Below are 69,771 nucleotides of genomic sequence, written 5' to 3' on the forward strand. Positions count from 1 at the left end.
ACAGAACCCAGGGGCTCTGGGCAGGAATGCCCCTTAGAGAGCTGTGCACTCCTTCTTCGCTGTAGCAACCCCTCCATATCCTTACCTGCCTTCCTGGGCTTGCACACCTCCCAAGACAGGGAGCTCCCTCCCTTTCCAGGCAGCCAGGTACTATTTAGACAGTGCATTCTGGGAAAGTGCTTCCTTGAGTTTGAGTCCTCATTTCCAGAAGCTTCTACCACTAAGCCCTTTCTTCCTCCCTCCCCGAGAGGCTCAGCAACCTCTGTTCCCATCCTAGCCTCCATCTTTTCTGGTGGAGGATGCCTGGGAGGTGCCAGGATTCAGGGTTGGTGGGGGCAGGGAGGTTGCAGCCTGCTGCTTCATCTTCAGCAGCCATCTTCATGAGCTGAGGGCTGGCTAGCAGGTCCTCCATGTGGGGGGATAGACCCCATAACCCCTCAGGACGGCCTTTTCCCCACAAGGCCCTGCCAATCCCTCCATATCCCATCCTGTGCCATCGACAGAGCTGCTGAGTTGGAGAAGGGCTGCTTCGAGTACTGGCTCCATCGGGTTGGGTGGAGAAGGGGAATTTTCCTCCAGAATACACAGGGGCTGGTTTCTTCCTGATCCTCAGGAGTAGAGGATATGGGGAGGGTGGGGGAGGCCACCACACTGCCGCGGTTTCTCCCGCCAAATTCCCCAGTCCTAGGAAAGATCCACAGAAAAACCCACAAGAATTTGAATGTCTGAGCTGGGGCTGTGATTGAAATGAAAATTTTTAAAAAGAAAGAAAAACAAAAACAGAAAAAGAGAGGAAAAAAAGAGAAAAAAATAACCCAAAGCCCCTACAGCCCTCAGCTGCCAGAAGGGCCCAAGGCAGCAGCTACATGGGAAGGGGGAAGGGGGTCTTAGGTGCTTTGCATGTCACTGTGTCCCTGGGCCCCGAGGCCTGGGCCCTCTTTTACGTTCATGCTCCGAGGATCTGTGTCCTCAGAGTAGCTTGGAATTACAAACCACTCAGTAGGGTATCAGGCCCTACCCCACCAGGCCAGGCTGGGGTCCCTTCCTGTTAGGCCAGGCTCCTGTCCACTCCCTCCTCCCAGGTCAGAGCTGAGCCCTCTCCTGTCACTCAGGTGACTGCAGTTGCCTCCTGCCAGTTCCTTCCATCTCCCTGCCTCTAGACTTGTTCCCTGATCTCACCCTCTAGGAGATGGTAGAGTCGGTCACAGAGGAGGGATAGATTCTGGAGAGGATCCAGGAAGGTCGGCAGCGGCTGCCTGCCACTGGCTCCCCACTTCCTGGGCACCAGCCACCCCCCAGCTCCTTTCCACCTAGTCTGATCAGCAAGTCCCAGGGATGTGGGCATTCATGGAGCTGGGAGCTTTGGAGTCTAGGGTAGGATAATCTGACAAATTTCATTCCACTGAGCTTGGGGGGCTTGAGAGATGCAAAGAAATTTGTAAGTGGACAGGGCAGGAAGGAGTTTCAGAACCTGCCATGAAGGTCAAAGACGGGCTGAGGAAGGAGGACGAGGAAGTAGCAGTGAACTTTTACATAGTTCACTTTTTATGTGCCAGGCACTGTTTTAGATATTTCATAGGAATCATTACCTCATTCCATCCTCATAGCAACCCTATGAGGTAAGTGCTCTCATTATCCCCGTCAGGTGAGGGCGAGGAGGCACAGAGAGGTTAGATAACCTGACCCAAATCACACAGCTAGTGACCGACCGGTGGGGCCAGATTCGAACTCAAGAAAGTTTCCTCTAAATAAAGCTGTGAGTGTGGGAAACGAGATAGAGCGCTGAGCTGGGAGATGGGACGCTCAAGTCCCAGTTCCGTTCTGTCCCCACGGCTCCCCTTCATCCTCCCGAGGAGAACCCGACCAAGGCAGGAGCGCCCTCTCCTGGAAGATGCTCTTCCGGACGCGTTCCCGGAACCGCCGCCTTCAGGGGCCAAGCCTTCGAGACCGGCGACAAAGAGCCCATCCCGGCTCCGCCCACTGTCCCGCCCCATCCCCTTCAGTCGTTTGGACCCGGGGTGGTGCCGAGGCATGCGCGGAGCGGTGACTCAATGGGAAGGCGCGGTGGGGGGAGGGGTGGGCCCGGTGGGCCCCTCCTCCTCCTCGGTGTAGGCGGCAGGAGCATGTAGCTGGCACGTGATTGGCAGCTGGGCCGGCCAGTGAGCCTGGGGCATGGGTGGGGCGCGGCTCCAAGCGCGAAACATGGCCGGGCTAGGGGCTGGCGACAGCAGCGGCTACGAGGACGAAGACGACGACAGCGTGTTCAAAGCGGCCGTAGAGGTGTTCGCGAAGCTGAAGGTGCTGCGGACCCAGGGAGCCATCCGGGGCGGTGGGGCCGGGCGGCGGGCAAGGCAGGGCCTCTGGCGGAACCGCCGGTATCTCCGTTCGCGGCTGCGCCCTGTGTCCCGCTGCAGCGGGTAGCTTGTGGGGTGTCCATCTTTGCTCCTGGGGCGGCCCCCGGGCTTTCGTTCTTGCTGTTTCCACGGTCCGTGCCTGGTGGTTTGGGCCTACGCTGCACGTGTGCCGCACCTTAACTTTTGTCTCCTGGAACTCTGCAAGACCTAGCTGGGCGTGCGAAGCAAGTGCAGAGATGGGAAGGAGCTCACGGGGTCCAGGGGAGACAGGCGGGCAGAGCCTGTGATCCCCGTCCCGGGCCAGTGGTGGCAGTAGTGAGAAAGACCGCCGCACTAGGTTGGGTAGAGTCCCAGATCCCGCTTGCCCGCAGCCCGGTCCCTCCTCTCCTCGCCCCTCCCCTCCCGTCCCCTCCCTTCTCCTTCCCTCCACGGACGTCCAGTCGGCCCTCATTCCCCCTGTTCCTTTGGTCCCATAGCCGGGAGCCTGCATCGGCATCTCGGAATCTCGCTAAAGCCCTTACATGCTACTAGATAAAACTGCTACGCGAGCCCAGAGGGAGCATACTTAGAGGAGGTGGGGAGGTAGGCTGCCGGAGATGGGGGCTGAGAATGAGGGGAATTTAGGCCTGGGCACGATGGAAAGAGGGTGCTGCGGGCTGCCGGCCGTACACGGTGGGGGTGGGCAGCGTGCGTGCCCTCTAGCAAGTCTGGTGTGTGCCTGGCTGCAGTCAACGTCTGTGAAGGAGCACCAAGGGCACGAGCGAGCGCAGAAATGCATCGCAGCCCTTCAGTAATTCTGGCTTTCTAAAGCTTCCTGGCTTTCCCTTTCCTTGCTTAGGACCTCAACTGCCCCTTCCTCGAGGGTCTTTATATCACAGAACCAAAGACCATTCAGGAACTGCTGTGTAGCCCCTCGAAGTACCGCTTGGAAATCCTGGAGTGGATGTGTATACGGTAATGGAGTTGTTTCTTCCTCCCGCACTTCCAGGGCACACTGGGCACCACTCAATCCAGCTGGGTGAGATGGGTTTGTTATAAGTAGCTGTCCTCCCAGACATACCATACCCTAGGTCACTGTGAGAGCAGCTGCTAAGGTAAGAAGTGCCAGCTATGGAGCCATGGTCAAATTGGGGTGAAAGTGCCCCCTACCAGTGCTTTTTGGAGTCTGTTCGCCACCTGGCTGAAGTGGTGAACTTGGCTTCTGAGCATTTTTCTTGCCTTAACTACTGGTTTCAGAGCTGGCAGGGGCCTGAGAAATGATGTACTTCAGTCCTTTCATCTTCAGACTGGGAAGCTATGGGTCAGGCTGGAGTCGTAACTGTCTTGGGTCTTGCTGTGAGGAGTGACAAGCAGGGCCAAGACCCCCATTTTCCAGTCCTTCAGGTCAGGGTGCGGCCTGGTGTATGTGCCTGACACTGTGCAAGGGAAGCAAAGCCTTCCCAGATGGCAAGGGGAAAGATCCAGGCTCTTGGGCTGAGGGAGATGTCTAGGCAGGAGCCAGGTGGTGGAGGAGCAGGGGTCTAGCCTGCACCCAGCTGGTGCGCCTGCCAGGCCACAGGATGTCAGCAGGCCTGGCCCTGGGCTGGGTGTCCTAGGGATGGCCAGGAGGAAGGACGAGGCATTTTCATGTTTGAACCTCTCCTGCTGCTTTCCAGGCCCTTCCCCAGCCCCACCCCAGACCTCTGCACACCAGTGCTCTCATAACCTTTTGCTCTCACCGACCTTGTTCTCCCTCATGGAAATACCCTTCAGGTCTCTGCATGTTGCACATACTCCGATACAGCCCTCAAAGACCCAGCTCACACGTCCCATCTCCTTTTAAAAAGTCTCTAGTTCTCAGGGCAAAATGTATTCCTCTTACCCTGGACACCCGCAACCTTTTATTTATTTTTTTAAATGTCATAGGTGAATATTTTTAAATTTTTGACAAATTTTTCAATGACAGTTGACATTCAATATTATATTAATTTCAGGTATACAGCATAGTGGTTAGACATTTATATAGTTTATGAAGTGACGCCCACAACCTCTAAGCACACTCCTGCCAGAGCCCTCAGCCCGTTGGTTCTGTCTTGGCCTGCTGTCTGTCCTGTGTGGCTCCCCAAAGCACTAGGTAGGAACTGCTGGAGGGTAGGTACCGGGTGGGACTCCGTCATCAGCCCCAGGCCACAGCATAGTGTTGTACCGACATGCAGCTGCACGGACACACGCACACCTCTGCCCTTCCAGGCGCCTCAGACATGGATGGGTGTCCTCAAGAAGCTGGGGCTTTAGTGGCCACACAAGGCCAAGGCACGAATCCCAGTGATGGGCACGCTTCTGCAGTTGGAGTGCTGTGGACACTGGCAGGGAGGAGGTGGCATTTGATCTGGGAGGGGATAGGGAATGGTAGGTGCTCCTTTCGACAGGAGCAGGGAGTCGAGGTGTGGGAGGGAGAGGCAGGCAGCAGGGGCCTGAATGGCAGCTCAGGGCAGCTTATGTGGAGCCTTGTAAGCCACGCGAAGGCCTTTGAACTTTGTGCTCTGGGCAGGAAGAGCATGAGACGAGGGGAGCAATATACTGAAATTGGCAGGTTGGCAGGGTGACTCGGGGGGTTGTGTGGCAGATGCGTTTCGTTTGGAGGGGAGAGGCCAGAGGCAGGGAGACCAATATGGAAGGTGTTACAACAGCCTCAGGAAAAGATGGGAGGACCCTGGCTCGGAATGGCAGATGGCTTCCGTGACAGCCACTGCCAGCCAGCCCTGGAGGAACCAGTGCGTGGTCCAGGAACCTGGGAGGAGAGTACCGGGGATGGCCTGGGCTAGTGCAGGGGTCTTGAGAGGGTGCTGCCAGGAGGAGGGAGGCCAAAGCCACGTCTAGTGGTCACTCTTGTGGGAGGGAGCCCAGGTGGAAGTGGGGGACTGGGCCACCCTGCTGGCCAGAGAGCGATGGGGGATAGTCTGTGCTGCGTTCCTCAATGCTTTTCGTACTTTTCTAAATACAAGAAGCTGAATCCTTTTTATGACCCCAAGCTGGCAAAAATGCCATAGGCTTTTCAAGGGCCGCAAAGGAGGCTTGGACAGAGTTCAGTCCCCCCCACGTTTGCATGTGGTTTCACCGTTTCAGCTCTTGTTCAAGGCTGTGTTGTTTACCCCAGTTTGGGCAGAACCTGGAAACTGCACCCAGTGTGGGCTGGGTGGCTCTTGGTGGCCCATGTGCCGTGCTGGCCCTCAGTGCAGTGGGGGGGACAGAACCACAGGGTCCCCTGGATGGCTGAGTTCAAGGTACATGGGTTCTTTGTCTCTTGAAGAATTGTACTTACTTTTACGGCCCCCCTCCCTACTGCTCCAGGAAAATCAACTTGAGTGAAAGCCCTTTCTGAGCGAGGTCACTTAGGCTTCTATGGGTTTGTTCTTCAGCGCGTTGAAGGGTTTTTGCGGTGGTCCAGCCTGATGGATCGCCCAGTGCTCTCCACTGCTTGGGGCTTTGTGAGTGGGAACGTTGCCCAGCAAGCAGGCCCGGGGGCCAGCCTCCTAGCATTTCACATGGTGGAGCTCCTTCTCCTCCTGCCCTTTCTGCCCCCACCTTCTTTGGCAGAACAGGAGGTTGCCTTAATGAGTCATGAAGACAGATGGCACATTGGGTCCAGTGCCCTCTCTACTGTAGCCCTGCGGCTTGGGGCCTGGGGCCTAGGTCTGGCATGGCCCTGCTAGCTCCCAGGGCCCCAGCATGGTCAGGGCAGGTGTGACCCTCTCCATGGAACAGCCACTGTGCCTTCTCACCACACTGAGGCGCAGGTCCCTAGGGACCTCGATGGCAGGGTGGGGTCCCAGGCCCCACCATCCTGTGGAAAGAGCCTTTTGTCTGTATGGTGGCCAGCTCCTAGGATTCCCTGGCAAGCAGATGTGGGCCTCAGCAGCTGGAGCCCAGACTGTGCCCCCTCACAGAGGAGACCCAGCAGGAGGCCTGAGCTGGGTGTCACTTGTAAAGCCTGCCAGGGTTCTGCGGCCCTTACTGCCTTTGGATGCAATCTGTCTGGAAAGGGTTCTGCCTGTCAGCTCAGTGTCTTAAGGTGAGACGCTTATGACTGGCCACTGTTCCGTTTATCTGTGTGGTGTTGTCAAGGCCATGGTTCCACCAGGCCAAGGGGGGGCAGCTGGGATTGCTGTCTCCCTACCCAGGGTACCGGGACTGTGACCCCAGCACTCAGAAAACTGGGAGCCCCCAAATGGCTTGAAGCTGTGAACTGAAGGAGCATAATCCCCCTCTGATTTATACATTTTTAAAAACAGAAAATGTCCCTCTGCTGAAAGAGCGAAGTGTGGACATTTATGAATGGCAGATTATTCCACGGCAAGAGGCCATGGTCCCTCATTTGTTAATATTCAGTGGCCACCTTTTCTGTGCTAGCTCCCATGTTAGGCCCCAGAAATGCGGGACAGAGAGCCAGCTCCTGGCTTCAGGAAGCCTGCAGTCCGGGGTGAGGGGGGCTAGAGCCCAGTGGAAGAACAATGCCCAGGTCCCACTGTGATGGAGGAATGCCGAGGTGGCTTCCGGGAGCAAGGGCGGTGACATCAGCCATAGGCATCGCGGGATGAGTGGCGATGACTTTGTGCTCAGGAAGGGAGGCTCACAGAGGCGAGGGAGGAGAACCCAGGAGACCCGCAAGGACACCGGAGCAGGAAGGACTGTCCTTGGACATCAAACAAACCTGCGCCATGATTTCAGGAAAAGCTGGTCCCTTGCTTCCTTCTGAGAAAGAGCTAGAGCTCTGAGGAATTCTGTTTCGTCCTGTTGGACAGTTTGATTTTTTATTGTGAGAATTTTCATTTCAGTTGCAAATTCATATTTCTGAGGTAAAGTTTCAGAAATACTTTGTTTTTTGTTTTCTTTCCCCCTGATAATTTATGGAGTTGAAATTCACATCACATAAAATTATCCAATTTAAAATGAACATTTCAATGGCGTTTAGCACATGCATGAGTAATTCACTTTTTAGAGAGAGAGAGAGAGAGAGAGAGAGTAAGGAGGGCTCGTGAGGGGGCCTCTGGCCTGCTCAGCCCTGACTGGTTTTGCTCTTTCCTTGCAGGGTCTGTCCGTCCTGGCAGGAAAGGTTCAGCTCACTGAAGGGGACCCCAGCCGAGGTGAAGATCCAAGGTGGGTCTGTGCTAAGGGAGTTTGGAGTTGGGTGGGGGATTCTGGGCAATTCTGGGCTTGTGCATGACCTCCTTAGCGAGTTGTGAATTTCCCATTGGACTGGTGTTTTCGTCTGCAGGTTGCTAGAAACTTCTAGAATCAGGCTCCTTACCCCACTGGTGTGGTGAATGGGAGAGTTAGTCTCATAGGGGCATGTGAATAAGACCAAGAGTCTGTTGCCCTGCCAGCCTGTCCCCCAAGGCACTGTGGGCAGAGATAGTGGTTCTCATGGATGCCTCTGGTGGTTCTGTCCCCGTTTCCCTGGTGTGTGCATGTGCACGCTACACCTGGTGTTCCTAGGAGCACACCAGGCAGCTCTCCACAGGGGCTTGTCTTGTAGTCACTTCTTTTCAATCCTTTCTTGGCAGAAACTGTCCTTAACCCGGTAATGAACATTATTAGGCAAAGGGGAGCAAATTGCAGTCCTCCAGATGGTAGCAAACCCTTCACCTTCACAATGGTGCTTCCAAAAGTAAACATTTCCACGGGCCTGCATTTGACCCAACCACTCCAGGGTGGGTAAACTGGACCCTGGAATCTTGATCCATGCCTCCGCTCGCGCTACCAAATGAATAATCTGGGGACGGTTGTCAGAAGAACAGGGCGTAGTGTCTTGGAGCCCGCAGGCCTGGCCTGTGGGCAGGCCCAGGCTGCACAGGAGTGGACTGCCCTTCTCCTCAGTGCTGTTATGTCTGACGCTCTCCTGCTGATGGGACCATGTCCAAGCCAGGTATGCCTGGTCATCAGACCACACCTGAATTCTCTAATGCACATGCACGCATAGGTGCCAACCCTGGCCCTCAGCCCAGCCACAGCCTTGACCTTGCCATTCCCAGCTTCAGTTTCTTCTTCTATAAAGTGCCTTGTCCACCTTGTGGGAATGCGCTGAGTGTCAGAGCAGGTGGTAGACGTGAGTGCTTGTCAAGGAGTGTAAGTGGGAGAAACCAAGACAAGTAGGGGGGTTAGAATCACAAATTCATCTGACAAGTATTTATGGAGCACCTACTATGTACCCCGCACTGTTTTAGGTGCTGGCAGTGCGGCAGGGAACTGTACTACTCTCACGGTGCTTAGGTGCTAGCTGGGAGAGACAGGTGATAAAAAAAGAAGGCAGCAAGATTCTCAGCGTATGGACAATGACAGGCGCCATAAACTAAGCCAGGTGAGGGCAGAGTGGTACCTGAGTGGGTTGGGAGAAGGCTGGCGCGGTTGACATAAGATGTCCGGGGATGGCCTCTCTCTTAAACAGACACTTGCAGGAAGGGAGGAAGAGAGCCAGGCAGATATCAGGAAGAACAGTGTTCAGGGCAAGAGAACAGCAAGTGCAAAAGGCCTGAGGTAGGCTTGTGTGTGCCTGGCAGCTATGAAGAACAGTGAAGAGGCCGGTGTGGAGTGGAGAGCAAGGGGAGAGTGATGGAATGAGGTCAGAGGGGCGACGGCCAGATGGGGCCGGGCCTTGTAGGCCAGAACCGATGTTCGCTTTTACTCAGAGGAAGGCTGCGACCTGACTGGGTTTCACAGGGTCCCTTGGGCTGCTGGGCTGAGAACGGGAGGCCGGAGAAGAGGCAGGGAAACCATTGGGAGGCTCTTGCAATGATCCAGACTAAAGATGGGGGGCAGTGGGAGGGGGGTGCTGCCCAGATCCTGGATTTATAGTGAAGGGAGGGTCGGTCAGACTCCCTGAGGCTTGGATGTGGGCTAAGTAAGACAGAGGCCAGGGAGGACACGAGGACTTTGGGTTAAGGGCTGTGGGTGGAACAGGTCTGCTTGGGGGTATAACTGGCATTTGGACAGCATTCCAGGATTACTAATGCTTTCACATAGGTGCGCTGCTTGCTTCTTGCACTAAACCTTCCAAATCAGATGCCAGAATTATGCCTGTTTTGCCACTGAGGCACGTGGGGGGTTGGAGACGGTCCTTGCTAGGTGGTGGGTGTGGAGCTGGCAGTGGCCCCAGGCTTTCTGGCTCCAGGTCCTGGACTTCTCTGTACCAGATGGTTCTTCAGAAAATGCCCAGGGCATCTTGGACTCAGTTTCCCAGTCTGTAAAATGGAGCTAAGGCCCACCTCCTAAGATTGCTGGCAAGATGAAAGGATACTGTAGGAAACTGACAAATGTGAATGATGATTCCTTTTGCTTTAGCCTGGTGAGGTCTCTGAGAGGGCAGTACACGGCGTGTTTGGAAGGTTCCCTGAACTCTGTTGGCTCCTCAAACAGTTGGCTGGCTTCTGCTAGAAGACGGAGTCCCCTATATGGAAGAGCACTGGATGGGATCCCTTATTTTTAGGCAAGGAAACTGATGCCCAGAGAGGGGCAGTGACTGGGTGCAGGTCACACAGCAAGAGGCAGTCCTGTGCGGTCCACCTGCTTACTTGTCCACCTGGTCTTTCAGGCCCAGCCCAGGCTTGTGGGCACTGGGCCTGCCGACACTGGAGCAGGGACAGCCTCACTAGCGACCTGCTGGGAACCTGCATGTCTGTGCCCCCTTGAGTGCGCAGCATCCGCTCCTGCTTACGTGGGTGTGTGCAGTAACAAGATCCTGTGTTCCCGCAGAGATGGTGAAACTAGGCTACGAGCTGATGCTGTGTGGGCTGGATGACCACGAGCTCCTGAAGGTAAGAGGGGGCCCTCTCAGTCCCCACACACCCTTCGCCCCTGCTGCCTAGCCTCCCGGAGCAGGAACCCGTAGGATTCCCTTGAGCCGTCCCGAGGGCCGAGGGGGAGGGTCGCTGAGGAGGCCGAGGCGGATCTCAGGCTTCTGATGATCAAAGGGACAGAGTGCATCCTGTCCTCGATGGATGACTTCATACACACTGGTACTGTGGTAAGCACTTTACATGCCAGGATTTGCCACATCCACCCTAGGCAGTAGGACTTGTCTCAGCCCCACGTCACAGGGGAGCTGACAAACAACTCACTCCAGGCCACCCAGTGACAGAGTCTGGCCTCAAACCCAGGCTCCTGGCTCCCGAGCCCATGCACTTTCCCCATGTGCTGCCTGTCGCAGGCTTCTCTACAGAGGCGGCCCTCCGTCCATCAGTCACACCCGAATCAGTCAAAGAAATCCTCCTCCATCGGTCACCCCCCAATCAAACAAATCCTGTCCCTGACCCTTAACATTGAAAAAAAATTGAAATAATTGTTTCCCCACTTGGGCTATTATAAACAATGTTGCTATGAATGTTCCCGTGTACCGTTTTTGACTGAAAACATGTTTTCAGTTCTCTTGGGTATATAACTGGGAGTGGAGTTGCTGGGTCATGTAGTAACTCTGTTTAACTTTTTGAGGCACTGCCAAACTGTTTTCCAAAGCAGCTTCACCATTTCACATTCTCACCAGCAACGTGTGAGGGTTCCAATTTGTCCACATCCTCCCCAGCACTTGTCATTGCCCATCTCTTTGGTTCAAGCTATCCTCGTAAGTGTGAAAGGCTGTCTCATGGAGGTTTTAATTTGTGTTTCCCTAATGACTAATGATGTTGAGCATCTTTTCATGTGCTTGTCGGCCTTTCTATATCGTTTTTGGAGAAATGTCCGTATTTAGTTCTTTTGCCCACTTTTTAGTTGGGTTGTTTACTTTTTGGTGGAGTTAGTTGTAAAAATTCTTTATATATTCTGGGTACAAGTCACATCAGATGTTTAAATTACGAATATTTTCTCCCATTCTCTGGATGTTTTTTCCACTTTCTTGTGTGTCCTTTGGGGCACAAAAGGTTTTAGTTTTGATAAAGTCCAAATTATGTACTTTTTCTTTTGTTGCTTGTGTTTTTAGTGTCATATTTAAGAATCCATTGTCAAATCCAAAGTCATGAAGACTGACACCTGTGTTTTTTTCTAAGAGTTTTATGCTATTAACTCTTATATTTAGGTCTTGATCCATTTTGAGTTAGTTTTATGTATGGTGTAAGGTATGTGTACAACTTCATTCTTCTGCGTGTGGATGTCCAGTTGTCCCAGTACCATTGATTGAAAATACTGTTTTTTCCCCATTGGATTGTCTTGGCATCTTGTTGAAAATTAACTGTAAATGTGAGGGTTTATTTCTGGATTCTCCATTCTACTCCATTGATCTATATGTCTGTCCTCATGGCAGTCCCACACTGTCTTCATTACTGCAGCTTTATAGTAAGTTGTACACTGTGACTCCTGCAACTTTGCTCTTTTTAAAGATTATTTTGACTATTAGGGGTTTTGAATTTACACATGAATTTTAGAATCAACTTGTCAGTTTCTGCAAAAAAGCCAACCAGGATATTGATGGAAATTGCACTGAATCTGCACTGATCTTTTTGGGGAGTATTGCCATCAACTATATTAAGTCTTCCTATTCATGAACATGGGCTGTCTTTCCATTTAGTTAGATTTTCTTTAATTTCTTTCAAAGATGTTTTGTAGTTTTCAGTGTATAAGTCTTACACTTCTTTTGTTAAATTTATTCCTAAGTATTTTATTCTTTATGATTCTGTTACAGATGAAATTATTTTCATTTCATTTTTGTATTGTTTATTGCTAATGTGTGGAAATACAATTGATTTTGCATATTGCTCTTGTATCCTGCCATCTTGCTAAACTTGCTTATTAGTTCTAATAGTTTTTTAAGTAGATTACTTAGGATTTTCTATATACAAAATCATGTCATTTGCAAATAGAGATAGTTTTACATCTGTCTTTCCAATTTGGATGCTTTTTAATTTCTTTTTCTTGTTCAGTTGCTCTGGCCAGCACCTCCAGTACAATGTTGAATAGAAGTGCCAAGAGTGGACCACCTTGTCTTGTTCCTGATTTTAGGGGGAAAGCATCTGATCTTCGCCATTGAGTATGGTGTTAGTGGTTGGCTTATTTTTTTTTTATAGATGTCCTTTATCAAGTTGAGGATGTTCCCTTCTATTCCTATATTGTTAGGTTTTTATCATGAAAGAGTGTTGAATTTTGTAAAGGCTTTCTCTGCATCTATTGAGATGGTCATGGGGTTTTGTCCTTTATTTCAGTCTTCCTTCATTTGTGATGTTACACGTTTCCTTTTGGTATTATTTTACTTCTGTCTAAATAACTGTCTTCAGTGGTTCTTTTAGAAGTGGTCTGCTGGGTCCGTATTCTCTTAGTTTTTTTATTTATTTGGATATGTGTAGTTCCCTTTCATTCTTGATGGATATTTTCACTGGATACAGAGTTTGGGGCTGGCAGTTCTTCTTTTTCCACAGGTTCTGATGAGAAATCTGCAGTCATTTGAATCATTTTCACCTTGTAGGTCATGCATTGTTTTTCTCCTGCTACGTCAAACATTTTTTTCTTGATTTGTTTTCAGTAATCTGATTATGTGTTTGTGGGACGATTTCTTTGAGTTTGTCATGTTGGACTCAACTTCACAAATCTTTTACCAATCTTGGGAGGTTTTCTCTCTGTTGCTCACACTGCATAGTTTCTGTTAATGTTTACAAGTTCACTGACTCCTCTGTTCCCTCCGTTTTACTGTTGAGTCTATCAGTGAGTTGTTAATTTCCGTTTTTCTCTTTTTCTGTTCTCAAGTTTCTGTGTTTTTAAAAAATATTTTCTGTTTCTTTCCTGATGCTTTCTTTCTATTTTAACTTTTGTTTCAAGGGTATTCATGATTACCTATTCAGCATTTTTATAATGACTGCTTAAATTTCTCAGGTTATTCCAGCATCTGTGCCATCTTGCCATTGATGTCTGTTGATTGTCTTTTCTCATGCAAGTTGAGATTTTTGTGGTTTTCTTCATGTGCCCAGTAATTTTGGATGGCATTCTGGACATTTTGACTATTAGTTTGACTCTGGATCTTGTTACATTTGTTTTTAATTGGGAAATATTGGGGAACAGTGTGTTTTTCCAGGATGTCAAGTCGTTTTTTCAATCTAGTTGTGGGGGGGGCGGCACAGCTCACTGGCCCATGTGGGAATTGAACCTGCGACCTTGGTGTTGAACACCACGCTATGACCACTGAGCAAACCAGTCATTGGTGGCTCAGCTCCAAACTCAAGCTGTTGTTTTTAATCTAGTTGTGGAGGGCGCAGTTCACTGGCCCATGTGGGAATTGAACTGGCAACCTTGTTAAGAGTTCACGCTCTAACCAACTGAGTCATCCAGCCTCCCTGGGTCTTGTTAAATTTTATGGAGAATGTTCATATTTGTGTTTTAGCAGGCACTTAACCTGGTTAGTTTTAAACTTCACGTTCTGCTCTCTTCTCTGGCCTGTGGTCCCAGTGTTAGCTCAATTTCCAGAGCCTTTGCGCTGTTTGGGTCTGTTCTGCATGTGCGCCACCTGGTGGTTGGCCTGGGACCTAGGTGTTGGTTTCTCCGCGGGCTTAGTAATCCAGTCTTCTGTATGTACATCAAAAGCAGATCCACCCTTCATCGGATGTGTGTGGGGGCTGGGGGTGGGGTAAGCCCAGGAGTTCCTGAACAGATTTATGGGGTCACTTTCCTGAGCTCTTCCCTCCCTGTCATCTCTTTGATATTACCTGGTTCCTGGGGGAAGAGGCTCGTCTTTTCTGTCCTCTAGCCATGAGTCACTCACTTCCTTGATGGTACCACAGCAGTGGGAGGACAGAGAGGAATAAGGGGTGACAGGATTTGACTGCATAGCTCTACTGAACAGAGAGGAAGATACCCTGTCCTCGGAGTGTTGGCTCCTGCAGTTTTCCGGTGCCAGCCATCTTTGTTCCTGCTGCCACCCCCTCCATGATATTGCCTGGGGTCTGGGGGCTGAGAGAACAGAGAAGAGGGGGAGAAAAAGGGCTCTCCGTCTGTAGCACCATGAGAGTGGGGAGAGAACACCGTAAATCATCACCAGTCGGAATGGTAACCCTGGCTACTGTGCCTCCCTGGAACTCCTGCTGGCGTTTCGCCCTCGAGGCCACAGACACCAGCCACGTGCATTCTGTCCCGTTCTGAGAGGTGGGTATTCTATGGGAGAGGAAGATGGCATGTGTTCTCCCCATCTTACCCAGAACTGTACCCCTTCCCTTAATTAAAAAAACTTGTTTTTATTGTGGTAAAATGCACGTAGCATAAAATTTACAATTTTGAGCATTTTTGAAAAATTTACCAGCAGGCCCTGAAGGGGCTCTACTCATTTTTAAAAAAGATTCTTTTATTGTTGTAAAACATAAATAACACAGAATTTACCACTGAACCATTTCAAGTGTCCAGTCAGTGGCATTAAGTACGTTAACATTTTTGTGCAACCGTTCCCACTATCCCCAGAACTCTTCTCATCTTCCCAAACTGAAACTCTGCACCCAATTTTTAAGGCGTTTTAAAACAGACAATTCAGTAGCATTCAGTACGTTCCTAGTGTTGTGCAGCCGTCACCTCTATCTAGTTCTAGAACGTTTTCATCGCCCTAAGAGATCTGTGCCCATTAAGCAGCTTCTCTCCATTACTTGCAGGCCCTGGTACCCACCACGCTGCTGTCTCTATTTCATATCAATGGACTATACAATATATGGACTTGTGTGACTGGCTTCTTCACTTAGCACATTATTTTCAAGGGTCCTCCATGTTGGAGCATGGATCAATACTTCATTCCATTTTACGAAATAAAAAATAAAAGCAAAAGAATATTTTACGTTGGCATTAAGGGGTGTTGGGAGTCGGCGCGTGGGAGAAGAGAGATTCAGGTGTAAGATCGTTAGGTTTGGTCAAACGCTGTAGTCCGGAATGGGAGTTGGGAATGTGTGTGACGTGTGTGACGTATGTGTGTGTATGCATTTCCTTGCTTTGTCCCCTGAAAAGGGCAAGAACAATGACACCGCAGTTGTAACACAGGCCTGGGGCAGGAAACGTACCAGCTGAGTGAGGAACACCTTGTCACACCAAAGAGAGCAAGACTTAGAGTCACGTCCGAAGGGCTCAGAAGCCAGCTAGCAACAGAGGTCCTCACTGGCCAAATAGGGGACATTGTGGGGAGGAGGCACACGTCGTAAGGAGAGTGGCTGTAGTAGACCGAGGCCCTTCGTGTATATTTAAATCCGTGGGGTGGTAACAATATTTTTAAAAAGTCATCATTCTGATACCAAAAGCACAAGCAACAAAAGAAAATAGACCAATTGGGCTTTATTAAAATGAAGCACTTTGGTGCTCAAAGGGACAACGAGAAAGTGAAGAGAGTCCGCTGAATTAGAATCTTTATCGGTCACATATCTGATAAGGATCTAGCATCCAGAATCTATAAAGAACCCTGACAGTTCAATAATACAAAGACAAGTAATACAAGTCAAAAATGGGCAAACGATCTGAACAGACATTTCTCCAAAGAAGATACACAAATGGCCAATAAGTGCATGAAAACGTGCTCCCCATCATTAGTCAGCAGGGAAATGCAAATTAAAACCTCAATGAGATCCCACTTCACACACACTAGGGTGGCTTTAATTTAAAAGAAAAAAAGGAAATAGCAAGCATTGGCGAGGATGCGGAGAAGCCGGACCCCTCATACACTACTGGTGGGGATGGAAAATGGTGCAGCCGCTGTGGAAGACTGACTGGCGGTTCCGCAAAAGGATAAACCTAGAGTTCCCACATGACCCAGCAATTCCATTCCTAGCAGTGGAACTGAAGACTTATGTCCACACAAAACCTTGCACGTCAGCAGGAAGTACTGGTATTAATAGCCAAAAGGAAGAACCCAAGTTGTCATTAACTGATGAATGGATAAATTAATTAGCAATAATAAACAAATGATCAATATGTGCTACAATGTGGATGAACCTCGAGACCATTCTGCTGAGTGAGCAGCTCACACAGCGTATGATCCCACTGACAGCGTATGATCCCACTGACAGCGTGTGATCCCACTGCCAGCGTGTGATCCCACTGCCAGCGTGTGATCCCACTGCCAGCGTGTGATCCCACTGACAGCGTGTGATCCCACTGACAGCGTGTGATCCCACTGACAGCGTGTGATCCCACTGACAGCGTGTGATCCCACTGACACTGTATGATCCCACTGACAGCGTGTGATCCCACTGACACTGTATGATCCCACTGACAGCGTATGATCCCACTGACAGCGTATGATCCCACTGACAGCGTATGATCCACTGACAGCGTATGAGCCCACTGACACTGTATGAGCCCACTGACAGCGTATGAGCCCACTGACAGCGTATGAGCCCACTGACAGCGTATGAGCCCACTGACAGCGTATGAGCCCACTGACAGCGTATGAGCCCACTGACAGCGTATGAGCCCACTGACACTGTATGAGCCCACTGACACTGTATGATCCCACTGACACTGTATGATCCCACTGACAGCGTATGATCCCACTGACAGCGTATGATCCCACTGACACTGTATGATCCCACTGACAGCGTATGATCCCACTGACAGCGTATGATCCCACTGACAGCGTATGATCCCACTGCCACGCAGTGTCCAGAAGAAGCAAGTCTGTAGAGACGGAATCGGGGGTGCCAGGGGCTGGGGTGGATGGGAAGTGACTGCAGTGGGGACGGATGGGGTTTCTTTTGGGGTGCTGGAAATGTTCTGGACTTACATTGCGGTGATGGCCGCACAGCTGTGACTGTCCTAACCACCACTGAACTATGCACTTCAAAAGGGTGAATTCGCGGTGAGTGCATTCTGTCTCAATAAAAAAATAGCAGTGTAGCTGAAGGAAAAGCGCATATCTGCGAGAGGAGTGCTCCAGGCTCAAGAAGAGTCAGAGAACCGCCCTGAGGTGGCGTGTGCTCGGCCTATTCCAGAAACAGCCAGCAGGCTGCTTTGGCTGCAGTAGAGCTGGGGGACGGGCCATGTGGGACTTGGTAGGCCTGGGGAAGCCTTCAGGTGCACTTCTTAATGACGTGGGTGGCCACTAGAGAGTTTCTGTTGAGTCGCACAGATGGCTATGGCCGTGGTGTGAAGGAGGCGGCTGCAGCTGTGGCCAGGCACTCGGGTGCTGGCTTAGGTGGCTGTGGCGGGTGAAGCAGCTGGATTAGGCTGGGCCCACCAGGTCTGCTGATGCAGGGATTGGGGGGGGCCTGGGAGGGGAGTCCCACCCGGAGCATGGGGAGGTCTGGGGCTTTGTGGATTCACGCTGCAGACCTTTCCAAGTGTCCTTGTTGGGTCTGGTCCTTTGTTGGGGAGCAGAGGGGAGACAGAGGTGAGGCCTCTACCCGGTGCTGCTCCTGGGCCACTAGAGGCCATGGTGGACTTCAGCAAGGTGGCTGCAGTGCAGCCTGGGGACTCGGGTCTTAGAGGGGCTGGGCCGTGGCCTGGGGAGCTCACGAGGAGACACAGGCTGGGACTGCCCAGTGGGGTCAGTGCCACAGCCACAGTCCCAGCCACACTCCAGGCTGGCAGAGCCCAGGGCACGGGCGCCTATCCTTTCCAGGGTATCCGGAGGGGCTATGGGAGCTGGGTTTATGCTGAGGAGGGGATGGCAGGCAGGGTGTCCCAGCCCTGGCCACTGGTCAAGGCTCTGTGAAGTCCGGAGTGACAGTTGCTCTCAAGTTTCTGTCTAGACAGTGCCCCACACCCCCACCTCCTACTCCCAGGCTGCCCTTCAAGTGTGTCACTTGGGCTCAGTGTCCTGGGAGCAGATTGGGAGAATGACGCCTGAGCAGCCAGTGGCAGGCTGAGGGTGTGGAGATGGAGACACCGCAGGCTTCTGGATAATCTGGTGCTGTCCATGTGGCCAGCCTGTGGCGAGTGTCAGGCAGCTGCAGCCATGAGGCCTGGCACTCACGGACAGGGAGCCGAGCCCGCAAGCATGATAGCAGAGCACGCCCTGGTCCCCAGGTTTATTCCCAACCCAGGGCTGCCTGGCCTGAAATGCCACCAGGAGCCTCTCAGCCCGTTCCCTTCAGCCTGTGCCTTCCGTACCCATTTGAGTGCAGATGCTTCTTAGAGGGCTTTATAGTAAGTTGCCAGTGATGCTGGCTGAGTGAATCTTTCTGGCGCTTTCCTCAGCAGAGCAGCTGTGTGGGGGCGGGGCAATGGGGAGCCAACATGGAGCAGCAGGCCCAGCTTTGTTTCCGGCACCCCTGCTCCCAGGGCTCTCTGGGCAGGCCAGGCCTTTGAGGTTGTAAATGGGTCCTGGGGAGCAGCTGTGAGCCTCCCCCTCTTTCTGGAAGGAGGAAGGACGTATACTGCTGAAGCCTTGAGCTCCTGGATGGACAGCTGCTTGTCGGGAATTCCAGCCACCTTCAGGGCAGGGGACTAAGTCAGCTGCTGCTGGGGGACGAGTCCTTGTTCTCCCCGTGAGGAGTGGGATCCGCACAGGCCACCTCTGCGGCCCTGTCTTGCTGTGCCAGTTGGCTGTGGTCATTCCTGGCTGGGGCAGGTGATCTGCGAAGGAGGACAGGCCTCCGGGACATGTTCCTGAGGAATGGGCCACCATCAGGTCCCTGTGGGCTCTGTCCTGCTTTCAGCAGACCCTGCTGCGCTCTGCATGCCCACCCAAGCAGCCGCATTGCTGGATGTGTGGTGAGCACACACTCCCAGATGTTTCTACAGCACTTGCTCCTTCCACAGTGTGGTCCCAGGCATCACTGCAACCCGGGGCTGGGCCAGTCCCAAAGGCTGCTGGGTGGTGGCCCAGGGCCCTCCTTTCCACTGAGCCCAGCAGGGTAGAGTGTGGGGCGGGGGCACCTGGCACGTCTGGCCAGTGAGTGCATGTGGCCTCCCCTGTCCAGGGCCGGGCCTGCGCCCAGAAGCAGCTACACTTTATGGACCAGCTGCTGGATGCAGTCCAGAGCCTGAGCATTGGATACTCCAGCTGCTCCAGGTAAAGGCTGGGGGTGGGCCCTGCACAGAATGGCCAGCAGGTGCCCTTGGTCCTCCATCTGGAGCTGGGGGCGCGAGGGGCCTGCTAGGCTTCTGGGCCTGCAACCAGGTGCATTTCTAGCTGGGTTTTACTGCCTGCTCTGGCGCCTACAGGCTGTCCGGGTGAAAGGGTTGGGCCCGCCGAGGAGAGGGGGTGCTTGGGATGTCCCTGTCAGTGGCGGGCTCTCGGAGGTGTGGGGCTTGGCTTCGGCCACCAGAACAGACAAACTGGAGGAGGCCCCTTCTCTTGGCCCCTCTGCTGGCTTGTTTGGTTCTTGGGTTTCCTGCATGGGACCTCGGCAAGGATGCCAGCACAGTCCCCAGATGCCATGCTCCGGCCGGTGACAGTGTGGCCACCTCTGCAGTGTGCAGGAGCACTTTGAGGACACCAGGGAGAAGAACGAGGAGCTGCTGGGGGAGCTCTTCTCCAGCTTCCACCTGCAAACGCTCCTGAGCCCCGACTGTGCCCTGTGGTCCCTGGACATGCAGACCGTCCTTGACGAGCAGGATGATGACTGCCAGAGGTACGGGCCCCACTTGGTTCTGTGACCTGGGACACTTCCAGGTGTGGCCCACGACGGCACAGAGCTGGCAGTGTCCCCTCTTGTCTCCCTGCAGGCCCAGCCTCTCTGTGGAGTTGGAAGAGGAGGAAGAGGAGGAAGAGCAGGAGGAGGAGGAGGGGGAGGACGAAGAAGGGGAGAAGGTGGTAGAACTGGCCAGGCAGCTGCAGGAGAGTGCGGCCAAGCTGCAGGCACTGCGGTCGGAGGTGAGGGTGCTGGCTCCCGGGGCCTCAGGCGCCCCATCTGTACAATGAGCTTAAGGGAGGCAGTGCATGCAGGGCCTGATGGGTTCTACAGTGTGGTGGGTGCTCAGCCCACATCAAGGGGAGAGGCAGACCAGCTCTGGATAGGAGCGGGGAGGCTTCCTGAAGGATGGAAAGGATTGGCCTCGGCCGGGCTGCATGCCAGGCCCGGAGCGCCGGGCTTTCACGTGCTGCCTTGTGTGTGGCCCTCCCAGCAGCCCTTGGCTTGGCTTCCTTATTTTCCTGAAGAGGAAACTGATGCCCACACTGGTGACAGTGGCAGGACTGAGGCCAGAAAGCCAGGCAGCCTTGTTCTAAACCAAATTGCTCTTTTCTGCCTCTGATCTTAGTTCTCCTGGTTTGTGGAACCCTGGGGTGGCCAGAAGACCCTGCCTCCGGGTGGGGGCAAGGGACTTGGTGCCCCAGGGGCAGGCAGGGTAGCCTCAAAGGACCCTCTGCCTCTGGCTTTGCAGCGCTTCATGCACAACAAGCCAGGGGTCACTGTGAGCGAGGCCAACACCAGCACCCTGGACCAGAAGCTGCGCCTGGTCATCTCTGACTTCCAGCAGCTCGTCGTAGCTTTCCTCCAGGTCTATGATGATGAGCTGGGTGAGTGCTGCCAGCGCCCAGGCCCTGACCTCCACCCGTGCGGCCCCGTCGTCCAGGCCGTGTACCAGACTCTGACTTCGTGCAGCCAAGTAAGAAGCACCCTCTCCTCTCCCACTGCAGCCCCCCGCGAGGGACTTGAGGCCTGGGACGGGGCTAGGAGGGGCTTGGCCCAGGTTCCCTCTGAGCAGGTGGCACTGCTAGGGACCTTGGATGGCTTTGGCAGGAGCTTCTCCTGGTGCCACAGTGGGAATGAGGGCTAACATGGGTGGCCCCCCCCGAAGGCCCCACTGTACTGCTGGGGGCTGTTAACTGATACAAGACCCTGGGCCCAGAAGAGGTTTGTGCACTGTTTGCACTGGGTCCTAGTTGACTATATGACACACTTGCTCTTCCACGGAAATTTTTATTGCGAGCACTGTTGCATGTCGTTCCAACTTCTTGAAAAGCATGGCCTTAGTGGCTGCAGAGTGTTTTGTTCCAGCTTCTTTCCCGATATTGGTCTCATTCTGTCTTCACGATACACCCGAATGTATCATGGCCCATTTGTTCTTGTGTATGACCAAGAACTATGCCAGACAGCTACTTGCTTGTCTGTGCCCTTGACCCAGCTCACAGGGACAGGAAAAGGTGGCCTCACGCAGCTGAGCTAGCTGTGAATATTTACTCATTTTGTTGTTTCACATTTCAGACCCCCAGAGCCACCCTAAACACGGCTTTTGTTATGATTATAAACACAGTTGCCACGCATGGAATTCTGACATTGGCTCAGTGCTTCCACAGCGTTTATCTTGGTTTTTTTAATGGAAAGGCTCCTAGCCTTCCAAACCTGGTCAGCCTGTCCTTTGCGACTCTGCCAACAGGGCGAGTTGGGGTACAGTCCTCTCCCATCAGAAAGGCCCTTTTATTTTGGCACATTGATTTCCCACCGTGGGACATTTTCCCACTGTGCCAGTGGCTTTGCTTGGCTCCCAGTGTGGGATGGAGCATGCAGTAGTGTGGCCAGGAGGAAGGGAGTTAGGTTGGAGAACTCTTCTTGGTGACTCTCCAGGAAGCTCGGAGTCCTGCCATCACCCAAGGTTATCCTTGGAGATGAACGACGCCCCAGGCTTGAGGACCTAGGGAGAAGCGCATGCTCAGTGTGAACCTGGTGGGGGGGAAGCAGGAGGTGTCCTCTGTAGGTCAGACCACCAGGACTTAGTGCCCACATGCCTCCCTCCCTGCCTCTGTCCTTCCTTCCTTCCCTCTCAGATGTTGGAAGTGGTGGTGGAGGTCACTGACACCTCGGCTAAAGCTGTGGGGATGGTGAAGCAGCAGCAGAGTGAGCAGATCTGTTGGGGCAGCAGCAACTCTGTGATGAGTCTAGGTATGTGGTCATTACTGTCTGTGGCTGTGGCTGCCCGCTCTGCGGTCAGTGGCAGGGCTGTCCCAGTGCACTTGGCTGAGCACCTGCCTCTTGCCTGGGCTCCTGTGCTCAAGCAGCATTTGCAGAGCATTGTGGGACCTGCCCCTTACTTCTTTCTCTAACGTATAAGGTTTTCCTTCCCTCAAAAAAAAAAATGCTTTTGACAGGTTATAAAACCAGAACATTAATTGTAGAAATTTAGGATAACCCAAAGATGTGCAGAGGTGAAATGAACACAGTCCATAACCTGGTGGCCCACAAATGGTCGGTGTTAACATTTTGGCCTCTTTCCCTCTGTTCTTTTTCCTTTCATCGTTGTATATTTCTTTGTCTAAGTTAAGTGTGATCACAACATGTGTACACGTTTATATTATGTTCTTTTCCCTTGGACCTCATTTTAAGCATTTTCCCAGGTTCTTGAATAGCATTTTTAATTTTCAAACACTATTCCATTCAGCTGTTTGATACAGTTTGCTTGCCATTTTCTGTTCCTGAGCTGTAGATCATTTTCAGGTTTTTGATATTATTCATAATGCTGTCACAGGATTTATAATAGTGTAAGAGGGAAACAAGGCAAAGCTTTACCGTTGGGTAATGCTCAGGTAAATAATGGTATATCATACGGTGGGACAGTATTCATTGTTTCAAAAGTTGGTGATGGCAACATGAGGAAATGCATGTTATAGAATGCTGAAGGGAAAATGCAGGGTAAAAAGGAAACACACAGTATGACCTCACCTTTCTAAAGGAAAACACTGTAGAAGAACCCCTCGTAGGAAATGGACCAAAATGTAGACATTGGTTTTTCTCCATGTTAGAATTAGGCGGTTTAGATTGATTTCTGTTTCTTTGTCCTGCTCTGCAGTCTTCATATTACTCAGGTAGTCCCCTCATCATCAATCTTTAAAGAAGGATGCAGTGACTATGTTTGGACAGAAAGTGTGTTCTCCTTTAAGATTCTGTCCTTAGGATGGGATTCCTGAGGTCATGGTGGTGAGGCCGGCTCATCACCGTTTGTAAGGCCAAGCGGTCTACCTTTTTCTGTATCCTCATCTGTGCTAGATTTGATGCTTCCAACATTTCTGCTCTTGGATAGGGGCAAAAATGTGGCTGAATTTAGTTTCAATTAAACCTTTTTTTCCCGAGTAAATTTATTTTTTTATTACGGACATACACATTGAGAAAACTTTCTTTGATAAGAAATACAGCCTTTAGGGAGGAGTCTCAACTCCTAGGGACAGAAACATGAAATAATTGGATATTTCCAACTACAGCAGACTCCCTTTATTCCAGTTCAAATGATTTTAAAGCGAATACTTGTGTCAGCATGACCCAGGTGGAGACAGAGCCTAGAAACCCGCCATGTGCCTCTTCCTGTCTACAGCTAACTGCTGTCCTGACTTGGGGAGACCGTGTCTCTGTAGGTCTCATGGAAGCCCCCTCCTGTACAGCCCCTTTTCTGCTCTTGTTTTCAGGATTCTCTTGGTCTTTGACTTTTGACAGTTTGATTAGAATACGCCTGGATGTGGATTGCTTTGAGTTTATCCCATTTGGAGTGTTTTGAGTTTCTTGGATGTGTAGCTTCATGTTTTCCTTAACACTTGGTCACACAGTTGACGATTCTTAATTCTCCTTCACCTCCTGCTTGCTCCGAGCCTCAGGGCCCGTCAGAGCTGATTGCTCGGGGCCCTCTCAGGTCTCTCCTGAGAGGAGAGCCCAGGGCATGCCTGCTCCTTCGAGATTCCCTTGTGGGCATCTTATTCCCCAGTCTCTCGTCTCACACTTTCTGCTTAAACTGTTGTTTGCCCCGACTTTTATCCACTGCCTCAGGGAGCAGCCACTAAAGCATTTGCCTGCAAACAGTTTCCCCCCAGTGTACCCCCAAGGAGTGGCTTTAACTCACGTGGCCTCTGAGCCCTCCCTTTAGAGGGCCCTCTTTGAATGAACTCTGCAGCCAATGCTCTCCTCGGGCAGCTGGCCTCCCCGCTCCTGGCCTTGCCACACAGAGTTGCCACATGTATACCAGGCAGTCAGGAGTCTCTCTTGTTTCTGACTAAACCGCAACAGAATTCTCCATTTTCAAATTTATCATAACGTTTATCCTAATCACCACTGTCACTATGACTCTCACCCCCAGTCTATATAATTGCCGTTAATAAAAAGCTTACAATCCACGCTATCATTAATGTAATAATGATCATTAGTGTTCTGCACTGTTTGCCATCTCACCTGTGGTCACAGGACTGGTGGCAAGTTTTACCTTTTAGATAGGCACCCTTTCTGTCTAAGCTGTGTGAACCCTGCCCTCCACCACCTCTCCACCTGTGCTTTGTTGGGTGCTGCTGCCTTCCGCTTGGAGGGCTCAGTTTTTGTCAGTACAGCTTGCTGATTTTGTTTGAGTGGAGTTTTGGGGCTATAGACGCATCAGAGAAACGGTCTGTGCCAAGGGCCAGTTGGAACGGCTTGTGCATTTCCCCTGTTCCCACCTGACAAACTGAGGGCCTTGGTGTCCACGACCTCCTCAGGCCCTCCCACTGTGGAAGCTCTGTGTGTCTGTGCTATCCCACTCCCAGTATAAGAAACGGGGCCACCCATCTGGCTGCGAGTAGCCAGGCTTTGTTGGTCCCATCATCATTCACCAGTCACTATCTTGAATGGTTGGACCTGAGGCCCCATTTGCCTCCGAGGCTTCCAGAAACCCCAGTGCCGTGAAAATAACAATGCCTTTTGAAAACAAAGCAACCTTGTGAGTGCCAGGAGCAAAGGAGGGGAAGGTGGGGAGTTGATGGCACCAACACAGATAGATGGCAACAGGTTTCTAGAAGCCAGAAAGTAGAAGGGAGCAATTTGCCAGATGCAAGGGGTGGAGAAAGCCACCGCCAAGAGGACAGCCTGTCTGCCTGCTGGAATCACCGCAGTTCTGGGGCCGTGTGGCTGGCAGCCTAGGGGAGGGGACAGTGGCGAGTAGGCCAGAAGCAGAGGGTGCAAGCAAAACAGGTTTCTACAGGTTGGTACTCCCAGTGAGACCCTAGCCTGCTTCTCTGTGAAGAAAATGATTGAAATGAGTGGCAAACCTCGCCCAGGTGCAGCCCACCTTTTTCTGGCCTCTGAGGGTCCATGGTGTGAAGGTTGATCCCTGTCTACCCCTGCTGTCCTGTCCCCACAGAGCTCCTGCAGGGAATGGGCGACTCCACCAGAGCATAGTGGAGCCAGCACCATGGAAGACAGGAGAAAGACGTGGAAAAGCAGGGCTAATGGGTCATTCAGAGAAGGGACCTTTCCATACTCAGTATAGCAGGTCCTTGAATAATGTCCATTTGTTATAATGTTGATGAGATGCTGTCGGAATTTAACTCTTGTTTTATCCATTAGCCTATGCTAAAACTGGTTTCATTATACGTTGTTTCACTTAGAGTCGCAGAACCTATCGACGACATTAAGGGAGGACTTACTGTATCATGTCCAAATGAAAACCAACGCGGAGAAAAACAAGCAAACACTCTTAGAAGTTAAAAATGCTTGCCAAAGTGTTGAAAGATCAATGGAAAGAGTAGAAAACAAAATGAGGCAACCAATCTGTAAGAATAGAAAGAAAAGAGATAAAATGAGGACACAGATAATCGACGCAGAGGCCCGACCCAGGTGGCTAACAGGCTCTTCACAGAAAGAGAGGAAGGAAAATGGAGGGTGGAGGTTACCAGTGAAGCGACGGGCATGAGAGCTGAGGGGGTGAGTGTCCATATTCCAAGCCCAGAGCAGATGGAACCCAAAACACATGTCCCCAGGCCCAGCCTCCCGAAATCTAGAGTAATAGGGATGCAGGGCTGGGGTCCACGCTTCCAGAGAGGGCCTGCGGCCTCCAGAGGCTGATGCCGTGCACATTCTGAGGGCCACGGGCTTACAGCCTAGGATCGAGACCCAGCCAAGCTGTGAACCAAGAGTGCTAGGTGGTGACTCGAGCCTGCTACAAAGGGGAGACGTGTGGACTCATTTAGCATCCAGGGTGGGGGCAGCCCCAGCCGTGGAGTGGGCTGGAGGGGTCTAGGGATTGGGAAAACCTGAGAATTCTGTAAAGGCAGATGATACCTAAAAAGACTTAGGAAAAGCCCATCTCCTAAAAAGACTTAGGAGGAAAGCACGCTAACTTGATCCCAGGAGGAGCGTTGATAGCAAGTGTCGGGAGGGTCGTCGGGGCTGCTCTGGGGTGGGCTGAGCTTGGTCCAGCTCTGCTAGGAGTCTGCCTTCTCCAGCATTGCGCTGAGGCTCGTCACCCTGAGGCACACCCCACAATTCCTGAGCTTCAGAGTCACCCTTGGGACGGGTGGGACCAAATGCCAATGAACTATCCTGCCTTGTGGAAGGGGAGAGGACCAGCCAGAAGGCAGGGAAGCAAGTTGGTGGAGGAAGGAAGAGGTGTCTGTTTAAGTTAAGGCACCACCGCCAGGGAAACCCCTGTCCCCAGGGTGGGAGAGGGCCGTGAGCTGAAGTCCCCACACTCCGCCCAATGGCTATCATCTGAAGTTGGTACCTCGAAAGGCAGATGTGTGCATCCCTGAAAACTAAGCAGCACGTCACACCTAAGGCCCATGTCATTTGATTTGTGTCAGATTAAATCACAGCAACCCCCAACTGTCCCCCTCCCCAACTCTGGGGGTGGGCAGGGGCCTTCTATCCACGCTCAGTGCCCATGGTGCTCTCTAGCCGCCCGCCCCCAGAGCAGCTCCTGGTTCAGCAGTTTCTGTGTCAGTGGGAGTTGGGCTACTAGGCTGTAAGCCCTTTCAGGGCCAGGTGCAGGAGGGGAGATGCTAGACTCACTATGCGTTTGCATTTTTTCTTTGCAGCCACAAAAATGGAAGAACTAACCCAGAAATACAAGCTCTTCAACGATGGTCTGCACAAAGACATGGAGTAGTCCGGGAGATGGAAGCTGTGCCCCAAAGAGCCAGGCGGCCGGGGAGGACCGAGCCATTGGGGGGGAGAAGCATTTACAGCCCCCATGTTCTCCAGGCACGGCCTCTGGCTGGCTGCGCCTTCAGCTCCTTCGTGGGGGGAGGGGCAAGGGCAGAAGTGGAACAGGGCAGTGTGAGCTGCAGGGAAAAAGAACGGCAGTTCCAAGAAGTTGCCTCCAGCCTGCTTTTTGCTTCCACGGCTGCATGTGACCACCTCCTTCCCTCTACTGTCTGGCCTGGGCTGAGAGGCCTGTGGCACTTGCTGCATAGTCTTCCCTTCTTCCCGTGCTGGCTATCCTGACTCCTAGGCCACACCTGGCATGAGCCTCGTGCTGTCCTGGGGGGCCTGGACCCTGCCCCTATCTCACACCACGGGAGCTGCACTACCAGCTCCCGTTGCTTTGCTCTTCCCTGTGACACTGCCTAGTTAAGCTTGGCAATGCCAAGCGCTGGAAGTCTCCACGTCACCGTGACACCGGGCCGCCTCCAACCGGAGCCTGCCTCCGCCCCCTGCCACCTGGCCCGTGACTGGCCTCAGGGTCCCATGTGAGGACTCCTTGAAGCCCCTCCACCTGCTCCCTGGAAGCCACAGCACCTGGGGTCTGGTTGTGCCAGGCCCAGCCCATGTTCCCTCCTCCTTCCTCCCCAGGGCACCCAGTACCGACCTGGGGAATTCTTGCTAGTGGCCTGACTGGTTGTCCAGGAAGCTGCTCTCTGGGCTTCTCAGGGTGACCCAGTATCTTCCTGAGAAGTGTGTCTGTCACAGCCACCTCCCTCTCTTTGAGCACGGGAACAGGCACAACTGGTGGGGCCCTCACCTCCCTCAGCCCAGTGTGAGGCGTAAAGGGGATCAAGGAGGGGCAACGTCTAAACAGCCGGGAGGCCCACCCTGTCTGCCAGCCTCCCTCGCGCCCCCTCTGCCCTGCTCCCTGCAGCTGCACTGCTTCCCCAAGTCCTCTGTGAGTGAGTGCTCCACACAGGAGGCTCCATCCTGCCCAGGCTGCCTGGGGCACCCCCAGATGGCTGCAGTGGGGGGTGGGAGGACAGGCAGATCCATGATCACCATTGCCCAGGCATGCCAACAACTTGACAGGCCAAGTGCTGGCATGTCTTGCTCTAGAATGACATTCTCGGATGGTGTCACCTGCTTCCCGGACCAGGGATGGCCTCGCTTCCCTCCCATCTTCACTGAGCCTGGGGTCAGAGGTGCTGGGCTTCACCCCTGCTCCCGTAGTCCCGGAGCTGTGGGTGCCTCTGGGGCAGTCCTGTACTCCTGCCCCTCACGTTGCTCGTCCTTCAGAGGGAAAGGTCGGCTCAGCTGAAGTCCATACGGCTCGCCGGGCCAGGCCTCGTGCCTCCCTGCCTCCAACCCAGAAGCCTCTGCTAAAGCTTCCTTAGACACTGTGGATCATTGTACCCTTGAGGCAGACACCATTTCCTCTTCCTGGTGGGAGATGAGCCTGAAAGCTGGGTGAGCCACCCCTGGTCACTGAGGTGGTGCTAAGGCCCCACCCTGAGTGCACCCTTCCCCTGTGTGGCCGAGCATGGTGTGTGCAGGGACCTCTTTCCCACCCTGAGCTCACTTTACCCTCATGAGGGGCAGCCAAGTCCCCTGTGACAGAAGGGGAACTGCGCCCTGGAGAAGGGGCCTCATGCCTTTGTGGATGTTGAACCCAGGTCGGCCAGGCCCGGCTGCTGTGGCCTGGCCAGGTCAGACGTGGAGGCAGGGCTGGGTGGAAGGCTCTGGCTTCCTCCTGTGCTTGTGATGACAAGTCCTCAGCCCACGGCCAGTCGGGTGCCTGCTTTCCAATCTGTAAGCACGGGGCGTGTGTCCCGGTGGCTGTGAGTGAGCAAGGGGGTGGTGAGCCGGCCGCACAGGTCCTGCGGCCTCAGGCCTCCTTGTTGCCCAACAGGCGGCAGGGGGTGGGCCATGGCTGCTGATTAAAGGACGCCTGGAGCAGCCTGTGCTGAGACAGGTGTCCAGCAGCCCAGGAAGCCAGCCAGCACCCGCCCCAGGTAAGCCAGCGTGGCTGGGTTGGCAGGGACAGCCGCTGGGAGCCCACAGGCAGGTGGAGGCCAGGTTGGGGACAACACTTGTGTGCCATGGAGGCTGGTGATGAGGGAGGCTTTCTCAGGTGCCTGCTTTCTGGCAGCTGACCCTAGGGGTACAGATCCAAGCTGTAATGTCTGAGGCTCCTGGTCATGGTGTCTCAGTGAAGGTACCACCCTGGACTGTCCTTCCCCATGTCTCTGATGACATGGACCTGGAGGCAGGAGGCAGAGGGCTCTGGGCTGGGGTCGGCGTATCAGGCCTTCCTTGCTGCTGTTTACTGGATGCTAGTGGGGATGGCCAGTAGTGGGGACGGGGGACAGAATGGAGAGGGCAATGAGCCCCTGGCAGGCCTCATCCTGGACAGAAGTAACAGACCCCGGTCACTGGGTCCTAGCTCTGGAGACCCCTTAGCAGTCTCCCTGGATGTTGGCCTTAGAAATTGCTTCTAGAGCCTCAAGTCCCAAGGGATGGGGTGGGGTGGGGGTGGCAGGAAGAAAACCCAAAGGAGTGGGAGGCTTGGCCACCAGGATGCCTGGGGGTGGCTGTGCCCGGGTATCCCCATCTCTGGCCCTTAGGTTTTGTGCCTCTTGCTCTGGCAGCTTTAGGCATCACTGTCCCTGTGTGAAGATCACCATGTCTGAGGTGCCCCGGGCTAAGACCTTTGTCTTCCTGGACCTGGAAGCCACTGGACTCCCCAGTGTGGACCCTGAGATTGCTGAGATCTCCCTGTTTGCCGTCCACCGCTCCTCCCTGGAGAGTCCAGAGCGTGACGAGGCTGGCACCCCTGTGCTGCCTCGGGTTCTGGACAAGCTCACGCTCTGCATATGCCCGGAGCGCCCCTTTACTGCCAAGGCCAGTGAGATCACCGGGCTGAGCAGCGAGGGCCTGGCACAGTGCCAGAAGGCCAACTTCGACGATGCTGTGGTGCGGACGCTCCAGGCCTTCCTGAGCCGCCAAGAGGGCCCCATCTGCCTTGTGGCCCACAATGGTTTTGATTACGACTTCCCGCTGCTGTGCACGGAGCTGCGGCGCCTAGGTGCCCACCTGCCCCGGGACACCACCTGCCTGGATACGCTGCCAGCACTGCGGGGCCTGGACCGTGCCCACAGCCACGGAACCCGGGCCCAGGGCTGCAAGGGTTACAGCCTGGGGAGCCTCTTCCGCCGCTACTTCCAGGCGGAGCCCAGTGCGGCCCACTCTGCGGAGGGTGATGTGCACACCCTGCTCATGGTCTTCCTGCACCGGGCTGCTGAGCTGCTCTCCTGGGCTGATGAGCAGGCCCGCAGCTGGGCCCACATCGAGCCCATGTACGTGCCTCCCGACGGCCCCAGCCTTGATGTCTGAGTGCCAGGGGCTTGGTGACACGGACACCCAGGGGGACGAGGCCCACTTCCTGAGCCCTGGGCAACGCCAGCCTTGACCATTTTGCTGGGCTCTGAGGCCTGGAGCAGGCACCGGACCAGTGGCTCGCTGCGTCTCCCCCATCCTGTTACTCGGGCATCCTGTTAGCCGTGCACCTGCCAGGCCTTCCCCGGCCCTGGCCCACTTCGCCCCACAGCCTCACCCCTGGCCCGTGCCCCCCTGCAGTTTGCTGCTGCAGGCTCCCACCCCTCACGCTGTCTCGCAATAAACATCACCAACTGCTCACCAGCTGACTGTCCGGTCACCCACCACCCCCACGCCGTGCCCAGCGGGGCAGGTAGGGAACTCGGCGGGACCAGGGCAGAGCCCCTCAGGGTCACCCCCTTGTGGCCTATCTCTGTAGTGAGCCTGGAGGTGGGGGGGGAAGGAGAGTTGCGGGGAGGTGTCAGTGCTCACAGGCTGTAGACCCGGAGCCATGGGCCTCTGCCCTGGCTGGTCTCTTACCGTTGCCTCAATTATTACCCCACTCTCAGAGATCCATGAAATGTGTGAACAGGGACTCAGGAACATCTGTGGTGGCCCCGAATCTGTGTCCAGAAGGGAGGTGGAAGAAGGAGCTGCAGCCTCAGCCTCCAGGAAGCTCAGGCTTTTTCGGCCCAGGGAGCTGAGCCCACAGAGCTGCCTGCCTGCCTGAGTGCAAAGCCCAGCACCAGCACTTGCCCCCTGCAGACCCTGAGCCAGCTCCTTTCTCTCCCAGAGCCTCTGTGCCTACTCTACAACACAATTAGATGATAGGATAGATTGCAGCACAGTGCCTGGCATGCTCAGGGTGCTTGGGAGTAAGGGAGACGCCCCTAGCTGCATGCAGGCACATACTACACGCAAACAGCCCACTGGGGTATGACGGATGGCTGCGGCTGTGCCTGGAGGCAGACTGGGCTGCACAGCTGACCGGAGGCACATAGGAGAGGTGAGGTAGCTGGCGCGCTGACGGTCACACCTAGGAAGGAGTCCACCCGGGCCCCATGTTCCTCATGCATGGCCCAAGGAGGACCAGGAGGCTGCTCTGTAAGGAGCCAGGGAATCTGCCTCTGGGGCTCCGCCTGTGTCACCAAACAATGAGGCAAGGCAGGGGTAGGATGTCTGGGAGACAGGGCGAGCAGGTGAGAAGGGGTGGGGTGGGTGGGGTGACCACGCCCAAGAGTGACTCGCACGAGCAAAGCCTTGAGTCTTGAGCCAGCCGGGCCATTGGGGGAACTCTAAGTAGGTCAAAGTGACTAGAGGCACTACAATGCACGAAGTGGCAGAATGGTGAGGCCAGAACACAGCCAGCGGTCATGTCAGGCCATCCTCATTGCCTGGGCCAGAGGTTCTGGACTGACCCTGAGGGCAACCGGTAGCCACAGAGAGTTGTAAGCAGAGGAGGGACAGGATCTGGTTTCTGGGTTTTCAATCCCTCTCAGGCTGCTATGTGGAGGTGGGACTAGAGCAGGCCTAGAGTGGGAGGACGGCGACCGAGAGAGGAAGGAATAGACGGGTTGGGGCCTGGCCAAAGACAGAATGGCAGGGGGTCGGGAGAGTGCTCCATAAGGGAAAGACCAACGGGCTAGTGTGGGAGTGTGAACGGTGCACTGCCAAGCTTCCTGAGGATGGCTAATTGACCTTCTGCCCCGGGAGAGCACCCACCTGGCAGGGTGCCACAAGGCCGGCCAGGGGGAGGCCTCAGGCCAGGTGCCTGCACCGGGTAGGAGCTGAAGCAGTGGGGGTGGCATCACAAGGATCCAGGCAACCAGGGCCCCTCGGATCCCCTGGTGCCTGGGCAGGGCTAAGTCTCCATCTGGCTGGCCAGGCTTCAGGCACTGACTCACTGACTGGGTGATGCCAAGAGGGTCCCTTCTCACTCGGCAGGCAAGCCAGGAGGGGTTGGCCTCCAAGCCCTGGTGGGCAGCTTGACAGCCTGACCCATGGCCACTGCCACCGCCGCAGAGTGGTGTTTGGTTTCATGCTGTCTCATCTTTTGCAGGCCCAGGTGCCTCTCCCTCACCACTCTGGGCTCTCCTGAGCTCAGGCAGCCTGGCCTTGGGTGCCGTCCCCGAGCCCATGCTTGGACTGGCCAGGTCAAGCATCACGCCTTCTGTGCTGCACACACAGGCTGGGGCCTGTTCTACTGCTGCCTGAAAGCAGTGATGGACTGATAAATGGGTGACCGTGACTTTCCAGGAAAGTAAATGCAAGCCTGTCTCTCTCTCTATACACATATACGTATACATGTATATACACCCAAACATATGTTTATTGTAAATTTTACTGATATAAAGGATGTGAGCACACAATTGACGAATCATAAAATCTTCAACATATACAAAATATACAGTCACATTTACAAGACACTGTTTATAAATTCCATATGGCCAGTTGATTCTCACAAACCCCTTTGTTGACTTGTGCCAAACTCTTGCATGTATAAACGACCCACAGTTGCAACTGATGAGTGAGTGTGTTTCCTACATCAATGTTCGTTAATAGTTTCATTTATCTTAATAAGATGAAAGTGAAACAACAAAGATGTATGTCAGAACTTTACGCACTCACTGGTGACATGAGTGACTCCTTTGCTGAACTGGATAATAGTTTTTGATATTGGAAAAATCTCTTTCCCTCCCTCCCTCCCTTCCTTCCTTTCATTATTCACAATATAATGACTACAGACTCAAGTCTACAGAATCAGCCAAACAATAATAGATCTAGTTCTGGTTTGTAGCCTGTGCTGATTCCCGTGGTGTAAATACTTCCATCAGGCCAATTTCAGGCTACCCCATGATGTCATTGAATGTGAAGTTGGGAAGGGATTCCCGTAGCACACTGTCACATGGATTCCCACCAAATGGACACGATAGGTAAGAGCAAAATGTGGTGACATAAGAGGGACATTTGGGTTGTTCCCATTGTGGGGCTGCTATGAATAAAGCTGCCAGGAACAGTCATGTGCCAGTCTGTGTGTGGACACATTAATAAATCTCTCTTGGGTAAATAAATACCTAGGAGTGGAAGCTTTGGGTCATTAGGGTAGGTGTATGTTTAACATTTGAAGACACAGCCAAACTGTTTTCCAGAGTGGTTGTACCATCTTACATTCCCCCAGCAGTGTTTGAGAGTTCCAGTTCCCCCATACATTCACCGACACTTGGTATGGTCAGTCTTTTGTATTTTCTTTCTTTTTTTTTTTTTTTTTTTTTTTTTTTTTTTTAGTCTTTTGTATTTTCATCATGCTAATAGATGTTAAGTGTTCAGGAATTTTGAGTCCTGAGTAAAACACCACCATTATTAAAAATTAAATTATATAAATTTCCACTTAAATGAATTATATTAAAAACAAAGGAGATACTCAAAACTCATGATTTCTCCTTTCTCTTTTTGTTTTCTCCTTCATTAACTTCAGTTTTATCTTCGTTAATTCCATCTATTTTCTTTTGTTTTAGATTTTGTTCTTTTTTTCTCTGATTGCTTAAGAGGAAGACTAACTCCCTTTGTCATCTTCCATCTTGAATAAGTAAGGTGCTCAAAGCCTGCAATCTCCCCCTGAATAATAATAATAATTTTCCCGGGTTCCTTAGGTTTGCTAGTTAACATTCCTCTTTGCTTTGCTTTATGGAAGGTCTCTAATTTTGCTTTTCATTTCCTCACCAATGTGATGCTTGCATAGTACAGTTTATCTTAAATTCTGACTTATTAAAACATTGTGGTCATCTTTTATTATATATTTCTAATTGTATTGGATAATGAAGTGAGGGTGTGTTGCTTAAGGTTCTTTGGGGGCTGTATCACTTTTCTAGGGGACACAATTCTATGACATTCTATTAAAATAGCCCATTATAATTGCCTTTTATTGAGATCTTCCTGCAAGTCTAGTAGTTTTTTTCTACGCAGTTAATTGCTGCGTGTTCATGTTTACAGCTTTATGACTGGGTCAGGTAGGGGGTCTCCCAAGAAACAGAACTAGTGGGGTGCACATATAAGGTATTGGCTTATGCACTTGGGGCTGGCAAATCCAAAATCTGCAGGATGGGTCAGTGGGCTGGAGACTCAGGGAAGAGTAGTATTACAGTTTGAGGACAAAGGCCATCTGGAGGCAGCATTCCTTCCTTTGGATGACCTCAGTCTTTTTCCCCCTGAGGCCGTCAGCTGATTGAGTGTAGCCCACTCACATATGGAGGGTGATCTGCTTTATTCAAAGTCTATTGATTTCAGTGTTAAGCTCATCTACAAAATCCATTCACAGTGACATCTGGACCGATATGTTTGACGAAACACTGGGTGCCCTAGCCTCGCAGAGCCAAGGTGACGCAGACAGTGAGTGAACTAGTACAATGACTGTCTGGAGCTCCTTGTTCTCTAGGCTTTCTCTCTCATTGCTTAACATTCATGAAGCCTGGATCTTTGCCCCAGACCCTAAATCCATGGCCTCCCTCTTGAGGCTCGCCCCCCACCCCCCCGCACCCTGCAAGCCCAGAGAGAGTCCTTTCCACATAAAGCAAACAGCTTCACTACTGAATAAACATCCAACTGAACTGCCATCATGCCCATGTCAGGCAGTCCGCTGATGAGATGACAAAGCTGGAAGGAAACCCCAGCCTTTCACCTAGCCAGGCAGATGCTTCTCAAGCAGCCCGTCCTAATTGGTCACCTGGTAATCAAGGGGCCATCTAGGCTTTCTCCCTGCTGCAAGGCAGGTGGTGGGAGCCAGGCCCTACCCTCTAGGAGGTTTGCGTTTCAAAGAGGTTTCTCTGAGCACTTAAGAAGACCCTTCCTGTGCTGTAAGGCTGGCAGGAGGCTTGTGGCTCTCTACTGCAAAGGCTCCACCTCCAGAGCCCCCGCAGCCTGTGGGCCCAGCGGGCTGAGCTGGGGTCAAAAGCTGCTGATGACACAGGCACTCTCATCTATGCTTGGATGCTTGGGTGCTGCCCTAGGGCACATCTGCTGGATGGAGGGCTCCGCGTCCTATGCATGCTCAGCGCGTGGCCTCTCTAGTGTCCCAGGGGGACTGTCCCTTCTCCAGCAGGCTTCCCTGTCGTCTTCCTCCCTCTCCTCACTGCCACCAATCTCAACAAAACCAGTGTTCTCAGGGAGTGCTCTTGGCAAGCCTGCTGGTAAGCCTTCCCGGGGTTGGCATCTTTAGAAAGGTCTGGGAGGAGTGGGAAGCGTAGGAGTAAGGCGTGAGAATGATGGTGGGTGACGGTGGCTGGGAAGGATGAGCCAGCAGGCCAGGCAGGAGGCAGGAAAGCTGGTCAATAGAAGGCAGAGCACAGGCTTTCTAGCAGGTTCTCCTGTTGACAGCTACTAGAAACCTCTCTGCTCTCCAACCCCCTCCCCAGCAAGTTGGCTATGTGGAGCATTTCGCCTGCCCGCCGGGCATGTCAGGTGGAGAACCTGGAAATCCTGCTCCTGGAGAGAGAGGAGGAAGAGCGAGGAATAGCTGACCTTTCCCTCACATGCCTTTTCTGGCCCGGGACTCACGAGGGTTGGTGAGGGGGTACCCACAGTTGGGAGCGAGCCTCGACTCTTACTGAGGTGCACACTTTGATGTGGGAGAGCCTGGGTTCTGGGCCTTGCCTCTTCTCCCCTCATCTTGTTTCCCGATTCTGCGACCAGCAGAAGTTACCTAACAGGCTGGCCTCAGTTTCCTCATCTGTAAAATGGAGATAAGACAGCGTTGCCGGGGGGGCTGGATCACACCCAGGGCCCGGCACATAGCAGATGGGCAGAGAATGTACTCTTCTTATCATGGCCTCTGAGACTTGCTCAGCTGCCTCTGCTCCCCCACCCTCATCCCTCCGCCTAGTTCCCTGGACTCCAACCACATGGCCTCACACATGTTCCTGTCTACTGGGCTGAATGGCGGCCTCCGAAAAGATCTACTGGGCTGAATGGGGGCCTCCCAAAAGATCTGTCCATGTCCTAATTCCTGGACCCCGTGAATGTGACCTTATTTAGAAAAAGGGTCTCTGTAGATATAACTGTATTAAAGATCTTGAGATGAGATCATCTTGGATTACCTGGGTGGGCCCTAAATCCAATGACAAGTGTCCATGTAAGAGACAGACAGGAGAAGACACAGACACAGAGCAAAAGTCCACATGAAGACAGGCAGAGACTGGAGGGATATGGCCACAAGCCAAGGGACGCCTGGAGCCACCAGAAGCTGGTAAAAACAAGGACAGACCCTCCCCTAGAGCCTACAGAGGGAGCACATCCCTGCCAACACCTTGACTTTGGACTTCCAGCCTCTAGAACAGTGAGAGACTAAGTATCTGGAGACTAAGTATCTGTTGTTTTCAGCCACCCAGTTTGTGGTATTTGTTATGGCAGCCCTAGGAAACCAACACACTGCCTCAGGACCTTTGCACTGACTCTGTCCTCCTTCTGGAGTGCTCTTTTCTAGACATCCACCTCAACAAGTTCTCTGTTCAAATGTCTCCTCCTCTGAGAGAGACCCTCTCCGACCACCCCTTCACCCTATCCACCATTCCCCTGCTGATTTTTTTAATTATAGAAATCCCTTTTGTTTATATACCCTCCTTCCTTCATTTGCTATTGGAAATAATATAGGCCTACTTTTAAAAAAATTAATTGGGGAATATTGGGGAACAGTGTGTTTCTTCACGGACCATGAGCTCCAACTCGTTGTCCTTCAGTCTAGTTGTGGGGGTCGCAGCTCAGCTCCAAGTCCACTCACTGTTTTCAATCTTTAGTTGCAGGGGGCACAGCCCACAATCCCATGTGGGAATTGAACCGGCAACCTTGTTGTTGAGAGCTGGCACTCTAACCAACTGAGCCATCTGGCCACCCCTCTGGAAGCTCAGTGGCAGCTCGTTGTCTTCAATCTAGTTGTGGAGGGTGCAGCTGACTGGCCCATGTGGGAATCAAACCGGCAAACCTGATGTTCAGAGCTCGCACTCTAACCACCTGAGCCATCCAGCTGCTCTCCCCTGCTGTATTTTAACTCCCGCACGCAGCACTTCATCACTAGAAAGAAGGCTGGCTCTGAGATGGCAGGGATGTTGTCTTACTCACCACCGGGCCCCAGCACCCAGCCCAGGGCCAGCCCAGAGCACTCCCAGTGGGGATTTATTGACTGAAAGGATGAAGGCTCTTTTCATGTTTATCACAGGAAAAAAACTGAGGCACAGGACATATGACCAAGGAAAGCACTGCTGGCACTGCTCCCAGGCCCCAACCCCTAGCTGTCAGGAGAGGACCAGCTGGGAGATGGAGGTCAAGGCTTTTGAAGTTCCCAAAGCAGGGTTTAACAGCATTTTTCTTTTGTAAAATCCTTTTAAGAAAAACAACTCTACTTTGATGTGGTTTTATCTTTGGATACAACAAATGCAATGAATCAAACCCAAATGGGCAAAGTTGGGGAAATGGAAAAGCCAGGTGGATTCCCTCTAGTTTGGGGGGGCAGAGTTGGCGGGAGTGGAAAGAGCAGCGGTGCTGAGGTACAGGGACCTGGGTGAGAATCTGTCGCCTCCTAGCGGCGAGGCCCCAGACAGCTCCTTTCCATCTCTGAGGCTCAGCTTCCTTGCTTGTAAATAGGGGTCAGGATGGTACCGCTTCTGCCAGTGAGAGCGTGCACGGGACTATGCAGAGTGCCGGCATTTGGGGAGGGAGCTCGAGCAAGGTTGGTCTCCTCCCCTCTCGCCAGCACACCGCTCCCCAGCCTCAGAGGTTTTAGGCATAAAGAGCGGAGGTTCACAGGTAGAAAGCAAGGTGTCAGCAGGGCTGTGCTCCCTCCGTAAGCTCTAAGGGAGGATGCTTCATCACCTCTTTCAGCTTCTCGTGGTCCCAGACATTCCTTGGCTTGTGGCTGCATCCCTCCAATGTCTACCTCCATCTTCACACAGCCATTTTCTCCCTGTGCTGTGTCTTCACACAGCATTCTCCTCTCTTAGAAGGACACCAGTCATATTGGATGAAGGGCCCAGCCTACACCAGGGTAACCTCATCTGAACTATTTACATCTGCAAAGATCCTATGTCCAAGATCTTGAGATGAGGTCACAAGGTGTTGGGGGTTAGGACTTCAACATATCTTTTGGGCAGAATATAATTCAATCCATCACACCACCCAATACCCGTTCTAACCTTCTCTGGGGACAAGACTCCGATTTTGTTCAGGGCATCAGTAAGCTCATGTCATGACAATCCTTTCCCCTGCTTTCCCAGACTCTTTCCCAGGTAACGGTGGCCACGTGATCCAGTTCTGCCTGAGACCTAAGTGAAAGTCTGTGGGGCGAGCTCTGGGAAAAGTATTACTTTCTTGAACAAAGGGGACAGATGCAGTTGTTCTTGCCCCTTTTTCCTTGTCTTTGAATGCATATGTGATGGCTGGAGCTTCAGCAGCCATTTTGTGCAAAACTAAGACGCAAAACCAGGCTAATTAGATGCTAACTGACCGTGCCAGTGCTCTGCTGCTGAATCATTGCCAGCAAACTACCCCCAGGTTTCTTATGGGAGAGAATTAAACCTCTAATTGTTTAATCCACCACAGTCAGGTTTCCTGTTACTTGTGGTTACTTTCCTAACTAATACTCTGTGTAGGTTGGTTACTACATCTTACCCCCATAATCTGAGGAGATAACTGAGGCGTCTTCCACCTGTGTGTAAGCACTGCAAAACTACCCTTCTGCTCCTCAACCTTGTTTTCCCCTTTCCATCTTTGTCTCTCCCCACCCCTTTTCTGCCTACCTGGCTCTGCCTTCCTCTACCTCCTTTCACCTGTTCCCACTTAACTAGCCAGCATATGGAAGGAAAGCACATTATATATTAGGTAAGGAATATTTTCACTGGAAACAAACCACCAAAAATTCCGTTTGATTTCTACTTCCTTATTTTGATGTGATTTTGTTTTTCTGTTAGAAGTCTTTGCCAGAAAAAGTTTTAAAGCAAATCTTGGAACAATAAGTTCTTAGAACCGTGAGCATGGGACACATTGCTCTGTTTTACATCATGGTCAAGGCCATTATCAAAGCTAAACAAAGCCATCATAACAACAAATACATGCTCCTGGTTGTGAATGTAGGCAAGATGTCCACCTTCCTCATCTTCACATCCCACCACATAGTTAAATGTGCAGTGTGTGTCTGGGGAAGTGTCTGCAGAGGTCCGAAGGATGATTGAAGCAATAAGCATGAAATCAATACCTGCCTGGAGGGATAAACCTGACAACACGTGTGCAAGTTCTGGACTCTGAAACCACAAGCCCTTGCCAAGATGAATTAGAAAAGGCCCCCATATAAGGACATATGCTATGTTCACAGATTGGAAGGCTCAATATTGTTCAGATGTCAGTCCTCCCCCAAACAAATGACAGATTTACGCAATCCCAATCAAAATCCCAGCAGGCTTTTTTCCTTTTTCATAGAAATGACAAAGTCTTCTAAAACTCATACGGAAAGGTAACAAACTTTGGATAGATAAAACAATTTTGAAAAAGAGCCACGTCAGAGGACTCACCTTACCCGATTTCAAGACTTATGACAAGCCACAGTAATCAAGAGAGTGTGGCCTTGGCATAATGATAGACAAGCTAATTGATGAAGCACCATAAAGAGTTCAGTAGGAGACTCACGCAAGGCCAAGTGATTTTTTTTGACAAAGGTGCCAAAGCAGTTCATTTGGGGGAAAAGGTCATCTTTTCAACAGATGGTGTTGGAAAAACTAGATGTCCATATCGAAAAAAATGAATTGGGAATTCACTTCATACCATACAGAAGAATTAACTCAAAATTGATCGTACACCTAAATGTAAGAGCTAAAACTATACAACTTCTGTAAGAAAAGAGGATCACATCTTACTGACTTGGGTTTTGCAAAGATTCCTTAACTATGATACAAAAAGCACAAAATATAAAATTTAACAACCCATAAACTGGACTTCATCAAGATAAAACAACTCCTGCTCTTCAAAAAACACTGTCATAAAAAAACAACAAAAAAAACCCAACAACACTGTCATGAAAATGGAAAGGCAAGCTGCAGCCTGGAAGACAATGTTTGCAAAACACATATTTGACAAAGGACCTGTATCTAGAACTCTTACAAGTTACCAATAAGACAAACAACCCAATTAACAAATGGGCAAAATATATGAACAGACACTTCACCAAAGAAAACATATGAATGGCAACAAGCACATAAAAAGATGCTCAACATCACTAGTCATTAGGGAAATGCAAATCAAAACCACAGTGAGAGATCACTTCACACTCACCAGGATGGCTAGAATGAAAAAGATGGACAATAACAAGTGTTGGGGAGGACGTGGAGAAGCTGGAACTTGCATACACTGATGGTGGGGATGTAAAATGATGCGGCTGCTGTGGAAAACAGTTTGGCGGTGCCTCAAAAAGTTAAACAGAATTACCACATGACCCAGCAATTCCACTCCCAGGTATGTATATACCCAAGAGAACTGAAAAACATACATCCACATAGACATTGGTACACAAATGTTCATAGCAGCTTTATTAGTCGTGGCCAAAACCCAGAAACACAACCCAAATGTCCATCTCCGGGCCCTGTGGTCCGTGCACACAATGGAACAATACTCAGCAATAAAAGATGAACTTCAAAATCATTATGTTGAGTGAAAGAGGCCAGACAAGAAAGTGCATAAAGCAGGATTCTATTTACATAGAATTCTAGAAAATGCAAACTAATGAACAGTGACAGAAAGCAGAGTCAGGGTTGTGGGGTGGGGGGCAGGGAGGGATACAAAGGAGGGAGCGCTGGAGGGACAAGGGAACTTCTAGGGGTAATGGATGTGTACGTTCACTGTCTCCATTGTGGTAATGGTTTCTTGGGTGGGTCCACATCAAAACCCATCCAATTGTATACTTTAGAGTGTGCAGTTTCTTGTGTGCCAATTATACGTCTATAAAGCTGTCAAAGGAAAATGAAGAATCAGCAATTTCCAAACCCTGGAGGGCTGCTGTGTTTTGAGGTCATACATACATCAGAGCTAGCACAAGAGAAAATCAGCTATAAATACCATGGCAAAATAAGGTTGATGGGGGGACCCACACATCTACCTAAAACATTTACAGGTCCAAACCACTGAGCTAAAAACTGTCCTATTGAGATGAAATCTGAGCTGCAACGGGCTACAGATCTGATGGGAAATGCATTTACTTTTGGCTTCACTAACAAGCAAAGAAACTCAGAAATAAACTGAGTTCAGCGACAGGATAGCGGGCACTAGGTGTGTGTGGGGGTCCTTATCAAGTGACACCAAATGGAGGTAGTTCTCCAGCCATCAGTCGCTTGTAGAGAAGATTCTTTGTCTGAGATCCAGAAGCTTCCATTCTGTCTTGGGGGAAGGGGTACATGGACATGTCCTCAAAAGATACTGAGTCATTCCTGCGGCTGCAGGGAAATTCACCTCCATGGGACCCAGGATGAGTTGGCAGCAACTAAAGATGGGGTGGGGGGAGGCTGGAAAGCTCAGCAGCTGGGAAAGGCTCAGAGTTGCAAGAGTTGAGAGGCTGGGACATAAGGAAGCCTTGGCAGATGGAGACTAGTAAGGGAGATGCTGGGGCGAGGGGCCGCCCACAGTCAGGCAGTGTCACTCACCTTGGGTCTGGATGGCAGGAGAATGGCCTCCATGGCAGGGGTTCAGAAAAGCTAAGGGAAGTGGAAAGAGCCAGGTGTGAGATGAGGCGCACCCTATTCCAGTTCGACCTCATCCAAATCAGGTCTCATTCACAGCTACTGGGGACAGGACTTGAACTTACCTTTTTTGGGGGACACAATTCAAGCCACAACACTTTCCCAACCTGAGCTGTCCCCTCTCCTCACCCATGTGGTGGGCCACCAGATAGGGTTCACTCCCTCCTCGTGCTAGGCTCGCCTAACCAGGCTTCCAACAGAGTGTGCTTCTTCTTTCCTTCCTTTTTCTCATTTCCTTCTTCTGTCGGCCCTCTTTCCATGTGGGCTGTACCCCTGACCTCAACTTTCCAGCCATCTGTGGAAACTCCACTGCCAACCGTTTCCCCCTCAGGTCAGGGTTCTTACAGAAAAACTCCAACACACACATACCACCTCCACCTGCAAACAGACTTGCTCTCAAGGGACAGAGGAAGACCAGGCTGCTGCACAATGGAGGGACCCACACTAGTTGGGGGGGCAGTGCTCTCTGAAGGGGTAACATTCAGGCTGAGAGCTGGGGAGGTGAGCAAAAAGGGCAGGCCAAGGGTACAGCCCATATCCAAATCTCAGATAGGCCTGAGAGTGGGGTTCATGGTGCTGAAAACTGGGGGACCAGGCTGTGGCTGGGGGGTGGGTGGGCCCGGGTCATTTCTTATGCTGGTATTGGGTGAGCACAGCTTATTTGTGCTACAGGAGAGAGGGCAAGGGGACAGGGTCCCCAGAGCATTTAAATTGCCTCAAAGTCCCTTATCACTTATGATGAGCTGTCAATGAACACTGGCCCAGAATCAATAAACTCATGTGTCCGATGAAGAAGTTTATATTAAATAGAGAGAAACAATTCCTTAAGATCGAATGGACGTTATACCCATTAGGTGAAAGACCAGGGAAGAAAGGACATCCACGTGACGCCAAAATGTCTGCCTGAGTTACTGCTGGTCACAATAGAGAAAGCTAACCTAATGGTGGCAGGACAGAGGTGGGACGTACCTTCGGGGATGCTGAGGGGAGCGCCCAGGTGGCCCAGGAGAGCTCTTGCCAAAGCTTGACTCGATTCTAATGCAGCCTTGGGACCCAACTTGCAGTTGACAGAGGATCTCGGGGACAGAGGGGACCAATTAAAAATGTCACAGGGAAGCAACCAGTTCAATCCAAATCGTGGGCTGTTCCCCGGTCTCCTCTGCAAATCAATGTCATGGGGAAAAGAGGAGGCTGGGGAGGAGGACTGTCGTAGATGAGAAGAGATTTAAGGGGCCAACAGCCAAGTGCCATGGAGTCCTCAACGGATGCTGGTATGAACGAAAGAGGAGTCAAAGACATTGGGGGTCATGGAGGGCTGACTGCGGAGTGACTCTCAGAGGACAGCGGGGCCACTGCCGCTTGTGTGTTGGATGGATAATGGCACTGGGTTATAGAAGAAAATGCCCTTGTCAAGACACACACATTGAGGCATGTGGGGAGAAAATGGCCTGTGAACTTACTTAAAATGTTTGACAAAAACAAAGGAGAGAGAGAGAGAGAGAGAGAGAGACAGACAGACAGACAGACAGAGACAGAGAGAGACAGAGAGAGAGAGGGAACACGCTAAGGGCCACTGCCAACCCTGGGAGGTGGGTACCTGGGCGTCATTAAACTAGCTTGACAGTGTTCAAAATTAAAAGGGAAAATAGTTTGGTGGTTCCTAAATAAGTAAACATAGTAATCATATAGCACAGCAATTGTACTCCTGGCTATCTGCTCAAAAGAACTGAAAACAGGTGTTCAAATAAAACCTTGTACAGGAATGCTCCTAGCAGCATGATTTACCAGAGCCAACAGGTGGGAACAACCCAATGTCCATGGACTGATGAATGGATAAACAAGACGTGGTCCATAGACAGGATGGAATATTATTTGGCCATAAAGAGGAATGACATACTGATATATGCCACAATGTGGATGAACCTCGGGGACATTATGTTCAGTGAAAAAAGCCAGACACATACAAAAGGCCACAGATGGTATGATTCCATTTATGTGATGCAATATAATATTTCACAAGAGCTGCCTTGACCTAGTTTAGAAGTTATGACTAAAAGCCCTCTTTTCTCTGCCCTTCTTGGGCAGTTTGCTAAGCTCCCACCCCAACTTCTCAGGGCCTCACTCTCTGGGGCCACTAAACACACCCTAGGCTCCTTATTCGGCTCCCACACTCAGGGGCCAGGTACCAGACAACTAGGGACAGCAGGTATGTCCAAGGCACATTAGCCAATGCACAGGGACCCCACAGAAACTAGTACCCTACCCCAGGTGCACCCCTGCGTGGCAGCCTCCTCTCCTTCAGGTGTAAGAAAGAGTTCTGCCTTTCATCTTTCAGGATGCCACTGTCCTGTGACCCACCATCAAGAAAATCTTTAAATATTATAAAACATGACATGTCCAGAATAGGAAAACTCAAAGAGTCAGATCAGTGGGCGCCAGGGTTATGGTGGGGAGTGACTGCTTCATGCTACGGGGTTTCCTCCGTGGGTGATGGAATGTTCTGGAACTAGATAGTGGAGAGAGTTGCACAACATTGTGAAGGACTTAATGCCGCTGAATTGTTCACGTTAAAATGCTTAATTTTATTTTATGTGAATCCCATCTCAATAAAAAAGGGGGGGCAAGGGGTGTCACTGTCAAGTAATCATTCTGATGTCCACAGGCCACTTATGTTTCATTCTGATACACCGTAGTCACTGGGGGACCTGACAAGCTAAAGGTGTGGGGTGCAGACTAGTGATCAAATCCAGGGTTTTCAGACTAGCATCGCATTGTTTTGAAGAACAGCACAAGCTTATTTTCTCCCTCCCCACGGCTCTACTGTCAGGTCACGATCCATTTTGGAAAACACAGAAAAGTTGAAAGGAAGAGGTGTTATCTCTGGTTTTCCTCTACCTGAAGATATACTGGGGTCCAAGCCCCCGAGACAAAGGCAGCTCTTGAGCTGTGACCACCTGAGAGAAACAGCATGGACAGGCTCTCCTGTAGACAGAAACCAATGCTGAAGTTCAGCACCACAGGGCACACTGGGGGTGCCAGCCATGATGAGTGGTTGCACACAGCAGTGTCTATGCTTGAGACCTAGTCCGCCAAAGTCAGCACGCTTTCAAATCCTGGAAAGAAAGACAGGATAAGCCCTGTCCTCACAGACCCTAATGCCAAGTTACCCCCAGGCGGGAATGGGGTGATGCTCCTGAGCATGGGCATAAAGAACAATCTGGAAGGAGCCTCCGGAACTGGACAGCGGCTTCTCCTAAGACCCTTTGACCTTAGGCCATCAGAGCAGAGGAGAAGCGAAAGGATGTTCCTAGGCCCCGAAGCTCTGGTTTTCGTGAAACCGGGCACTGGGCACACAGGTGAGGGTCCATCAGACAGCAGTGCTGCCAATGGAGGTGAAACAGCCCCAAATTGGGAGAGGCGGCCAGTGGGCTTTGGGGCTGATGCCTTCGAAGGACCACGAGATGGGGCTATTTCCCCAGAAAAAGAAAGGAAAGAACAACCGGAAAGGCAGTCAACTATCCCACTCAGGCTGGATCAGGAACTGAAGCTTTTTCATCCACAAAGAGGGACACCCTGGGCCACTGCACTCAGCTTTCTTCCCTCCTGGTGGACCTTCCTCTGGGTCCAGTGACTCCAACTGGGTCTGGGTCCAGACCCCAACTGCCTTCTTTTGGCCCCAGCAGCCTAACCTGAAGCCTACATCATCTACCACCACCTGGTGGAAAGGCCTGAGGACCCAGGGCCTGGGGACGCCAGCCTCAGCCCAGAGCCCAGGTCTGGCCTGGGAGCTGCCACAGGTCAATCTAGGGTCCTCCTGGTGGCCTGGCCCAGCAAAATCCTCTGAGGAGCAACCCTGTAACTTTTGTTTCGAGGCACGTCCTCAGGGGCAGAGGCTGACCGGGACTTTAAGAGAGCCACCTCCCCGTGGGGTTCTGTCCTTCCCTGCTGACAGCCCTCCCTCCAGTGCCCATCTCACTCAGAATAAACTCACGTGGCCCTTCCTGAGCCCGCCTTCCCCCCCCCATGCCAACTCGCTCCCTCTGCTCCAGCCACACTGGCCCTGAGCTCCTCCTCCTCCGACACGGCACACCACTCCTGCCTCAGGACCTTTGCACTGGCTGTTGCCGCTGCCTTAAAGGCTCTCTCGACTACCTCAAATTTTTCAGAAACGTTACCTTCTAACCACACTATTGAAACCTGCAACCGGACCCCTCAACTCCCTTCCTCTGCTCTATTTTTCCCTGTGGCACTTCCCACGGTTTAACGTACTTTATAATTCCTAATTTAAAACGTTTACCGTTTTCTGTCTGTGCCCTGCCACTAGAACTGGACCCACGGAGCAGAGAGTTCTGCCAATTCGTTCCGATATATCCCGAATGCCTGCAGCACCTGGCCCTAAGGCGCAGCTGGGCAGGTAGGTATCTGTGAGAACTGGTCCTGCAGGGCAGCCCCGCACAATTCCCGCACGGTCCCTGCGCAGCTCAGCGCTCTCTCTCTTGCCCTTGCGGGCTTCCATCCTGCCCTCCGCCTCCTCTTCTTATGCCCACTCCACACCACCGAAGGGCACAACTCCCCAACCCTGTGCCTGCGGACGCTTCGCCGGGCGTCCCTAGGCAGGAGTGCCGCGACCTCACCATGCCAGCCTGCCCGGAAGCTCCTACACGCAGTGGCACACAGTCCAAACCTACCTGGCGGCTGGGCTACAGGATGCGCTCTTGCCGGCCCCAGGGTCGGTGGCGAACCGCAGTCAGCGAGAGACACTGGGAAACCCGGGCTGCCTTTCCTGGGCGCTCAGGAAGCGGGCAGCCCCGAGGGCTGGCTCCCAGCTCCCCGTGCCCGCTGCCTCCCAGGGCATCCCGACCGTCGCCAGTGCCACAGCTTCCTCGCCCCGTAGCCACCTGCCGAGACGGGGCCCGCCCCTCACCCCCTGCAGGCCTGAGGCCAAGGCCGCCTCCTCCGAGAAGCCCTCCGGGGCAGCGCCCCCAGGAAGCGTCAGGGCTCGGGGGTGGGGGTGGTGGTGTCTCAGCTTCATTCACTGTTCCCTGGCGCCGCTCGGGAGGCTCGTTCTGCGTAGCCATCCGTCAGTTCAGCACCAAAGAGCGGGGCCCGGGCCGGGTAACGAGTGGGCTGGTCCCAGACGACGGCAGCGTGGGAACGGGACGCGGGTGGGGGAGGGGTACGGAGCATGCGCGGCGCGGCGGGACGATGGCACCCACTCCGTGCCCGCCTGGTGCACCTGGAGGGGTTCTGTCTTGGCTCCTCGCGCACCCCGGAGGCACTTCTGCTCCCAGGCCAGGCTGCTTAGGTCTCAGTGGTCAGTCCACTGCAGTCCCCCAAGGGGACGGGGAGGAGCAACATCGGGCTTTCAGTCCATCCAGTTATCTGTCCATCCATCTGGGATCTATGGAACCCCTGCAGGGCAGCTAGCTGCAAGTGGTGAGGCCACGGCCACCCAGTAATGACCAGGCCACTTGAACGAGGAAGTTAGAGATGAGAAAGTGAGGCGAGTGAAGGGGGCTTGGGGGAGGGCAGTGTGCAGACGAAGGGGAAAGAGGAGAAGAGCAGGAAGGGAAGAGCTGCTGCGTGCATCTGTCTTTCCCTTGGGTCCTCCCAGGTGACCGTCCAGCTGGTCTGCAGGGTGGCCATTGGAGTCTCCATTTTCCCATAGGTCACCGTCCATGTGGCAGAGCCAGGATTGAAATCCAGGCTGACCCAGGACAGGTGCTCCATTGACAATGATGAGTTCCTCAAAAAGTTGGGAATATAAAAAAGGCTGTCAAAGAAAAGCAACAAGGAAAACCAGGCACCCTGCATGTCTCACCCCTCCCCCAGCCCCAGGCCACTGGGAATTGAGCGTGAGGTGGGCACCTCTCTGTCTCTGAGCGCTACCTCTCCTTACAAAACCAGGAGAGCCTGGGCCTCACCCCTGGCTTAGGGGGAGAGCTGGGACACCCACTAGGGTGCTTCTGGCTGCGGGTAGTAGGGGTCACAGGAGGCCCTTCTCTGGAGCAAAGGCAGGGAGGTCCCCTATGGCCATTGGCAGTGGGCCCCGCTGTCAGATCTTCTCCTCTCACTGGGGGGCTGGCTAGGCAGGCCCTGGCCTGGGCTCTCGAGGGGCTCCCGAGGTGCTCCCGAGGTATAGTGGGGTGAATGGTGCCCCTTCAAAAGATATGCACACATCCTCCTGGAACCTGTGAAAGTGACCTTTTTTGGAAGAAGCGTCTTTGCAGATGGGATGAAGTTAAGAATCTCAAGATGAGATCATGCTGGATTATCCAGGTGGACCCTAAATACAATAACAAGTGTCTTTATAAGAGACAGAAGAGAGACACAGACACAGAGAAGCCATGTGAAGGTGGAGGTAGGGATACAAGTGATGTGGCCACAAGCCCAGGGACGCCTGGAGCCCACGAAATTGGAAGAGGCAGGAAGGGTCCTCCCCTAGAGCCTTTGGAGAAAGCACAGTCCTGCTGACACCTTAATTTTGGGCTTCTGGTCTCCAGAACCGTGAGAGAATAAATTCCTGTTGTTTTAAGCTATCTGGTTTGTGGTAATTTATTGCAGCAGCCCCAGAAAACTCTTACACGAGGGAATGGATTGAGCTCAGACCCCTCCCAAGCCAATTCCAGGAAGGAGGCTGTGCCTTTGCACCCCACATCAGCTGGTAGTAAATGGATGTGGGCTGGGGGCGACCTCAGGTAAAGCAGCTCCTTTGTCCTTGAGCAATTCCTAGAGAGCACCGGTATTGAAGCTTCACAAAAGGAGAGGAGTGAGAGCCTTAGGCCTGGAGGGAGGCTGTGGGACTGCAACCTACATCCACTGTGGAATAACTGTGTGCTCTGAACGTATAGCTGCAATAGGGCTATAAACATAGAGAACGGGGAGACAATGCACAATTGTCTGCAACCTTTTTGGGTTACCATATGGCTGCTGGTAGTATTACTACAGTTAGTCTGGAGAGCATCAGAATGCTTACAGCAAAAGTGATAGACCTATGAAGAGAAATTGATAAACCCACAATTGTATTGGGAGAGAAATTTCTCTTCTAGACTGTTTTCAACTTTTTCTTATGAAGAATTTCAAACACATGCCCAACTTAGAAAGAGTAATATAACGAAAGTCTGTGGATGTGCCAGTCAGCTGCGATCCACACAGGGCATCGGCTCCATCTCTCCTCTGTGCACCTCCCTTTATTGTGGCAGGAGGCCTGGGACCTTCTCTGAGAGAGGTGGCTTCACTGCTGCAGGCAGGGACGGTGCCCCAAAGGCAGCAAGCTCAGATTTGGCCACTCTGCAGCAGGTCCCCGGGACCCCAGTGGGAAAGGGATGGGTACTTGTTGGAAGATAGATCAATAGAAATGATCCATTCTGAGAAACTGAGAGGAAAAATAATTAAAAAAAAAAAACACCCAACCCAGAACAGAACCTCAGTGAGCTGTGGGACAATATAAAAAGGTCAAACACATATGTATTTGGGATCCCAGGAAACGAGAGAGAGAATGGGGAAGAAAAACGATTTGAAGAAATAATGACTGACATTTTAAAAATGTGGAGATGGAGATAATTTGCAGATTCAAGAAGTTCTGTGAACCCTAAGGAGGATAAATACTAAAGAAAAACCACATGTAGGCTTATCATAGTCAAACTACTGAAAATAAAGGATAAAGGGAAAATCCTGAAAGTACTCAGAGCTAGACAAAGCACTCCATATAGAACATCAACAAGAAAATCCACTGAATTTTCATTGGAAAAGATGGAAACCAGGATACAGTGAAACAACATTTTAAAGTGCTGAACAACAATGGGAACAACTTTCAGCCCAGAACTCTATCTAATCAAGGAAAAAGGCCCTTCAAGAATGAAAATGAAATAAGGACCTTTTGAGGTAGATGGCAGGTAAGACCAGTACCGATCTTTGGGTAGAGATGAAGAACACCAGAAATGGTAAATAGATGGGTAAATATTAAAGAATATTTTAATTTCTTTATAGTACATATGACTATTTAAAGTAAAAATTATAATGATGTTTTGTAGGTTTTATAATACATGTGGATGTAACACATATGGCAACTATAGCATAAAGGATGGGGTGGGGGGAATTAATCTATATAGTAGAAAGGTTCTTACATTTATGTGAAGTGGTACAATATTAACCACAAGTAAGCAGTGAAACGTTAAGGAAAAGTTAAAATGGAATTTAAAAAATTTGAGTATCTCAGGCAGGAAAAGGGGAACATAGGAACAAAAAAATAGATGGACAGATAGTGCTATAGACTGGATGTTTGTGTCCGCCCCAAAATTCACATTCTGGTCTCCAGAATGTTAAATTCTAACTCCCAATGTGATGCTATTTGGAGGTGGTGCCCTTAGGAGGTGATTAGGTCATAAGGGTGGAACCCCCATGAATGGGATTAGTGCCCTTATGAAGGAGGCTCTGGAGAGTTCCCTCTCCCCATTCTGCCATGTGAGACAGCTGTCTATCAACGAGGAAGTGGGCTCTCATCAGACACAGAATCTGCTAGTACCTTGATCTTGGACTTCCAGCCTCCAGAACTGTGAGAAATAAATATTTTTTGTTTATAAGAAATCCTATCTATGGGGTTTTGTTATACGTAGCTGCCTGTATGGGCTAAGACAGACAGTATAATGATAGACTTAAATTCAACCATATAAACAATTACATTCAATGTTAATGGGTTAAATACTCCAATGACAAGGCAGAGATTGTTAGCATGAAGAAAAGAGCAAGGATTTTGCTGTCTACAAGAGATGAATTTAAAAATAAAGACTCAGATGAGTTGATAGTAAGAGTGTCCAAAATGACATACTATGCAAAGAATAAGCATAAGAAAGTGGGAATGAACACACAATGTGATTTATAGATGATGTAATACAGAATTGTACACCTGAAATCTATGTAACTTTACTAACAATTGTCACCCCAATCAATTTTAATTTAAAAAAAAGAAAGTGGGAATGGCTATATTAATACTAGACAAAATAGATTTAAAGACAGACTATAACCTGAGATAAAAGGTAATAATGATATTTGGGTTAAATAATCAGGAACACATAGAATTCATAAATGTATTTGTACCCAATAACGAGCTTAAAATATATGAAACAAAAGTTGACAGAATAAAGGGAGAAGTAGACATTTCCACAATTATAGTTGGAAAATTTAACGCTCCTGTCTCAGCAATTGGTACAAATAGATTAGAAATCAGCAAAAATATAGGATATCTTTATGACATTTTAAACCACAATGGAAAACAAACTATAAAGAAAATTTGCCCAATTTGCCAAAATGGACCCTCCATCCGCAAGTTTACTCAAAGTCCCCTGCCTTGTTGGTAGGCCATTTTGTCGCTGGAGGGCCAATGGGTGTGCCTGTTGTTTCCAGAGGCTTCAAGCCTTGGGACATCATGTCCTCACCCCTCGTGGCCCATTGATACTGTAACACAGTCAGTGCCTCCCCACGTGCTCTTCGGAGCCAATCATTTGCCCCGCACCCCGACGCAGAGGACGTTCCCCCTCATCCCCCCCGGGGGTTTCTGGGAGCCTCGATAAGCTCTCGTGGCCTCAACACGGAGTGAGTAGAGGACGGAGGACGGCAGGCACATGGCTCGTCGCTACGCCGCAGAGGCGAGCTCTTCAGCTCGTTCGGAATGGGGTTCCAGAGCTGTGAACAGACGCCGAGAAAGAGAGGTGCAAGGTATGGCCTTGGCGGGGGGCCAGGACTCCGGGGCTGGAGGTGGGGGGAGGGCGCCCTGGTGAGGGGTCTGAGGGAAAGGCTAACATGGGGGTGTGGGAGCGGGAGCGAGGCACCAAGGCCCAAGGGAGGCCTGCTACTGACTGAGAGGGGCCGAAGGCTGGGTTCCCAGTGTGTGTGTGTGTGTGTGTGGGGGGTCCCGTGAAGTGGGGAGGACTGTTGGTTGCGAGGGGATCAGTTGGGGTTCTCTGGTGTGAGGAGGCCGATGGGTGGGTTAATGGCTGAGCGGTTGGGGGAACTTGGGCCAGGAAGGCTCCCGTGTGCTAGAGCTGGAAGGAAGGCCGACTGTGCCCCGACGGGGGTGGAGGGCAGGATCCTCGGAGCTGCTGGGCCGGCTTTGGGGGCTCCACGGAGTTCAGGGCTGCTGGCGGCTACCGTGTTTCCCCGAAAATAAGACCTGGCCGGACCATCAGCTCTAATGCGTCTTTTGGAATAAAAATTCTGTCGGCCAGGTCTTATTTTCGCGGAAACATGGTCGCTGCTGGTGTGTGTGGGGGAGGGGTACGGGGCAGGCACGTTCTCCGTGCCTCGACGTGAGGGGAGGACTAACGGCTACTGTGAGGGAGCGGGGAGGGCTAGCGAGCGGGGTGGGGACCAATCGGAGGATGCCCGCACCCGGGAAGCTTGCTGTGCCTGTTGGAGGGGCGGGAAGGGAGGACGCCGGCAGTTGGGCCGCAAGGGGACCTTCCGCTCGGGGTGTGGGGAACTGAGACGGACGGGCTGCCATCTTGTATCGGGGGCGCGAGGCAGGAGGGCTTCCTGTTGGGGGGAGCGGGCGCGGGTGGTGCGAAAGCGGGGTGGGGGGGCGGAACCTTGCTTCTGGGGACGGGGGGGGGGTAGGACTGGCTGCTGGTGTACAGCGCTTGGGTGGGGGAGGGGTGCCTGGGAGGGGAGAGCGCCTCGGTGTGAGGAGGCAAGAGCGGAAGGCTAACGTCTAACCGCCTGGGGGCGCCTTGCTTCCAGGGTCTGCAGACGCGCCGCGTGCCACGAGCTGGGGGGCGGGGCACGCAGAGAGTACGCTGTGCTGGCCCGAGCGCGTGGAGCGCCGGGTGCAGGGAAGGGATGGGGTGGAAGGTGGAACCTCGAGCAGAGGGTGTGGTGGGGCAGGTGAGGTACCGCCCGGCTGGCGGGATGCAAGTGATGCAGCTGGGTTGCTGTGATCTGGTGGAGGCTGTTGGCCACTGCAAATGGGGTGGGGGCGGAGGGGGGCGCTGCAGTTGGAATCTGGGAGGCTCTAGGTCGCCTCTGTAGGGGGCGGTATATGGATTGTCTTGGCGGGAGGGGCAAGGCCTTGGTCTCCAAAGAAAATATAGATTCTTTACAAGGGTGCTTTCACCCAGATAACACCATATATCCAGCCATAAAAAAGTCTCCATACATTTAAAAGGATTGCACTTTTACTTGAGTTCTCTTATCACAGATGAATTTTATTTTAAATTAATAATATCTCTCTAAATATTTGGAAACCTACGGATCAAAGAAAATCACAAAGGAACTTAGAAAACGTTTCTTACCAAATGTTTTAATAATAAAAAATACAACTTACCAAATTAGTGTTAGGTAACTAAAGAAATGATCAGAGGACAACATAGTGCTCTAAATGCTTATATTAGAAAAGAAGAGCTTAAAGTCAGTGACCTAATGGTCCATTTAAAGAAGTTAGAAAAAGAAGAATAAAGTAAACATAAAATGAGTTGACTGAAAAAATAATACAGCTAAGAGAGGAAATCCGTGACGAATATATAGAGACAATTTTTTTTATTTTTAACTATAATTATTTTTCCTCTGTTAGATTAGCACAAATGAAAGCCAGTAATCTGATATTGAAATATTAAGTTAAATGAATTGAGGGTCTCACTTAAAAATTTAACTATTGTTATATATGAGAAATTTGTGGGTTTTTAAAATATTTTTTATTTTTCAATTATAGTTGACATGCAATATTATATTAGTGTTAGGTATACAACATAGTAATTAGACATTTATATGACTTACGAAGTGAACACCCCAATAAATCTAGTAACAATCTGACACCATACATAGTTATTTAAATACTATTGACTATATTCCTTATGCTGTACTTTACATCCTGTGACTGTTTTTATAACTAGCAATTTGCGCATCTTAATCCCTTCCCCCTTTTCACCCATCCCCCCTCTCATCCCATAAAATGTTCTCTGTATCTGTAAGTTTGTTTCTGTTTTGTTCATTTATTTTTTTCAGATTCCACGTATAAGTGAAATCACATGGCATTTGTCTCTTGTCTGACCCATTTCACTTAGCATAATACCCTCTAGGTTCATCCGTGTTATTGCAGATGGCAAGATTTCATTCTTTTTTAGGGCCAAGTAATATTCCATTTCATATATTTCCTACCTCTATCCATTCGTCCATGGATGGACACTGAGGTTGCTTCTATCTCTTGGCCATTGTAAGTAATGCTACAATGAACATAAGGATGCATATGTCTTTTTAAATTAGTTTTTTGGATTTCTTTGGATAAATACCCAGAAGTGGAATTGCTGGGTTCTTCTTTGTCTCTTATTATAGCCTTTGTTTTAAAGTCTATTTTGTCTGATATAAGTATTGTTGCCCCAGCTTTTTTTACATTTCCATTTGTATAAAATATCTTTTTCCATCCCTTTCAGTCTGTGTGTGTCTTTTGATCTGAAATGGATCTTTTGCAGGCCTTGTTTTCTTATCCATTCATCTGCTCTGTATTTTTTGATTAAGGCATTTAATCCATTTACATTTAAAATTATTATAGAGAAATTAATGTCATATCTTGGTTTTTTTTAAAGAGCAACAAGACTGATAAAGCCTTAGTAAGACTAATCCCAAAAAAGGAGAAAGAACACGAATCCCTAATGTCAAGAATGAAAGAGGGCTACCACTACAGATTAGACAGACATTAAAAAGAGAATGAGGGAACGTTACAGAAAAATTTATGCCCAAATTTTGAAAACTTGACAAATTCCTTGGGAAAAAGACAACTTCCTAAAACTGATGCCAGAAAAATAGAAATTATGACTAGCATTATATCTTGAAAGTTAATTTATTTTAAAAAATGTTTCCTAAAATTGAACAAACAAAACAGGGAGGGGCATGGGGCTCTGGCTGGGCGGTGGGGTGGGCTGTGTGGCATGAACATGCCTCTCTCCCGTTTGCACCCACAGGACAAAAGCCACACTGGGACAGTGTGCACACCCCTGTCCAATCACTTCTCCCCAGGCTTGGGTCTTCAATGATCGTGATAGTGATGGCACTGGCGATGGTGCATGACCGGTGCAGCTGGGTGGGCGTGAACGAACATCGCTCCCTCATCCTGGGCATCCCAAATGATTGCAAGAACCAGGAATTCCAGGAGGCCGTGCAGGCTGCCTTGTGGCCCCTGGGCAGGTACCGCGTGCTGGGCAAGGTCTTCAGACAGGAGCTCGGATTCACGGTTGCCTTGGTCGAGCTCACTGAGTATTTAAACCAAAGTCTGATCCCCCAGCAAATACCAGGAAAGCAGGGACCCTGGACTGGGATCTTCCTGCCCCAGACACCTGATTCTGAGTCACAGGATAGACCTAATTTCCCTGCACAGCCCCAGAAGCAAACAATGGTTGGCTGGGCAGGTGAGGCAGGAGCTGCAGGTGGGACTGGAACTGCAGGGGAAGCTGAGGGTGAGGAAGGAGCTGTAGGAGAGGAAGGAGATTCAGGTGAGGACAGAGATTCAGGTGAGGATGGAGCTGGAGGTGAGGATGGAGCTGGAGGTGAGGATGGAGATTCAGGTGAGGATGGAGATTCAGGGGAGGATGGAGATTCAGGGGAGGACGGAGATTCAGGGGAGGACGGAGATTCAGGGGAGGACGGAGATTCAGAGGAGGACGGAGATTCAGGGGAGGACGGAGATTCAGGGGAGGATGAAGATTCAGAGGAGGACGGAGATTCAGGAGAGGATGGAGGTCCAGGACAGGACGGAGCTGCAGGTGAGGAAGGAGCTGCAGGTGAGGAAGGAGCTGCAGGTCAGGTAGCTGCAGGTGAGTGTAGAGCTGGAGGTGAGGCAGGAGTTGAAGATGAAGGTGTGTCACATGAGGATGCTGCAGGAGAGCAAGAAGCTGCAGGTGAGGCTGGAGCTTCAGGTCAGGCTGGAGCTGTGGGTGGAGAAGGAGCAGCAGGAGAGAAAGGAACTGCAGGTGAGGATGGAGATTCAGGTGAGAATGAACCTGCAGGTGAGGATAGAGCTGGAGGTGAGGTAGGAGCTAAAGACACAGCAGTAGTGTCACATGAGGGAGCTGCAGGTGAGGAAGAAGCTGCAGGTGAGGCTGGAGCTGTGTGTGAGGAAGGAGCTGCACGAGAGAATGGAGATTCAAGTAAGGACGGAGGTACAGGGGAGAATGGAGATACAGGGGAGAACGGAGATTCAGGAGAGGACGGAGATTCAGGGGAGGACGGAGATTCAGGGGAGGACGGAGATTCAGGAGAGGACGGAGATTCAGGGGAGGACGGAGATTCAGGGAAGGACGGAGATTCAGGAGAGGACGGAGATTCAGGAGAGGATGGAGATTCAGGAGAGGACGGAGATTCAGGAGACGACAGAGATTCAGGGGAGTATGGAGATTCAGATGGGGAAGAAGACTCAGAGGAAGGAGATTCAGATGATGACCGAGCTGCACGTGAGGAAGGAGCTGTAGGTGAGGAAGGAGCTGCAAGTGAGGATAGAGCTGGAGGTGAGGTACGAGCTGCACCTGAGGAAGGAGCTGCACGTGAGGGAGAAGCTGCAAGTGAGGACAGAGCTGGAGGTGAGGTACGAGCTGGAGGTGAAGCAATAGTGGCAGATGAGGAGGGAGCTGCAGGTGACACAGGAGTTGCAGGTATGACAGGATCTGTGAGTGTGGCAGGAGCAGCAGGTGAAGCACAGGCTCCAGGTGAAGAAGAAGCTGTGGGCATGGCAGGAGCCCCAGGAGAGGCAGAGGCCTGGATCCAGCAATGGAACCAGGCCCTGCAGCCTGTGCTGGAAAATGTGGCCGACCCAGAACTGAGAACCTTTTCTGGCACACAAGAGCCAGGCAGCGAGGAAGAGCCCTTTGAGAGCTGGCTGGACCACGCCAATGACGTACTGTACCAGTGGCGCCACATATCGGAAAGGGAGAGGAGGAGGCGGTTGGTGGAGAGCTTGGGTGGCCCCGCACTGAATCTCATGTGTGGCCTCCTGGATGAAAATCCCCACATGACTGCTCACGAATGCCTGGTGGCGCTGGTGCAGGTGTTCGGGAACAAGGACACCCGCACGGCTGCGCGGATGAAGTTCATGACTTGTACCCAGCAGCCCCAGGAGACTCTCTTTGCCTACGTGATGCGCCTGGAAGGCCTGCTGCAGACGGCCATGGAGAAGAGGGCCATCCACCCCACTCTTGCAGACCAGGTGCGCACCCGGCAGGTGCTGATGTGGGCCCGCCCCAACAAGACACTCCAGAGCAAACTTAGGAGGATGGGGCTGGAGAGGAGACCGCCTGGTTTCATGGGGATGTTGCGTCTCGTTCGAGAGACAGAGACATGGGAGGCCATTCTGGCTGGGAGCCATCACTTCCAAATGGAAGAAGACGCCCTTGCGTGTATTAGACATCTGGCCACTGCCCACGCAGCCCCATCCTGTGCAGATGCTGCCCAGGCTGCTACGGCCAGGGCAGATGCCGCCCAGGCCACCTCAGACAATGAACATGCCACCCAGGCCATCCCTGCCAGTGCAGATGCCGCCCAGGCCGCCTCAGACAATGAACATGCCACCCAGGCCATCCCTGCCAGTGCAGATGCCGCCGAGGGCACCTCAGACCATGAAGATGCCACCCAGGCCATCCCTGCCAGTGCAGATGCCGCCCAGGCCACCTCAGGCCATGAAGATGCCACCCAGGCCATCCCTGCCAGTGCAGATGCCGCCCAGGCCACCTCAGGCCATGAAGATGCCACCCAGGCCATCCCTGCCAGTGCAGATGCCGCCCAGGCCACCTCAGACAATGAACATGCTACCCAGGCCATCCCTGCCAGTGCAGATGCCGCCCAGGCCACCTCAGACAATGAACATGCCACCCAGGCCATCCCTGCCAGTGCAGATGCTGCCGAGGGCACCTCAGACCATGAAGATGCCACCCAGGCCATCCCTGCCAGTGCAGATGCTGCCCATGCCACCTTATGTAGTGCAGATGCCGCCCAGGCCGCCCTGGCCAGTGAAGATGCCACCCAGGCTGCCTCAGACCATGTAGATGCCACCCAGGCCATCCCTGCCAGTGCAGATGCCGCCCAGGCTGCCTTAGACCATGAAGATGCCACCCAGGCCATCCCTGCCAGTGCAGATGCCGCCCAGGCCGCCTTATGTAGTGCAGATGCCGTCCAGGCCACCCTGGCCAGTGAAGATGCCACCCAGGCTGCCTCAGACCATGAAGATGCCGCCCTGGCCATCCCTGTGAGTGCAGATGCCGCCCAGGCCGCCTCAGACCATGAAGATGCCGCCCTGGCCAGTGAAGATGCCGCCCAGGCCACCCCGGCCAGTGCAGATGATGCGGAGGCTGCCCTACCCCATGCAGAGGTCAGTAAGGCAGGTCCTGGCACTGCCGATCCTGGTGAGGCTGCTCCTGAAACCTGTGATGCCACTTGGGCAGCCCCTGCCACTGAGGAGCCCACCAAGGCCTCCCCTGCCACTCAGGAAGATGAAAATGCTCCCCCCCCACCCCACCCCCCCGCAGACCTAGGTCACCCAGGCCCCTCAGAGGCCCTTAGCGGCCCCGCCCCTGCCGATATGGGCAGTGCTTCCGGGGAGGGCCCAGGAGGTCCCATTGGTGATCAGAGGGCCTGGCCCAGGCAGGACACCAGGAGGCTGAGGAGCCCCCCAGGAGGGCCTTAAGCCCATCCTGGAGGAGTCAGGTAGTGAGGACGGGACAGGGGAGATGAGCCCCCCCCGAGTCCTCCTTGGGCAAATAGGCTCAGAAGGCCCAGCGGCCTCCTCTCCTCTGGGGCAGCAGAGCCCTGGAGGCAGGCGGAGGCCAGGCCGGGGAAGCCGCCTCACCCCACATGGGGAGCAGGGCCGGGGAAGGGCCCACCCAGCCCAAACCAAGTCCCCGGCCCCCACTACCCCCTAGGGGCCCTGACCACCACCCTCGGCCCTTCCAAGTGACCACGATGACCACGTGTGACAGCAAATGGGGTGGGGAGAAGTTGTCCTGCCTCCATGGCTGCACTACACCCAGCCCCAAATGCTCTCACTTCGGGCAGCCGGCCTCGGGCAGCCCTGAGCAGCCCGTCCCCCGTCCCAGCCTAGGTGAGGGACACCTGAAGACGTGTGGCACTCACCCTGCACTGGGAGACATTAGGGGCTATCACGAGGGTTCCTCCCATTCCCCGTCCCCTGGGGCAGGCTGCTCCCTGTGCTGGGAAGCCCCACCCCGTTTCTCTGTAGGCCCCACAGTGTCCCTCGTGTCAAGTAATCACCCCCCCACACACACACACAGTTCCTGTGCAGAGCCGCCAGGTGTGTGTGCCCCCGGGTGGGTGTCCTCGCCAACCTGGGCAGTCACCTCTGGGCCCTGGCACGTGCTGAGCTTCCTGCCAGCCAAGGCTCTGCTCGTTCTCATCCAGTGTGGTGAGCTCAACCTCTGCTTTCTCCACGTAGGTTTAGGCCAACCGCTGCTTGTTCTTGTGGAGATGTGTGTGTTCTTGTCTGAGCAGTTACCCCCGCTGACCACCCCACCCTGGAGACCCCGAGCCCAGCCCCAGGAGACTGCAGGAAACACGGACGAAGGCATGGCCGGTGCTCACCTGTGACCTCAGGAGGGAAGAACTGCACCGGGGCCAGAGCTCTGATGTCTCACCCTGTTGTTCCTTGTGACTCAGTTTCCTCGGCCTGGTGGAGTGTCCCCTGCTGTGTTTTCCAGCATCCTATGACTGTCCTGTCCAGACCATAGGGCAGGGCCAGACCCAGCATGTGGGCCAGAGGGGGAGGGGTACCCTGCAGTGAGTGGACATCACCAGCGTCCATCATCCTTCAGTGGCCAATTGTGGGGCCCTCGGGAAGGGGAACTATGGCAGGAGGGCTGTGGCTTAGTGGGCACAGCTGAGACACCTTTTCAGGGTTCCCAGGAGCAGGGGTTCCGAGACTTAGGGGCTCTAGTGGCCGTTAGAAATTCCTCTCTGTGTTTTCATTCCCTTTCTTCAATGGTTTCAGTAAATGTTTCTGTTCAATAAATGTCATCGAATGTTTCAGCTGAGTCTCTGTTCTCCTGTGGGCAATTGAAGGGAGGGTCCGCTGGGGGTGGGGTTGGGGGCTAATAAAGGATTCTTGCTTAGCACCCGTGGGAGATTTCTCCAAGGAGAGGCTAGGGTAGGCAGTTTCATTGACAGACGTGATGAGGGCTTTTCTTCCATTTAATAGATGAATTATGAAGTGTTGGGTTTCCATTGGTTCTTGTCTTGGGATGGTCCTGTTCCCTTGATCTTTTGAAAATAGATGGGGGTGATCCTGGTTTTCTTAACTTGGGGGAAGGTGCCACTGGCTTTCAGTGTCTAGGACTCAGGATTGCTAAACATGTGATGTGTGAAGTGGGCCGAGCAAGAAAGAGCTGTCATGCCTAAAAGGCACATCGTATCCTTGATGAGAAAGCCAGTATTAAACTGATAGGATTTTTAGAAAAACGCCAAATGTATTTTAATTTGAGATATCCTAAAATGTGAAAATCTTTCCATGGAACAACATTGATAGCACTTACTGCGCAACTCAAAATCTCTAGACACTTGTGGGGTTTCTGGGAGAATGGGCACTAACATCCATAGCACCTCTACCTGCAAAGTTGCTCTCACAGACAAAAAAAAAGACCAGGTTAGTAGTGAACTGCGCGATGGAAGGAGGGACCCACAATAGCTGGGGAAGATGTGCTTTCTGAAGGGGTAACGTTCAGGGATTGGGGTGTTAGGTGTCATCCTAAAGGCAGTGGGAACCTGTGAGATTATTTAGGCAGGCCCAGTGGACACTGCTCATTCCTTTTGGCCCCAGCAGTAGTTCACTTTGTGAGGCTGAGCCCACCTTCCATGAGAGGAGTGGAAAATGCCATGTCTGGGCCCTCCCAGCTTCCCTTGCAGCTAGGGCGTGGGCACATGACTAAGATGTGTCAATCAGATGCACCTGATGCCAAATGAATCAGCCCAGAGGTGGAAAGAAGCAGGGCCACAGATTCCACTTGGGTGGGGGGTGGCAGCAGGGTAGTAAGACCTGTTTCTAAAGGGGCAGTGACAGCCATAGTTGTGGCAGCACCCATGTCCCAACATTGGTGATACAAACCACAGTGTGTGCTCAGTTGTAGGAGGCAGCCCAGCGCTTCACCATGATGCAGTTCCTTTCTGCAAAGCCTCCAAACCTGGCTTTCCAGTCCTCCCCAAATACCCACGAGCGACACTCCATCCTTTAGCTAATTCCCTTTGTGCTTCCAGCAGCCACAGTGAGATGTGATGGCTAAAGACCTGCATGGTACAAGAGCCTCCCAATGACATCGGACAAAAGAGAACCCCCCCCCACACACACACAATAACAAACATCTGTACTGCAGCTACAGCTGGGTGGTTGGGAGCTGGGAAGGCCATGCCTATTGCCTCCAGGGTAGGCCTGAGGGAAAGCAGGCCCGGGGAGCTTACAGGATGCGGCCCTGTGGGGACAGGGTAAGAGCAGGTGGGCCTGTGTCTTTTTTCTCTTGGAAATGGGTGCTATGGCTGAAGTCTGAGGGGGAGCTAGTCTGGTGGAGAGAGAGAAGCACCCAATCTGGGTTGAGTAGCAGGGCACATGATTCTGCTATAGAAGCTCTCCCAGGCCCAGTTAAAGTTGGTTCCTTCCTGCAGAGACTCCTGCCAGCTGGATGTGCCTGATCATGGGTAGAGAGGAGCCTGAGAGGGCGGGGAGAGGCCCTGGGATTGGGGTGGGGGGGGTTGGGGCAAACCGTCAGTATGTGTGTGGCTTATGTGTATGTGTGTGTGTGAGTACATGTGTATGTGTTGGGCAAGACGGCTTCTCTCTCAGTCTGCATTGCTTCCTCTGACCAGAGCCCGAGATTTCCAGTGGCTTTCCTATTCCCTATGAATTGAGGAAGAACACATCAGCTGACACCCACCAACTCAGAGCCCAGCAGCCTGGTTGCTGGGGGACCCCCTGCCCCCTATTTCCCACCATGTCCCCGTTCCCCCAAGCTTCCAGTGCTGTACTTATTTCCCAGATGGGATGATCAGAGACATCCCCACAGGCTCTGACAACGCCTTTCCCATTTCTTTGTTAGTCTCCCTCCTGTGTCCTCCGTCTGGCCTGCAGTCCAAGCACACCATTCTTGCACCTTCCTGTCCCTGCTGTAGTCCCCGGGCAGCTGGCAGTGTCCTGAGAGTGGAGAGCCCCTCCACACCACCTGCCATGTCTTCCAGTGGGTGGGGCCAGGTCCATGGTTGGCACGGGGAGTGGTGGCTCAGTGGGTGGACAGCTGTCCCTGAAGCCCTGGTGCAGATGCTGCCAGGGCTCCATCCCAGCCCCATGCCCGTTCTCATCCCTGCTCAGCTCCCATCTGCAGAGGGGGAGACAGTATTTACCAAATGACTACTGGGACCCTGCCACAGAGTGGCCCTTGAACAATGAAAGAGCCCGTTTCTGGGAGGGGCAGCTTCCATCATGGTTGTGTAAGTTGCCACTTTTTCCATCTAGTTCACTCCAGACGCCTGGGACCCTGATGGACTCTGCCAAGGGGGCTGCATCAGGAACTAGGGCTGCCAGTGTTGTTGCAGGGGCAGCAGTTCCTGGTTGTGCTCTCCAAGCAACCAGCCTGGGCACTTGTCCCCAGTGGCCCTTTCACCCAGACCTGCCCATCAGCACCCATGGGGACACGTGTCCACAGGGCTGTGGGGGGGGCACATGTGTACCTGTGAAGCATAAGGTGAGTGTCCCCGGGTGTACGTAGAAGAGCGGTAGGGATGGGTGGAGGAAGCAGGGAGGCATCCGCAGATAGGGGAGAGCACTTGTCAAGTGCATTGTGTCCACTGGGCTAAGCTGCGACTATTTCTCCCAGAATTCCCTGCCCTTTATAGACCCTGGCTAAAGTTGACCACAGGAGAAATTTCAACGAGATTTGGAAGGGAGAAATGAAGCAGGCGTCTTTTTATTTTATTATATATATTTTTTTATGTTCAGAAGGTTGGAGTAGCCCAGGATGAAAGCATTTTTCATAGTTTCATTCTTAACTTTTATGAGATCTTTTAGGGACTAATACTTATTGTGAAGAAACATTTCTTACAAATTCAACAATTATTTAAGTTTTCTTTCAGTTTCTTTGTTTGGTCATAAATAAAATGAGTGTAATACTTCAGATAACAAACACAATGTATATATAATGACCCCATTTTTCTGAGATGTAATACACATACCATAAAATTCACCCTTTTAGTGTACAATTCAGTGTATTTGGTATACTCACCAAGTTGTACAACCATTACACTATCTACTTCCAGAATATTTTCAGTGCTCCAAAAGGAGACTATGCTCATGTGCAGTCACTCACCACCCCTGGCAACCGCTGATCTGTTTCTGTTTCTATGGATTTGCCCGTTCTGGACATTTCATATGAATGGACTCAAACGCTTTGTGGCCTTTTGAGTCTGGCTTCCTTCAGGAGTATACGGAATGATCCCATTTTGAAGAAATAGTTTCAGCTCACATACCCGTTCCTGTTCCTGCATCTGTCCGTCCTTCTATCTTCTCCCACCTAGGTATGGGGCAGTATTAACAATGGGGGTTTCTGGATGCTGGGATTTGGGGTGGATTCAATGTCATCTCTGGACTTTTCTGGAACATCTGACTCGTTTCCACATGCACGTATCCTCTCTCCTCCTCTCCTTGCTAATTACCTCATGGTGAGCTCTCTCCTGCTAAGTTATTTATTTGAGAAGTATTTACTGTACCCTTCTTGTGTGCAGTTGTCAATCCAACGAGCATGGGGACTGGGCCGGAGTAAGTGGTAGGAAGAATGGAGAGGGGTGGATGGCTGGACTTGGGGTGTGCTGAGGGGTTGAGATAATGACAGTTCCTGATAGACTGGCAAGGGGTGCGAGCTTGTAGTTGAGGAAAAGAGGGGGAGTCAAGGACACTGTGCAGGTGTTCAGCCTGGGTAACTGGATGGGGCTGCACATCAGCAGGTGTGTCCATCTGGGGCTGGGAGACGTGCTTCTAATGCGGGCTATTCTCAGGTTGTGAGAGGGAAGGGCCCTGGTCCAGGGGGACCAGGAAGCCATTGGACCAGAAGTCAAATAAAGCAAGCACAGGTCATCCCCCCACAGTCAGCCTCTTCCGGGCCTCTTTCAGTGTGCCCTGCTGGAAACTGCTTCCCCACCACTCTGCCATCTGGGGCCACAGGCTCTTAGGACCTCTCCTTGCAAGAGCCTATCTAGGTCAAGACTGCTTTCATGCTGGTCTGGGAAACCAGCTCTGAGGGCACACACGATTCATGTGGGGAATGAAACAGATTCGAGTCCCCAACAGGGACTCTTGGGTCAATCTGCATTTGGCGGGGTGTGTGTGTGAGAGAGACAGTGTTGTGTGTGTGGGAATTTCCCATCGGTGGTGGAGCCCAGCACACTCTGTGGAAAGCGCCCGATTTCCCAGAGCCTGTGGGCTCCACTCGTGCCACCCCTCCCCAGCTCTGGAACTGCACTGGGCGATAGGGAATGGGCAGGAGGCCAGAGTGTTGTCCTCTCCCCAGCAGCCTCCCGATAAAAGATGGGAAAGCGCACTGCAAGGCCCCTCCATCTCCAAACAACAGCTGCAGAAGCTTCTCTTGGCCTGAAACTTCCCAATGCCCGCAGAGGGATGCTAGTGCTCTCTCCCCTTCTGTCCGTCTCTGTCTACAACCCCCCTCCACACACACACCCGTGTGTCACACACATAAACATGAAACCAAAGCCGAGAGGCCCCTGAGGAAAGCTGAGACCTCGCTGGGTACAAGGTAAGCCTGTGTGGCTTCCAGGCAAAGCCAAGAATGATCTAGCCTTTCCTGTTCTTGGAACTGTGCTGTTTCCTAGACAACGTGTTTTGCGTAATCATGGTCAAGGCAACATACATTTCTGCTCAGAATCAAGGTCACAGTATAATACCAATTCACCACGGCAACAGCAGACTACTCATCTGACATGGGAGACGGGATTTGCAAGGAAAAGCACATGCCCAGCCTGCGCAGCTCAACCTCCTCGATGGAGATGGAGGGGCATGGCAATTCTGCACCATGAAATCCGCTTCACTCCAGTGGAATCTGGAATCCACATCCTTAAAAGGCCTAGAGTCCCTTATAAGTTTGACATAAGTAATTTGCCAGACAGAGCCAGCCAGATACATGATACCCCTGGTAAACCAACACGTCACAACAGGAGCCAGTCTACCTGACCAGGCTTCACAGGTTTAGTTCAGTCTGCGAATCCATCCCAGTCATCTAGCCCTTTGTAGACAAGCCCTGTACTGCTCCAAGTCAAGCTAAGGATTTGATGAAGTCTGCCCTCGACTCACTGTGGAACCAAGGCAGGCGCCTGCCTTTTGTGGGGCTCAAGATGAATGAGCTCTGATGACAGTGGTTCTAGAACAAAATCCTGTAGCTTAAAATTTGATGTGTTCCTAATTTCTTGACCCGAGGCCAGTTATCAGTCACCCCCTAGCATATGCCTCTCCTCCCTGGCTCCTGAAATCAGAGAGAGGTGGCAGTGCCCCCTTTATTTTGTAAGCGTTGGCCTGGGGCCATTATTGCAGTCTCTGGGTCTGTCCACAGTTCAGGCTTACACACTCTTCCCCAAGACTGCTTGTTTCAATGAGGGAAAGGAGAAGGAGTTGGGGAGCCCTGCAGGCCTGTGGGGTGAAGTCTTCATGAAGGTGAACATCACCTGGAATTATCTCCTCTGGATTTTCCCCAACCCCCCAACCCCACTGAGGAGGCCCTGCTGTTGACCTCAGGGGGGAAAGGGCAGAAAGAGAAAACAGTTAGGAAGGAGGGCAAGAGGATGCACCACAGAGGGCAACCTGGGCATGGGCCCGGCCACGTGAGGGGACGGCTTGGGGACTGGCTTTGGCGTGTGTCAGTATGTTGCATGCTGGGGGTGGGGCTGGTGGGGAGAGAGGGCAGACTTCACACATTCTTATTGTTGTTGCTATCAGAACTCAGGATGGCAATTCCATGTCACTTCTGGTGTCTGTCACATGGCAGCTCCAGGTGTTTTAACTTGGGCAATAAGATCCTCCAGCAGGGACATTTCTTTTTTTATTATTATTAGTTTCAGTTGTACAAAACAACATAGTGAGTAGACATTTATATACCTCATCAGGTGATAGCCCCAATAAGTCCAGTACTCCTCTGACACTGTACTTCGATTTGCAATATCATTAACTATATTCCGTATGCTGTACTTTATATCTCCGTGACTATTTTTTAATTATACTATTTTTATACTATTTTTATACTAATTTATACTATTTTATACTATTTTTAATTATACTATTTTAAATTATACTATTGACATTCTATACTATTTAATATTAGTTTCAGGTATACAGTGTATTGGTTAGACATTTATATAATTTGGGACATTTCTTTTTAAAGACTACAAGGACAAAAGGAAAGACAAAGTATAACAAACACCAGGTCCCAGGTGGCTCCTCTCATCCATCATGGCCAGAGAATGCTCAGGTAACTATGTTGGGTTAGTGAACCCTCAAAAATGCATGCCCAGGACAACCCACAAATGTCAGGGTAGGCCTCCTCCCGGCCCTGATTCAAGTTAGGACTTGTGGGTTGGAGGGCAGACATTTTTTCTGGTGTTTTAAACATGACCTTGTTCTCAAAAGCACACTGCACGAAGATTAAGTGAAACGTAGAGGGTGGCATGGGCCCCATGGTCCAGCACCTAGGAAAGAGGGACGGGGAGGGACCTCTTCAGGGCTCCTGGGAACCGGGGTCTTGTCTGAGGTCTTGAAGGCCAGTTTCAAGTCCCCCTCCCAAGGGAAGGCAGGTGATTGACGGAGTTTCTCAGGGGCTTGCGGTGGCGGGGGCAGAGGAGTAGTGAGAAGTATGGCTGCCTTCTATTTATTTCCCCAGGTGCCCAGCTGGAAAGAAGTTGGCCCAGAGAAACTAGCTGATATGTTCTAACTTAGACAGTCCCGTGACTCAGGCCAGGATCACCCAGGAAGTGTTGGGGGCCACTCCATGGCCACGTGGTCAAGTGGTTAAAGCCAGCCTGCCAGGAAATGCTCTCAACTCCACTGCTTTGGTTACCAACTTTCCGACACTTATATCCCATTCCAACCTCATGGCTCAAGGAAATGCCAAAAGCACTTTGTAGCAGATGCTGTGCTGGGCACTTTTCCACAGCTCACCTCATTTCATCTTCACAATCCTTGCCTTCACTTAGTCCACCCACAGAGGTTGAGGCCTGGCCCACAGCAGGCTGGGTACTGGGGCACATGGAGAGCCCAGGGGGATGGGTTTTGGAGGTGGATGTTAATGGAAGATCCCACTCACACGTTAAAAAGCAATGAAGTGGGAGAAGTGCTCCAAAGTGAACACAGAGGCTAGAGATGAACATGGGCGAGGCTCAGGGAAGTCGCTCTGAGCAGGTGACCTTGAATCTGAAACCTGGAGGGGGAGCAGCAGGGGGCAGGAGAACATTCCACGGAAGTGGGACGCACGTGCCAGGGCCTCATGTGCTACACAGACCTGAAACTGCTGACCTCGTGAGGAAACCAAGGCTCACTTTGGTGAATGGTGTGACCAAGATGGTGCCACCAGGGAGTGGCTCTGCTGTGTTGGATTTTGTGACAAGAGTTGTGCTCTGCTCACAGCTGCTGTCATCAGCATCACGATTTCATGACCCCACTTCTTTCCAGTCAAGGTGACCGTTTCCCTTTCGTGACCACAAGCTCTGTGGAGGCAGGGAATCTGTGGTTCTCCGAGTCACCCCCAGCTCCTCGCCCTTTGCCTGCGCATGGTAGATGTCATTCAAAAACACTTACATTCATGGAACATCCACTCTGGCCAGCTTGGGCTGGGGGTTCGGGCCACAGACATGGACCTCAGAGTTTGGTGAAGGAAAGGAAAAGCTCCCTGAAGACTCCTCCCTCCCCACCTGTGGCCCTGTGGCTGGGCCACCAGTGAGTGCAGAGATCCATTTGGAAATCTGCATTGCTGCTAACCCCACCAGCCTTGCCTCCCAAGTCTTGCCGGTTGGTACTAAAATGCTATTCCCTGAGAACCCGTCCTTTCCCTGCTTCCCCCACACCTGCTGCTACCCTTGGCCCTCGCACCTCCTTTTTCTCCACCTGCTGCCTCAGTTAGGGCACGATGTCTCCAGAGGGCACCACCTTGATCTCTTCCTATCATCCCATGTACCATAGGGGGAGGAGAACGACACGACACCCTCTTTGCCCTACAGTGTCACTTCCTGTACCTGCACTCCTCTACACGTATGTAAAATCTGTTCCTTTTAGGTTCGCCCTAGAGTCACACCCGTCTCAAGTGTCCCTGTTGTTTATGCCACCACCTCCATCCACCATCTTGGTTCCCTGCTCTCATAGGCAAATCCTGGGCCTGACCCCACCTCCTCACCAGCTGCTTACACCCAAGTGCCCTCTCTGGGCCCACATCTCCTCCTTCTGTTCTCCCGTCTGCCCCTGCTCCTCTATGCCCCCGTGATCTTGGTGGGAGAGAGCACCAATCCCTGTCCCCACTTCCTTTCCTATTTTCTTGCAGGCTCCCTTTCTTTACCACTGGGGATTCCAGGGCTGTGCCCTGATTCAACACCCCTGCCTCTCATTGGCTGCTCATTCATCCCATTTATTGAGCACCACGTGTGTGTGCCAGGCACAATGTTAGGTGCTGGGACCCAGCCAGGAGTGTTAATTGACCATCTCCCTGCCCTCATGGATGTCACAGTCCAGACATTGAAAAGTAACTCCACAGTTACATGTGTGATTACAAATGGTGGAAAGTGCTGTGTAGGAAAATGCCAGGTGCCCTGAGAGCAGAATAAGATCCAAATGTAATCTAGGAGGAGAGGAATCAGAGAAGGGACTCCGAAGAAGTGACATTTGTATTGGAACCTGCAGGAAGAGGAGGAGCAAAACCCCCATCTTTTGAGTGTTAGCCTGCTGCAGCCATGTGCTCAGCTCTATCCAGCCAGGGATCAAATCATGACGGGTAAGTGCATTAGTCAGCTATTGCTGTATACCAAATGACCACACTTAGCGGTTTTCACCAACACCCATTTATTATGTTGGTCGGGAGTTCCAGGCAGGATGTGGCCAAGTCCTCTGCTCAGGATTTCACAGGCTGCAATCAAGGTGTTGCTAGGCTGCCTTCTGTTCTGGAGGCTCATTAAGGTCGTCGGCCATGTTCAGCTCACTGTGGCTATGGGAAGGACATCCCTGCTTCCTCACTGGCTGTCAGCCGGGGGTCGCTCTCAGCTCCCAGAGGTCACCCACATTTATTGCTAAACGGCCCTCTCCATCTTCAAAGCCAGCAGAATTTCCCTCTCCTTGAATCCTTTTCATGCTTTGAATCCCTGACCTTCCTGTTTTCGGTCACTAGGCTCAGATTTAAAGGGCTCCTAGGATTAGGTCAAGCCCTTTGAGGATAATGTCTCTTTCTGAAAGTCACGCTTGCCATAGAACATAATCCAGTCGTGGGTGTGATGGCTCATCAGATTTGCAGGCTGGGGCATCATGCAGGCAGTATGCTCTAGGGGGCAGGGACT

General features: G+C 51.9%; 2 protein-coding genes and 1 long non-coding RNA gene across 5 annotated transcripts; 2 read left to right on the forward strand and 1 right to left on the reverse strand.

Annotated features, from left to right (window-relative positions):
- Positions 1 to 2,052: 2,052 nt before the first annotated feature.
- Positions 2,053 to 27,246, forward strand: HAUS7 (HAUS augmin like complex subunit 7). 3 transcript variants are annotated; one of them, XM_033109383.1, is made up of 11 exons: positions 2,053 to 2,298; positions 3,193 to 3,308; positions 7,423 to 7,490; positions 10,083 to 10,144; positions 19,190 to 19,281; positions 19,685 to 19,843; positions 19,938 to 20,085; positions 20,595 to 20,819; positions 21,979 to 22,093; positions 25,546 to 25,861; positions 26,974 to 27,243. In XM_033109383.1, exons 1-10 carry the CDS (start codon positions 2,173 to 2,175, stop codon positions 25,848 to 25,850), a joined length of 1,416 nt encoding a protein of 471 aa, XP_032965274.1. In that variant the 5' UTR covers positions 2,053 to 2,172; the 3' UTR covers positions 25,851 to 25,861; positions 26,974 to 27,243. The 3 variants fall into 3 exon arrangements, with proteins under 3 accessions (XP_032965274.1, XP_032965281.1, XP_032965287.1); XM_033109390.1 differs by lacking the exon at positions 25,546 to 25,861 and having other exon boundaries at positions 2,062 to 2,298; positions 26,974 to 27,231; XM_033109396.1 differs by lacking the exon at positions 3,193 to 3,308 and having other exon boundaries at positions 2,161 to 2,298; positions 26,974 to 27,246.
- Positions 27,247 to 27,446: 200 nt separating this feature from the next.
- TREX2 (three prime repair exonuclease 2) lies at positions 27,447 to 30,893 on the forward strand. Its single transcript, XM_033109404.1, has 2 exons — positions 27,447 to 29,097; positions 29,734 to 30,893. Exon 2 carries the CDS (start codon positions 29,768 to 29,770, stop codon positions 30,476 to 30,478), a length of 711 nt encoding a protein of 236 aa, XP_032965295.1. The 5' UTR covers positions 27,447 to 29,097; positions 29,734 to 29,767; the 3' UTR covers positions 30,479 to 30,893.
- A 10,388-nt stretch (positions 30,894 to 41,281) lies between these two features.
- On the reverse strand, positions 41,282 to 47,339 carry LOC117030179 (uncharacterized). The gene is made up of 3 exons (XR_004424339.1): positions 46,911 to 47,339; positions 42,127 to 42,177; positions 41,282 to 41,436 (listed from the first exon to the last, which is right to left on the reverse strand). It is a non-coding gene; the product is annotated as an uncharacterized LOC117030179 (long non-coding RNA).
- Between the last annotated feature and the right edge of the window lie 22,432 nt (positions 47,340 to 69,771).

This window comes from Rhinolophus ferrumequinum, chromosome X (assembly GCF_004115265.2).
Source record: "Rhinolophus ferrumequinum isolate MPI-CBG mRhiFer1 chromosome X, mRhiFer1_v1.p, whole genome shotgun sequence".
Taxonomy (NCBI): domain Eukaryota; kingdom Metazoa; phylum Chordata; class Mammalia; order Chiroptera; family Rhinolophidae; genus Rhinolophus; species Rhinolophus ferrumequinum.

Bases quoted from the DNA above. Each gene is read 5' to 3' on its own strand.
- HAUS7 (XM_033109383.1), top strand. From the start codon at position 2,173: ATGGGTGGGGCGCGGCTCCAAGCGCGAAACATGGCCGGGCTAGGGGCT. The intron at 2,299-3,192 runs GTGCTGCGGACC...TTCCTTGCTTAG, and splicing joins AGGTGTTCGCGAAGCTGAAG to GACCTCAACTGCCCCTTCCT. The intron at 10,145-19,189 runs GTAAGAGGGGGC...TCCCCTGTCCAG, and splicing joins ATGACCACGAGCTCCTGAAG to GGCCGGGCCTGCGCCCAGAA.
- TREX2 (XM_033109404.1), top strand. From the start codon at position 29,768: ATGTCTGAGGTGCCCCGGGCTAAGACCTTTGTCTTCCTGGACCTGGAA.